Source organism: Dendrobates tinctorius, unplaced genomic scaffold, assembly GCF_039654945.1.
Source record: "Dendrobates tinctorius isolate UK_male_01 unplaced genomic scaffold, ASM3965494v1 ptg000134l, whole genome shotgun sequence".
NCBI lineage: Eukaryota > Metazoa > Chordata > Amphibia > Anura > Dendrobatidae > Dendrobates > Dendrobates tinctorius.
In genome coordinates this window covers 25,372,043-25,444,131 of record NW_027361802.1, presented here as the reverse complement: position 1 = coordinate 25,444,131, position 72,089 = coordinate 25,372,043, and the positions used below count along the sequence as shown (strand labels likewise).

The following is a 72,089-nucleotide window of genomic DNA, read 5'->3' as shown; positions in this document are numbered from 1 at the left end:
AAGATTTGTGTCAAGGCGAATATGAATGAGCATGCCATTTTGCGCCACCCTTGTGAAAAACTTTAACACACAAAAAATTATACACTACTGATGCGCAAACCTATAAAAGTCTAAATTTATTGAGCAAAAATGCAATGCACAACTATAAAAACATTAAATGTGAAAACGCACTACAAATCACTAGGTAAAGTAGTAGAGGGTACATACCATAACCAAGAAAAATAAATACATGACAAATGTACAAACCCAAAGTATGGAAGAGGAAGATAGGAAGATCGACTATACAATGCACATATAAATAACAATAGAACGTAATGGATATTAGTAAAGAGAGCATTGTATAAGAGTAAGTATAGTGAGACTCATGGTAGCCTGCAAGTAATCAATATGAATGCCAGAGTCAATGGATATAAAGATATGGTGACTCAAAACTAGGGTTACAGGAAATCCACACAAGCCTATCAATATGTAACTTAACAACTATAGGGTGCAATGATGGTTCGGAACATGAGAAAAATGCAATCAAGTAGAAGACATAACCCAGAGATCAGTTAGACAAGCCCTCAGATGTAGTCAGAAGAGACACGGCGCTATACCATGCAGTCAAAATAGACAAGGCATGGCCCAAAAGGAAAATGAGACAAACCGCTCTCGTATCGCTGATATAACACCTTCATCAGGGTAGCCACCCTTGTAAAAAATGGTCTATATAACTTGGAGCCTATGTGGGGGGGTTTCAGTATAGCATTTAGAGAGAAACTTTTACGCTTTCTCAAAACCTGTTTTATACAGATGTGATCTCAAATCTGTTGGTCAGGTTGTCTAATTGCTGCTCGTGGCTTGTCCTCCAAAATGTTTGCATTTTTATATCCCAGACAGATGAGACATGTAACATTACAAGATACTTTATTAAAAGTAGGAAGGATTGGTAATAAGTCGATCATTGCTACACTAGCTTCCAGGACCTCTGCTGAAAGTCAGTGTCGGCAGCTGGTCCTATCTGTAATATTCTTATGAATAGTGGACAATTTAAATGCATGGCCAGGCTTAGTCCCATGTGCAATGCATCCATGTCACAAAGCTCTCCAGCATCTGTGCAGGAAAAGCTATGAACATATTGCTCTAGTTTATTTGTACAGAACATTAATTTGTAAGACTTTAATCTTTTTGTGTTAGTGTATGGGTTGCCCTAATGTTTGGACACAATAGGATTGGGCATCCGTGACTTCAATATGACCAGTGCTTTGTTCTTATGGGAGATAAGCTACAGCCAGAAATATTTGGCAAGTATTTGGAAAACAGAAGGATTTGCCATTATGATCAATGCATTCTTCTCAAGCAGGGCCGGACTGGCCATGTGGCAATTCTGGCAAATGCCAGAAGGGACAGTCTGGTTGCCTTGCCTGTTATGTTGTTAGCAGAATCGGTGTTCTCAAGACACCCATACTGTTAAGTCGCTGACTCCGTCACTTACCCCAGCAGGCCACAGGTATCTTTAGAAATATTGGTCATGTAGTAAATCTTGCTTTTCTCCATCCAGGGTAATTTTAGTAATATATCCCATCTGGTGCTTAGGGACAGTCCGTACGTGTTCTCAAGGGAGAATAGCCATAGGTTTGTGGCAGTAACTTAAAACCCCCGTTAGCATGTCCGCTGAACGCAGCTATATCGGACTGGCTGACGTTCTAATTGTATAGGGGCCTCCTGTTTCTCCCCTGCCAAATGATTTTGGGAAAGAAAAAGGATCCGACATGTCCAATCCTCTTGATCTCTGAGATAAGTAGCCACACACAAAGGTCAAGGAGTTGCTCTCTTATAAAAAACACAGGAACGAGAACTCCTGTTTATGGAAGATAGCTGTCGATTGAATAATCATTCGGCCAACAGTTATCTAAACATGTATTCTAGGCCAAAATCATTCTGCATAATCTGTCCTTTTGTACCTCTTTTTTTTTTTGGATATCATTGGTATAAAAGTGGGTCATAGTCTCAGTCTATTGCTTTTTTCTACGTTTTCATGGAAATCATGGTAACAACAAAGGTAAACAGTTTGAAAATATTGCTACTTATTATCCAGGTCTATTTAATTCATTCTGAAATCTCTTAAAAATCAACTTATATAAAATCTATAATAATACGTGTGTCCTACGACAGGCTATAGAGGTAAAGAAATGTGTCCTCTAAGCAATCCAGCATTGCTCATTTCACCTTCTCAGATGATCAGACACATATAAGTGGACAGAGTTCAGAGCTTTGTCAGAGATGAGCCGGATCATTTAGTTTATCTGTACAAACAGTAGATAAGACCCTGTGTATTTATGGTGGACAATCTTGACAGCTTATCTGTAGAGGGAATTTTGTAATGCGGAACAAATCTACAGGAGGGAACATTTTCCATTCCAGCTTCTCCATAGTTCATGGCTAGATTCATTTTGATTAATTTCTCTTAGTGGAAATCATAAAGCATTGTAAAAAAAAAAAAAAAATATCTCTGACTTTTCAATTAGGCTCTGTTCATTAGACATCAATACTTACGTTTTTGCAGGATGAATGATGGATATGGCAGGAGCATTCGGCATTGGATCTGGTCATTTTTAATGAGTTTGTCAGGTTTTGGGTAGATTTTGGAAAAGTGGTGGAGCAAAACAATAACATCAGTGGGAGCAGAGTTTAATGGCTGGTCCCTTTTGGATAAAAGGTTGTCCAGTGAAAAGTTGATTCTAGGGTGTGCTGCTTGTATTGAGAAACTGTTAATTTTACATAAATTAACCAAAGGAAAATAAACAAGATTCCCTTATATCAATGGGTTGTATGTATAACTCATAGGTTCTTAAATGGAGCATTTCTCCTTAATTTGGAGCTCCCAAACAGATTATTTCATGTTGTAAAAATTTAAATTCTTATTTTTTTTCCATTTATAGCAAGAATTCGAATAACAATGTAAAGCATAAATATTGAAAGCACCATTTCAGCGTTTCTTCTTTTATTTTACCGCTAGATTGGTGTCACAAACCTAAGTAGCCTGCACGTAGAATCATACGTACCAGTCGCACTACGCCGGTCAGTCTTCTGCAGGTTGTGGCCTACCGGATTGCTCCAGTGTTTACTGTGGAAGCCAGAGGGCACATGTCAATGTAAGTCTATGAAAGCCAGAATGCGTCAGGAAACGAGACTCCCATATACTTACATTGGGAGCTTGTGACCCTTACCTCTGACTTCCGGTCAGTCAGATGTTGCGGACACAAGATGACGAATCGAGACCGGAGCCACACCGGGAACAGCTGAAGAAGGGGCTGGTAAGTATAATATTAGGGTCAGAGAACTTATACTCTTGCATAGACATAAAAAACTCTGGAGCGGTGCTTTAACTATAATATACAGCAACAAAATAATAAATCATTGTCAGTGAAAAGAGGGCAAATGTAATTTAAATTCATGAAGATAATTGTTCACAATATTTCTTATCTTTTTCTACATCTTTCAATTTGAAAATATAACAGAGAACCCAGGCAGGTATCTACACTTGATACTATGACTATAACTATTGTCTTCACATTGCCTTCACACAGAATCCCACTTGTTGAACAATGTTATGGTCTCTAATGGTGTCACATACACACTTCTCAGCACGTGACATGGAGTGCACCTGCAAGGGTTAATTTATCTCCTCTCATTCAATCCAGCTCTCAACCTCTGTTTTAGGCTATAAGGTGAGCATAAACTACACCCCAACACAATACACATACCTCAGTTTTTTAACGCTGCTACTACCTCATCAAACACATGAGGTGAAGAGTCCCCAAAATACCATACTTTTCGAATTATAAGACGCACTTTTTTCCCCCAAATTTGGGAGGAAAATGGGGGGTGCATCTTATAATGCGAATATACCTTACCGGCCGCGGTGAAGCAGGGTCCCAGGGTCGCTGTCACGCCGCGCTCACCTGGGGGCGGGACCTCGGTCCCGACGTCATCTCTTCCGGAGCCGCGGTCACTCCGGGGGTCCCGTCGGGTGCGCACGCGCATCTCTCGTCCCCGGGTCTCCTCCTACATGTCACATTTGCGCTTGCGCGCTCCTGTCAGTGCTGTATAGGGCTCGGTCCTCTCTATGGTAATGGAGGACCTGACCCGGAACCTGTAGTGGTCATGTGCTTTCTGGCTAGGTCCTGACCCAGAACCAGTAGTAGTCATGTGCTATATCAGACGACCTCCCCCTAGGGGAGGTGCCTGATTATTGTTGTGCTTCCTGGCTTGGTCTGCCGTGTCCCTGCCTGGCTGTGCGCTGTATTCAGGTCCCCTGCCTTGCACTCTGTTGTGCCTCTTGGCACACGCTCTGAATCTGCACTCTGCCTTGTACTTGGTTGTGCCTCCTGGCACATGCTCTGACCGTGTGCTGTGTCTCGTACTCGATTGTGCATCCTGGCACATGCTCTGACCCTGTACTCTGTCTCATACTCGGTTGTGCCTCCTGGCACACGCTCTTACCCTGTACTCTGTCTCATCCTCAGTTGTGCCTCCTGGCACACACTCTGATTCCGTGCTCTGTCTTATACTCAGTTGTGCCTCCTGGCACACACTCTGATTCCGTGCTTTGTCTCATACTCAGTTGTGCCTCCTGGCACACGTACCAATCCTGCTCTCTGTCTTATGCTCAGTTGTGCCCTCTGGCACACACCCTGCTCCTGTACTCTGTTACACCTCCTGGCACACCTGCTGCCTGACTCAGTGCTCTGACGTGCTCCTTGCACTCATCCTGCTTCACTCACACCCAGACGCACAAAGTCTCTGTATACCACGTGTTCCCGTGTCCACGCTTTACACGTTCCTGCAGACACACTCACCCACTCGTGTCTCCTGTGAGCCGGCCGCCTGGTGCCAGCAGTCGTGGTGCCTCACCCCCTGGGGCTTGCCCCTGACACTCCCTGTATAAGGGGTGGTCTTCACTAGGTCAGCTCGCCCTGGGAGGGTTGGTGTCACGACCCATAGGGTCCACTCCAGGAGTCGTCACAGTATAATCAGGCCATGGACCCCGCTGGTACCACCACCTCCATCCAAAAGGAACTGGTGTTCCTACGGGAGATTCAGACCAGGATTATGGCCTTTTTGAAATCCATGGAGTCCCGTTTGTCGGCCATGCAGTCCTCTGACCCTGGGAATGCTTCCCAGCTGGCCAGCCTCCAGCAAGAACTCACACAGCAACGCGACACCCAGGCCCATATCCTCAACTATATGGCGTCAGTAGACAGTCGGCTTCTTTCCATACAATCCGTTTCTGCCCAGTCCTCGGCCCCGCACCCGATGCCGCGCCTCGGCAAGCCACCCCGATATAGCGGGGACCCTAAGTTTTGTCGAGGATTTCTGAACCAATGCCGGTTACATTTTGAGCTTTTGCCGCAGCACTATCCCACTGAGCGCGCCCAAATTGCCTTTATTGTTTCACACTTAGAGGGGGAGGCGTTAGCATGGGTGAACCCCCTCTGGGAGCGCAATGACCCACTCGTCTCTCAGCTTTCCACCTTTTTGGACACCTTCCGCAAGGTGTTCGACAAGCCGGGTCAGCTGGCCTCTATCACCGAGTCCCTCTTTAACCTCCATCAGGGTACGTTATTGGTGGGACAGTATGCCATCCGTTTTCGTACCTTGTCCTCCGAACTCGGCTGGAAAAACGAGGCTCTCGTAGGGATCTTTTGGCGTGGCCTGTCCGGTCGGATCAAAGACGAACTGGCAGGTCGGGATACTCCCACCTCTTTAGAGGATCTGATCTCTCTGGCGACACACATTGACCTGCGGTTTCAGGAACGTGCCCGTGAATTAGCCAGAGAGAGGAGTTCCTCTCACCTCCTCCGTTCCTGCTCCAAGAAGCCGGGAAACTTCTCCGCCTAGGGTTGATAGGAGAGGCCTCCCTAGGTGTACGTGATTCCTCTCCTCCCCTGCTCGTGTCCGTATTATTGAATCTCGGTGCCAAGCGTTATTCTGAGGAGGCTTTTCTGGATTCTGGCGCGGAGGGGAATTTTATCACACTCGAGGCGGTTAAAAAATACCGGATTCCTGTCAGATCCCTGGAGACTCCTCGGTCGATTGTTTCGGTCAATGGTAAGTCCGTGCAGGAGACCGTTACCCAGGCCACCGAAGAGATCGAGCTGCAGATCGGAGCCCTGCACCTGGAGAAGATCTCCTTCCTCGTCTTGTCTACCATGTCTTTGTCTTGCTAAATTTTCTCCCAAATTAGGTTATTTACCTTAACTTACGTAGCGCTCACTGGCATCCCAACCAGGCAAAGATTATTGACAATCTTTTATTTTAGCAAGCAATCATTTTGTTTTACATAGCACATGAATAGTCTCATTGATTTAAAAACGACAGTTATGACATGAAAGATTTCAGCATCAATAATAATTACCGAGTTATTGTAGCATCACCCTTCACATCGGGGGACCTCGATCAGCGGGAAGGGGTTTTCCTCGGTCAGCATCACAGACTAAGTGCGTCCACTTGAATCGTCTGGAAAGTCCCTACCCGCTGAGGAGGTCAGTACTTTTTATAATCTTAATTGGAATGATCACGCACTGACATGCGCAGTGAATCAGGTTTCACATTGATCACGCGCTGTCATGCGCAGTAACTTGTTTTTTTTCACATTCCTCCTTTATCTCAGTTGGTTTGGTTCTCACATTCCTCCCTTCCAACTCCCACAACAATGCCTGAGCAGGTGGTTGCTTTTCACATTCCTGAGTGTGTGCTCTCCTCATGGTAGGAAAAGTTCAGATTCCGGTCAAAATCCATAGTATCCAAATGGATGTTTCAATGTACTGCAATCACTACCTTATTGACTGGATGCCTATCTATACCAGTCTCTCACTCATGCATATCCCATTTTTATCACAATCGGTCCTTGATTGCAGTCTTTTAAACACCATCTTTATAGGACACCATGAGCACTTGTGGTTTCTTGCAACACATTTTGTAAGCTATATAGCAATTCCATATGGATAATAGAATCACTACAATAGCCATCACCAACACGGGATGAATCAGCCAATTCAATAATTTGGTAGCTGAGGGCGAATACCCTAGAAAAATATCATACCAATGATGAGAGGTAGCATCAGCAATACTCGATCCCATTTTTACAATCTTATCTGCTATAATAGTGGTGCTTATCACATGCATTTGTATAGTTCTATTTAATTGAGTAATCATATATTTTCCTTCTTCTGATTGTTCAATTATATGTTTCAATTTCGTTAAATTTACCTCCCAATTATTGATTTCTAATGTTGTTGGTTCCCACTCAATAGTGGCAGCAGCTGTTACATCTGAGCTTAACAGAAAAGTTCGATTTTCCCATTGTAGTGCGGTTACATTTCTTAGGCATCCCACATAAGGTACTATCATTCCAGAGATTATTGGAACATCCGTTATTACACATACCTCTTGTGGGACTATTTCAATCAACATTCTATATGGGGTTGGCAAAATGATGAATTCACATACATTCATAGTATTTTGTAACAAACATGGTTCATATACGGCTGATTGTAACCTGCAAATTTTCCCCTCTAAAGTATCCTCACATAAACTTAAATCATGAGTACGATTATTTTTATCAATATATAACCCATTAAACTTGGGCATCCATAACCACTGTTGTCCAGGAATACCTAATAATAATGGCATCACTACAAATCTACACATTACTTGTTGATTGGTTACATTATAAACAATCAATAGTCCTGAACACAAAGTGTCGTTGCAAACCATCTTAGGAGCTTCTATTCTTAACCAGGAAACCTTGGGGATTGTATTTTTAAATACGGTCCTCCAGACTAACTCATTCCCGGTCATAAGTTGAGTTTGCATATTATTTTTCTGCTGAATTTGATATATAGCTTGCAGCGTACATATTGTCCAGTTAACTATTATGCTAACATTAGTATTAATTTCTAAATTTAAGGTATCTGAAACATTTTTCATTTGTAAAAGAAAAGTATCCATTTGTAATGCCTGCTTCCAAGGACGCCAAATAGTAGGCATCCATCTACCTTGTATAGTCAAAGCATCTTGGATATCTTTTCCGGCATTATGCATTTTATTTGCCAAAGTTTCAATATCAAATGAGTTCAAAGTCCCAGTCACAGCCCCGACTCCTCCCAATACTGTATCATACCATGCCCTTTTACCCCTATAATGGCATGCAGGAGTAGGTGGGAAGATTATTTTGGCTGCAACAACAGTCTTCTGCGATTGAGTTCCTGTTTTTACACATGATGTGGGAATCTTCTTCATCTGTCCTGGATCAGCTTTAGTCTGTGACATCAGATACACCCGGAGTATCCTTCTCCATGATACACATGATAAACTAGGTATCCCACAGCATAGTCCTGTTCCGTTATAGGTTCCCGTGTGATTATTACAAGGCGGATATTTCTGTCCTGTCATCGCTACCATCTGACGATTGGTGGCATTACCACAAAATATAATCATAGTTTTGTTTAAAGTAAAAGTGAACTCAGTTTTATTCTCCCCTTTTGAACTATAATTATCCCATATCGACTGATCAAAGGTTAATTGTTCAGTCGTCCAACAAATAATATGATCTTCAGCTTGAATATTCAAAGTGTCCTTACTATCAGCTAAGTATATAGTAGACTTAGTCCCATTATAATACCACGGTCGGGGATATTTTGCAGTTATGGTGAGATTAACGTCAAAAATCACTTGAGTGGTGAGTTTTCCCCAACCTCCACATCCGGCATTTTCATTCGGGGTGGTTCGGTTGTATTCCTTCCAATCTCCTGGCCTCGGAACGTACTCCTTCCTGAATTTTGTAGTCAGACAGATTCCAGGAGTCCAGGCACCGATGCTGTCCAAACACGCGAGCCCACGGATTCCACTTAACCATATTTGAAGATTTGGAATCTATAAAATCAATAATCAACATTATTCTCTCAAATAACAATTTTCTTGTGGGATATATTCCCATTTTTCCACTCCTGGCCTCATAATTAACAGGGTATGGTCTTTGCCTATTGCTATCACTTCAGCCTCTGAAGGCGGTCCTTGGGTATTTTGTACCCAGATTTTGGCCCCCACATTAGTGATGTTAGAAGAGCCAAAACCTTTTGAGCCTCTGATCGTTAATTCTGAAGGGGCTGTTCCCTCTTGCACATCTGACAAATTTATTGGAATCAAAAGCATTTGCGCAATACGCTGTCCTTTCTCCAAAATTAGAGGCTCATTCCCCAAATTTATCATTAATACTTTGATTTCTCCTTGATAATCTGCATCTATGACTCCTCCCACCACTATGGCCCCTTTTAAAGCAAAACTAGACCGAGTTGCCAACTGACCATAATGTCCTTTAGGCATTTGACATCCTAATCCTGTTAGTATAGGAACCATCTTACCTGGAGGTACAATAGTCACTTCTATTGCACTGAGATCCAATCCCGCAGATAGGGGAGTTGCTCTTTCAGGAATTTTAGCCTCTTGATTCATCTTCCACCAAGTAATTGTATGTACAATATGAGTTTCGTGTATGGTAAGATTGGGTGTCAGCATTCTCATCAATGGTGTCATGGAATCAGTAATTGGCCTGTTGTTAATTATCTGTAAAGCCTCACTCAAATTGTCTCTCCATTGTCCATACTGTGTATCAGATTGATTAAGTTTTCTCAATGTGGATTTTAATAATCCATTCATTCTTTCCACCAAACCTGCTGCTTGTGGATAGTAAGGTATATGATATACCTATTGTATATTATTGTCCTGAGCATATTTTTTAATGGCATCTCCAGTGAAATGAGATCCATTATCAGTTTGAATTTGTAAGGGGACCCCATAATACTGTGTTATTATCTCTAAGGTCCGCTCTGTGCTCCATTGGGTGGCTGCTTTACACGGAAAGCCCACCATCAGTCCTGAATATGTATCTGCAGCTGTACAAATATATTTACATTGTCTACTCTCGGGGAGTGGCCCCACAAAGTCCATCTGCCAAATCTGGGCGGGTAATTGTCCCCTTCCTATGTGTCCCATAACAGTGTGTGGTACTTCTGTTCTTTGTGAATACGGGACATTATGCAATGACTTTTTTAATTATATCTAGAGTTAAGAGCACTCCTCTCTCCTGTGCCCACCTGTAAGTGGCTTTTTCTCCCAAATGTCCACTTTTTGGTGCACCCCAAAACGACTGTACCTTGCAACCATGTTTCTTTCTCCTTATCAGACTTAGTATCTGTGACAGATGGAGGCTGCCTCATCTGCTTGGGAATGAAACAAACATTCTAATGAGTCAACAGGGACATGTGCATCAACATAAAAAACAGCACTTTTAGTAACCTGAATTATTTCCTCAATACTCTGCCAAATCTCCTTAGCCCACACCTCTTTTCCATGAATCTGCCAATCATGTTTTTTTTATCCCATGATCCAAGTAGCTAATCCATTAGCCACTGACCATGAATCAGTGTACAGATAACATTCTGAAACTTGTTCATGTTTCAAAGCCAAAAAAAAAAAAAAAAACCCATATAATTCAGCATATTGACTGCTTTTCCATTTTCTTTTCCAGTATTCCAGGAACTTTTACTGCAGTTTTTTTTCCAGCTACATTTTGATAATGTTCTCACTTGTCTTTTTACAACCAGGTGTTACATTCTAACACCACTTTCTGCCCTCCTACTTCTGTTATCTTTTGTTTTAACTGAGAGCATTTCTCCTGCATGTTAATCTTCCGGTCATGCATAACACGGTAAGCACTGAGCAGAATCCACATGCGCCGTCCTAAAGACACTACATCACCTGCCTTAGCAGGGACACCCCTGAGTACATCAACAACATCAGTGGGTTAACTGCATCACCTGCCTTTGCAGGGACACCCTCGAGTAACTTAACAACATCGAGGGGTTAACTGCATCACCCGCCTTTGCAGGGACACCCTCGAGTAACTTAACAACATCGAGGGGTTAACTGCATCACCTGCCTTTGCAGGGATCCCCATGAGTACACTAACAACATCATGGGGCTCTGAGCCCTTGAGCTTATTATCCTATGCCTCTGCAAGTCCACTACTCCCCAATTCATGCGCTATTATATCATACAGAGCTTCGGTCCAGCCAGGAACCTCCGTTTTTTCCTCAACTTTTCTTTATTACTTCGCCTGAACATTGTAACAAAAATTTGGCAAAATGCCAAATGCTGATTTTTTGCACAAAGAAACCTTAACTAATATTCCGTATTTTGACAAAAATAGAATTTCAAAATTATATTCAGGCAAAAAGTTATTTAGGATTTTCCAAAATTGGCTTTCTGCCAAATAGACGCAACCTATCACAACTTTACAATTATCACTTCTCCAGACTATAGAACATACCAAAAACCTTCCTAGTTACAACTACAAAAATCTTTTTACTCAAAAGCCTGAAATTTGAAAAATCCTGCCGACTACGCCAATTTATGTCTTGCTAAATTTTCTCCCAAATTAGGTTATTTACCTTAACTTACGTAGCGCTCACTGGCATCCCAACCAGGCAAAGATTATTGACAATCTTTTATTTTAGCAAGCAATCATTTTGTTTTACATAGCACATGAATAGTCTCATTGATTTAAAAACGACAGTTATGACATGAAAGATTTCAGCATCAATAATAATTACCGAGTTATTGTAGCATCACCCTTCACATCGGGGGACCTCGATCAGCGGGAAGAGGTTTTCCTCGGTCAGCATCACAGACTAAGTGCGTCCACTTGAATCGTCTGGAAAGTCCCTACCCGCTGAGGAGGTCAGTACTTTTTATAATCTTAATTGGAATGATCACGCACTGACATGCGCAGTGAATCAGGTTTCACCTTGATCACGCGCTGTCATGCGCAGTAACTTGTTTTTTTTCACATTCCTCCTTTATCTCAGTTGGTTTGGTTCTCACATTCCTCCCTTCCAACTCCCACAACAATGCCTGAGCAGGTGGTTGCTTTTCACATTCCTGATTGTGTGCTCTCCTCATGGTAGGAAAAGTTCAGATTCCGGTCACAATCCATAGTATCCAAATGGATGTTTCAATGTACTGCAATCACTACCTTATTGACTGGATGCCTATCTATACCAGTCTCTCACTCATGCATATCCCATTTGTATCACAGTCTTACACACTTCTTCTAGGCCTCCCTTGGCTACGGACTTATGAGTCAAACCTGGACTGGCGGTCGGGCGAGATACTCCGGTGGGGACCGTTCTGTCAGGAGAAGTGCCTGTTGCCCGTCCGTCCGATGAACTCTGCCGGTCCATCCCCGGCACCTACAGGTCTGCCATCGGCTTACTGGTCCTTTGCAGATGTCTTCGACAAGAAGGAGGCCGAGACTCTGCCCCTCCATCGGCCATATGACTGTCCGATTGACCTCATTCCTGGTTCTACGCCACCCAGGGGTAGGATATACCCGCTATCCCCTGCTGAGACCCAAGCTATGTCTGAGTATATCCAGGAGAACCTTGCGAGAAGTTTTATCCGTAAGTCCTCCTCGCCCGCGGGAGCGGGATTTTTCTTTGTAAAAAAGAAGGACGGCTCCCTCCGTCCTTGCATAGACTACCGAGGCCTGAACGATATCACGGTCAAGAACAAGTACCCATTGCCATTGATCCCGGAGCTCTTTGACCGACTTAGAGGAGCTCGAATTTTCACCAAACTGGATGTTCGTGGGGCCTACAACTTGATCCGCATTCGTTCCGGGGATGAGTGGAAGACCGCATTTAACACCAGAGACGGTCACTACGAGTACTTGGTCATGCCCTTCGGCCTCTGCAATGCCCCAGCAGTGTTCCAGGAGTTCGTGAATGACGTCTTCCGGGATATGCTGTACTCCTGCGTGGTAGTCTATCTGGATGACATCCTCATTTTTTCTCCAGACCTCTCTGCCCACAGAAAGAACGTGCGTCAAGTCCTCCAGCGCCTGAGGGAGAACCGCCTTTATGCCAAGCTCGAGAAATGTGCCTTCGAGCAAACGTCCCTGCCATTCTTGGGGTACATTATCTCAGAATCAGGTCTACGCATGGATCCGGCAAAGGTGTCCGCCGTCCTCGATTGGCCACAGCCCCATAGGGTGAAGGCAATCCAACGCTTCCTTGGTTTTGCGAACTACTACCGACAGTTCATTCCTCATTTCTCCTCGTTGGTTCGCCCCATCTCGTCCCTTATCTGCAAGGGAGCTAACCCAAAGGCTTGGCCCTCTGAGGCTGAAGAGGCCTTCCAGTCATTGAAACAAGCCTTCGCCGCTGCTCCGGCGCTTCACCGACCTGAGGTTAGTAGACCTTTCACTCTCGAGGTGGACGCATCTTCTACCGGGGCTGGCGCAGTCCTTCTGCAGAAATCCTCTTCTGGACGTTTTGTCACCTGTGGCTTCTTTTCTAAAGTATTTTCCTCCACTGAGCAGAACTACTCCATTGGCGACAAAGAGCTATTGGCCATTAAGTTGGCCTTGGAGGAGTGGAGGTACTTACTGGAAGGTGCCATACATCCATTCAAGATCTTCACGGACCATAAGAACCTGGCGTACATCCAGTCCGCTCAGAGGCTCAATCCTCGGCAAGCCAGGTGGTCCCTATTCTTCGCCTGCTTTGACTTTAAGCTACATTTTCGGCCCGGCGATAAAAACGTTAGAGCGGATGCGTTGTCAAGATCATTCCTGTCGTCTGATGCAGAGGAAGAACCCTCTCATATCATTGATATATCCAAAGTAATTACTGTGGCTCCTGTCAAGTTAACCACGTTACCTCCGGGAAGAACCTTTGTGGCTGAGAATAACCGAAAACGAGTGCTAAATTGGGGACATTTGTCCAAGATTGCCGGCCACGTTGTTGTGAAAAAGACTTTGGACTTAATCTCTCGCCATTATTGTTGGCCTTCACTCTCCCAGGATGTTAAAGACTTTGTAGCATCTTGCCCGTCCTGTTCCCAGAACAAGATTCCCAGACAACCACCCGCCGGTCTTCTGCTCCCGCTTCCCGTTCCGTCGGCTCCATGGCAGCACATAGCCATGGATTTCATTACTGATCTGCCTTGTTCTTCCGGCTGTACTGTGGTCTTGGTGGTTGTAGACTGATTTTCAAAGATGGCCCACTTCATTCCTCTTCCCGGACTACACTCTGCTCCTGACTTGGCGAAGATCTTCATTTCCCATATCTTCAGGATTCACGGCTTCCCCCAGCACATCGTGTCAGACAGAGGGGTCCAATTCACCTCCCGGTTCTGGAGAGCTCTATGCGGACTCATAAAAGTGTCATTGGATTTCTCTTCCGCCTATCACCCCCAAACCAATGGGCAGGTGGAACGTACCAACCAGATCCTTACATCCTATCTCCGGCATTTTTCTAATGCTCATCAGAATGACTGGGTCGGTCTACTTCCTTGGGCTGAGTTCGCCTACAATAATCACTCCAGTGAATCGTCTACCAAGTCTCCTTTCTTCATCGTCTTTGGACAGCATCCCAATGTGCCTCTACCGGTACTTCCTGTCTCGGGGGTACCTGCTGCCGATTCTCTGTCTGTGGAGTTCTCCAGGGTATGGCAGGAGACCAAAACCGCTCTCGAGAAAGCACGGGACAGAATGAAATTACACGCCGACAAGAGGCGCCTGGACGTTCCTCTATTTCTCCCTGGTGACAAGGTGTGGCTCTCCACCAAATACGTCCGCCTTAAGGTACCATCTTACAAACTGGGTCCCCGTTACATTGGTCCTTTTGAGGTCCTCAGGCGGATTAATGATGCTGCTTACAAATTGAAGCTGCCTCCTTCACTCCATATTCCCAATTCCTTCCATGTGTCTCTCCTTAAACCTGTGGTTCTTAACCGATTTCATCCTTCTCCAAGCCACACACCCCAGCCTGTTGGCTTGGGGGATGAGTTTGAGGTGAATGACATTTTGGCCATGAAGAAGGTAAGAGGGAGAACCATGTTCTTGGTCGATTGGAAGGGTTTTGGCCCTGAGGAGAGGTCATGGGAACCCAGGGAGAATATCCATGCACCCCAGATTTTGTCTAAGTTGCTCTCCAGTATTAGAAAGAGGGGGCGTAAAGGGGGGGTACTGTCACGCCGCGCTCACCAGGGGCGGGACCTCGGTCCCGACGTCATCTCTTCCGGAGCCGCAGTCACTCCGGGGGTCCCGTCGGGTGCGCACGCGCATCTCTCGTCCCCGGGTCTCCTCCTACATGTCACGTTTGCGCTTGCGAGCTCCTGTCAGTGCTGTATAGGGCTCGGTCCTCTCTATGGTAATGGAGGACCTGACCCGGAACCTGTAGTGGTCATGTGCTTTCTGGCTAGGTCCTGACCCAGAACCAGTAGTAGTCATGTGCTATATCAGACGACCTCCCCCTAGGGGAGGTGCCTGATTATTGTGCTTCCTGACTTGGTCTGCCGTGTCCCTGCCTGGCTGTGCGCTGTATTCAGGTCCCCTGCCTTGCACTCTGTTGTGCCTCTTGGCACACGCTCTGAATCTGCACTCTGCCTTGTACTTGGTTGTGCCTCCTGGCACACGCTCTGACCCTGTGCTCTGTCTTGTACTCGATTGTGCCTCCTGGCACATGCTCTGACCCTGTACTCTGTCTCATACTCGGTTGTGCCTCCAGGCACATGCTCTTACCCTGTACTCTGTCTCATCCTCAGTTGTGCCTCCTGGCACACACTCTGATTCCATGCTCTGTCTTATACTCAGTTGTGCCTCCTGGCACACACTCTGATTCCGTGCTTTGTCTCATACTCAGTTGTGCCTCCTGGCACACGTACCAATCCTGCTCTCTGTCTTATGCTCAGTTGTGCCCTCTGGCACACACCCTGCTCCTGTACTCTGTTACACCTCCTGGCACACCTGCTGCCTGACTCAGTGCTCTGACCTGCTCCTTGCACGCATCCTGCTTCACTCACACCTGGACGCACGAAGTCTCTGTATACCACGTGTTCCCGTGTCCACGCTTTACACGTTCCTGCAGACACACTCACCCACTCGTGTCTCTTGTGAGCCGGCCGCCTGGTGCCAGCAGTCGTGGTGCCTCACCCCCTGGGGCTTGCCTCTGACACTCCCTGTATAAGGGGTGGTCTTCACTAGGTCAGCTCGCCCTGGGAGGGTTGGTGTCACGACCCAGAGGGTCCACTCCAGGAGTCGTCACAGTCGCCGCAGGCTGGGATGAGGGGGTGTTCAGATGTGCAGTGCTCCGCTGCGGGTGTCCAATGCTGCGAGTGTCCAGTGCTGCGAGTGTCTGGTGCTGCGAGTGTCTGGTGCTGCGGGGGCTCTGCTGACATTTTGTGAAAGGTGAGAGTCCCCTCAGTTGCATGGTTTGCTATGGGGTGGACACCGAGAAAATGGCTGCCGGGGGCTGTGCATGCGCATATGGAGATCTCGGCACCAAGAGCTTGGGAGATGAGCATCAAAGCCAGCTCGCCTCACATCCTAACACCCCTCATCCCAGCCTGCGGCCTTCAGCAACGCAACACTCTTGTCTCCTACAGCAGCGACCCTGGAACCCCGCTTCACCGCAGCCACCACCTCCGGTAAGCAATAAGACACATGGATTATAAGTAGCACCACCATTTTATTAAAAAAAGTTTTTTCCTATTTTTCTCCTCAAAATTTGGGGTGCGTCTTATAATCCAGAGCATCTTATAATCTGCAAAATACAGTATATTACTGTCTAACAATCAAAAGGTCACTCACTCTCTCAAAGACTATGGATTCTTTAGAGCATACAAGGATCAAACTTATTAAAGATTTTAAGCTTTAATATAAAAATGTACAGCATTTACAGTATAATAAAAGACCTAAAAAGATATAGTGAGAATGAAGCTTTTGCCAGAGCAGCTAGCCATTGCAAGAGACCTTAAGATATCCTAAGCCACTGTTTGGAAAGACTCATCAATCACTGGTAGTGGTATCAATGGGGCTTTTTAGATGTTCCCAGTCTTTCCAACTTTGTGACAAATTGTGCAAGATTGACAGTAATTCGCTATGTCCGTCCCCCTATTGTGCCTATAAAAGTTATGTGTCAAATGGGCTTTAGTATTTTCTTCTCCATGGTGTACAGCAAGAGGAATCTCATGAGTATTCCTTAATAACTATTTCCTGAACGGATAGGGGACAACCAGACACTTCTCACAGTCCCAATGCTCAGTTGTGCCATGGGGAAGGGTCTCTTCATACAGCCTCCCCTGGTCTCAGTATATTCTCTATTTGTCAGACCCAGCAGGGGGTTGGTCTGCAAGGCATCTCAGCTTCTCCATCTGCCATCTGTTACCTAGGCCTATAGGAAGCTCTATCAGTCTGTAGGCCCCAGCCTAATGGGGATGCCAGACCCTGGTCAGATGCTGAGTCTGCTATCAGGGACCTCAGTAGGTCTGCCATGTTGGGAGGCTCCTGGGCCATAGTAGAGCCTTCCTGTTCTAGTAGTTCTTTCTGACACTCACACTCTCGTTGTGGTTGAGATTTAGCAGCAGCCTGACTGCGGGTCACAGCTGCCACATAAGTACATTCCTGCACAACTGTGCATTTTCCTGAGTCACACAGGTTCTCAGGTGGTTTCCTGGCTTCCACCTTCTGCATGAAATTCATTTGCAAGGCAGGGACATAGTGGGATACCATACTGCCCATGTCTGTGCCTAACAACACATTGGTTGGGATGGTGTCTGATACATCCACTTCCCTCAGTCCTTTCACTACTCCCCAGTCCAGATGCACACAGGCCATGGGCTTAGCATGCTGACACCTCCAACTCCAGTTACAGACATAGTATTTCCTGGAATTATAGCCGCAGGGGTCACCATTTCTGGATGCCTCGGAGACCAATAGTAATTTTATTGCCCACAGTGACACATTGACAGTTCTCATTATTCATCACATCAGTGCCTGCCACAAATAAGATTGAAGGTGAGGGCCCTGGTGGCTTGGTGGACATAGTGCAGCTTTTCTTCCCATCAGGCCAAGCAACACTAACATGTCCCACTTTGTTACAAAAGTAAAGCATTGACATGTCTGGTCCTAGGGACCCTGGCGAAAGTAGATGTAGAATGCCCTGGGGAGCAGCTGGAAGAGGAAGAGGAGTCCCAAACTGGTTTACCTGACCTTCCTGCTGAATCCTGTTTCTGGCCTCCTGTTAGCCGCATAAGAGTCAGCAATCTTTGCAGCCTGATCAACAGTCTTTGGATCTCAATTACACACAAAATGTTATACATCCATGGGTTATATGTGGAGGAATTGATCTTTAATCATGAGATCATCAAGTATTGCAAAGCTGGTAGCAGAAAGTTCTCGGAACCATTGACAAAACATGGTCCTCAAGGTGCTCATGACATCCGCTTAGCTGTCAGTTGATCTCTGCTGTAAAAATGAGAACTTTCCCATAGACACTTCTGGGGTGAGGTTGTATTGCCTGACCAAGACCTCTTTTATAGCGTAATCATCCCCATCTAGTTCTGGTGAAAGGTGAGCAAAAACTTCCAAGGCTTTGCCTTTCAAGCTTTGAGTTATATACTGTGTCCACTGATCACAGGAAAGATGGCAATGCCTTGCAGATTTTTGCACACCCCCAGAGAAAACTATCCAAGTCTCCATGTTATTCTATCACAGTGAAGTTTTCCAAGTGTGGTCTTCTTGGATTCATGTCCTGGGAAGGGGGCAGCTTAAAACTGTTACCCCTTGGTAGTTTAGCCATCTGAAGCTGGAAATTTCTCTTGGCCTGGGCCTGTCATTTTGCTGCAGCAGCCTGTTAGTACTGTGGAATAAGCTGCTTGCGCAAACTGGCGTCACATTCTGCCTGCTGTTGTAAAGCCATTTGCAAAGAAAAGTCCCTGCTCACCTCAGAACTGGCATTTTTAGTACCTTCATAAGTTGTTTCTGGGACATGGTCCATTGCTTGGATCTTCTGAGTTGGGCTCTTTATTCAGATGCCACAGTACTCTGCTCCAAGTCCTGCTCCATCAAGGCACTAATCAGCAGATCCTTGGCTATAGATTTCCCTCTCCCTACCCAAATGCAATACAAAGCTTTCAAAACATCATATGTAACCCAAAATGGCACCAATAATAGCTAAAGCTTGGCACTTAAAAAAAAAACTCCCTTACAGCTCCATTGAGAAAAAATTCAAAATGTATAGTAAAAATAATGGCGTCAAGAATTTAGTCAGTATTTTACATCAGTATCTGTAAGCCAAAACCAGGAGAGGAACAATCAGAGGAAAAGTATAATAGAAAACACGTCACCACTTCTGTATTTATCACCCACTCCTGGTTTTGGCTTACAAATACTGATGTAAAATACTGATCTAATACTGAACGTAGCCTGACTCGGCACGCAAAAAAGGCAAGCCCTCATATGGTTTTATCAAAGGAAAAACAAATATGTTAAGGCTAGACGAAAAAGAGGTAAAAATTAAAGCATCAAGACCAATGCTGGCAGTTTTATTATGGCAATGGATTTGCATCAACCAGAAATTAATGGCAAAAAGAACAGCACATGGCTGATATTAGTGGTTTTAAAATGTTTGGAAGATTTTCTGCTCATAGAAGAAGGTTGGAAGTATTGCTTATAGAATTTCTAACCAAGTTCTCTCAGATTAAAGGGAGAGGTAAGCTTTGAAGAACTATGCACTATTCTAGGGTAAGTTAATCATTTCTATACGATGTACTTACACAGTGTAAGCCCGTGTGACACATTTTCTTCACTTTTACATCACAGGGCTAGAACGTTCAGATTTCATCACTTTATCTTGCATAATATATTCCTGTCAGTTTAGCCTGCAGAATCCATAGAATTAGGTAAAAGCTTTCAGAATAATTAATTGGTTAATTGAGATATTCATTACTTTAATCGTTTGCATCTTATTTGGAAATGCCTTGTAACTTAAAAAATCAGAAAAACATACCATAAGGAAAAAAGCCTAACCAAGACCAGTAAGATGACAAATGCACTCACAGGATGCAGCCAACCTCCATTATATAGGCTGGGGTAGCACAGGTGCAAACTACTGAAAAAAGCAACCACTCACAAACCTACCAAATTATGGAGGGGTTGTCTGCCTAATGCACACTAACAGGGCTTGAGTAGGATGCCATTCACATAGGTATGGGTGATGCAAGGTGTCTGGTTTGCAGCCAATTAATGACGCCCAAAATATTATAAAAGGTGGACTGCCCAGCACAAAAACATGTACCCCACTAGGACTGACGCCTCAGTGCACCCAACCATCAAAAAGAGGCCTCGCTGCATCCTGCAAAAATATGGTAAAAAGTGCAAAAAAGATGAAAAGATAATAATGCATATGATAACTGCATTAAATAAGGTATTGGTTGATATTTTGGCCAAAATAAGCTCGCAACCCAATGTCAAGGGTCCTCATACTTGCAAGACCTAATTCTAAATTCATGAACATAAAAAATCAGAAAAACATACCATAAGGAAACACTGCAAACACCGCTTCTGATCGGCGGTGAAATCATCCCCGACGGTCAGAGAGCCGCGGTTCTCACGCTGTCAAAAGACAGCATGAGCGCTTAGCTGTGATTGGAGGTATAAAGTTTATCTCCGGTCACTGGTCTCAGCTGATGGGACTACAGCTTCCATCATCCGACAGGACCCTATCTAGCTAACTGACAAGTTTACTTTCAGCAGCATCAAGAGCAGGAGCGGCCTCTCTGCGCTGTGACAAGAAAATGGAGCCAGCAAAACAAGATGTACACTCTTTATATAGACAGGGACATGTGACTTCAAAAACAAATCACAGAAGACCTTGTGTTATGATATTGTGGATGGTTTATGCGCCCTAATTGGCTGCCGGAATGTACACGCATTAAATTATTAAAGAAAAAAAATTACACTCCGCAGCTACTCTGACCTAAACACACATCCGCCACTCATAAAACATGTCCCTCCCACTCATCATGCAACACCACTATCCTAGACAAAGTCGAAACAAAAGCATTAGTGGAAACGCAATCATTTACCGAACTCTTACCGAATTTTTCTGTATCTGTGACCAACTTGTGCACATCACATACTCCCCCCAGAAAGCACAACTGACATGATTGGAAAATAGAAGCTTAGGAACTTTTAAATGTGACAGATGCAAAATTTTGCAAATACATTAGGGTACTCTTTTAAACTATTACTAGGGGCATACAGACTAGTCTTACATGTATGCCTCATAGCTGCGGTCTAGATATGGTTTGCATGTTAATGACCAGGCCAATTTTTACAATTCTGAAAACTGTCCCTTTATGAGGTAATAACTCTGGCACGCTTCCATGGATCCCGGTTATTCTGACAATTTTTTTCTCGTGACATACTGTAATTCATGATAGTGGTAAAATTTATTTGATATGACTTGCGTTTATTTGTGAAAAAAATGGAAATTTGGCGAAAATTTTGCAATTTTCCAACTTTGAATTTTCATGCCCTTAAAACAGAGAAATATGTTACACAAAATAGTTAATAAATAACATTTCTTACATGTCTACTTGACATCAGTACAATTTTAGAACCAAAATTTTCTTTTGTTGGGAGGTTATAAGGGTTAAAAGTTGACCAGCGATTTTTTACAACACCATATTTTTTTAGGGACCACATCACATTAGATGCCACTTTGAGGGGTCTATATGATAGAAAATACCTAAAAGTGACACCATTCTAAAAACTGCACCACTGAAGGTGCTCAAAACCACATTAAAGAAGTTTATTAACGCTTCAGGTGCTTCACAGGAATTTGTGGAAAGTTTAAAAAAAATGAACGTTTAACTTTTTTTAGCAAAAAAATTTACTTCAGAACCAGTTTTTTCTATTTTACAGAGAGTAACAGGAGAAACTGGACCCCAAAATTTGTTGTACAATCTGTCCTGAGTACGCTGAGACTTCATATATGCAGGTAAACCACTGTTTGGGCGCACGGAAGAGCTTAGAAGGGAAGGAGCGTCGTTTGACTTTTTGAATGCAAAATTGGCTGGAATTGAGATTGGATGCCATATCACATCTGGAGAGCCCCTGATGTGCCTAAACAGTGGAAACCCCCCACAAGTGACACCATTTTGGAAAGTAGACCCCCTAAGGAACTTATCTAGATGTGTGGTGAGCACTTTGAACCCCCAAGTGCTTCACAGAAGTTTATAATGTAGAGCCGTAAAAATAAAAAAATCTTATTTTTTCACAAATATGATCTTTTCGCCCCCAATTTTTTATTTTCCCAAGGGTAACAGGAGAAATTGGACCCCAAAAGTTGTTGTGCAATTTGTCCTGAGTATGCTGATACCCAATATGTGGAGGTAAACCACTGTTTGGGCGCATAGCAGAGCTCGGAAAGGAAGGAGCATCGTTTGACTTTTTCAATGCAGAATTGGCTGGGATTGAGATCAGACGCATGTCGCGTTTAGAGAGCCCTGATGTGCCTAAACAGTGGAAACCCCCCCAATTCTAACTCCAACCCTAACCCCAACACACCCCTAACCCTAAACCCAACAGCAACCATAATTAGTGATGAGTGCTAGCCACTACTCGGTACTCGCCCGAGTATCACAGTACTTCCGGGATTACTCGGTGGGAACTCGGGTCTCCACCCAGCATTTTTGGCGGACCTTAGAGACACAATCACACTGCAGGGATTGTCTACCAGTCAATGAAACCACGCAGCCATCTTTGTTGTGGTCGTGCAGTGATTGACTGGCCGCACAGCATCATCAGGGGTATAAGAGACCGGACGCCGCCCTTCTCGGCGCATTCAGCTCCGGATTGAGAGAGTGTAGGGAGAGCTGAAGCCTTGATAGGGTCAGAATTGGGGATTTATTAGTTAGTGTGGGGTCTACCATCCTAAATGCTCACATCCAGCTAAAGCAACAGTACTTCTAAGGACTCACGCTATAGACACCAGTGCAAGGCCTGCAGGCACTGTATGTGTGTATATAGATTATTGCATATGTCAAGAGGGTCTATTCCCTTCCTGTGTTCTGGTGCTGCTGCTGCTGCTACCTGTAGGATATATTAGCCGTATATAGCGAGCCCCAGGTGTAATTGGAATACAGGCCACAAATTTTTTAGTGTGGTATCTCCGTTTCGGCTCATATCTGTGCGTGCTCAAAGTTTTGCCAGTTTATAGCCATTTTCTTTTTTTGGCCTGGCTGTCCATGTAGTTAAATACAGCAGTATTTAGCAAAAAAAAATTACAGGCCACAAATATTTTGGTGTGGTATCTCCGTGACAGCTCATATCTGTGCATGCTCAAAGTTTTGCCAGTTTACGGCGGGTTTCTTTTTTTGTCCTGGGTGAAACTTTACTGATATATAGCACTAGCTAGCCCAAAAATAAAAAAAAACAGGACACACATTTGTCGTAGTGGTATCTCCGTGGCTGCTCATATCTGTGTGTGCTCAAAGTTTTGCCAGTTTACGGCTTTTTTCTTTTTTTGTCCTGGGTGATACTTTACTTATATATAGCAGTAGTTAGCCCAAAATAAAAAATAAGGTCACACATTTTACAGTGGGGTCTATCTGTGACACGCCTCATACATCCATGTGACAAAAATTATGGGAATTTTAGGCCTAACTTCCCTTTTTTGGGCAGTCTGTCACTTTCGTTATATCCAGCAGTCTTTTTTATCCAAAAACTAAAAAAAATGTATACAGTCTGGCTGAGGCCCGGTGTATCTGTGGTGTAAAAAGTTTTGCTTTGCAGACATACGTTGCATAGTTCTGTCTGCTAGTCTTGTTCTACTCATTATATTTTGTTTTCAAAAATCAACACAAAACCTAAAAAAAAATGAATACAGTTTGTTATCTCAGGCGGAGGACTGGTGTATCTGTGGTGGAAAAATCTTCGCTTTGCAGGCATACTGATCAAATATAATTTTTCTCCAAATAAATACATTTGTATTGAGCATTTAAAATATTTCAGTAGTCCATTTAAAATGGGCAAGGCAAGGGGCACGGGACAGGGAAGTGGATGTGATGCTGATGGTGCTTGTAGAGGACGAGGCCGTGGCCAAGCTGAAAGTGGGCCACAGCAAAGACCCACATGTTCGCGCTCGACCTTCCTGTTCCAGTTTCTAGGGGACCGCAGCACACCACTATTCAAGCCAGAGCAGTGTGAAACTGTTGGTTGGATAGCTGATAATTCTTCCAGTCACTTAGCCACCACCACCACGTCTTCCACACGGTCAAGTCTAAGTAGCCGTGAGTGTGGACCGGATATTACTCACCCTGATCCTCTTTCCTCCTACCAGGCTGAGTGCCCTGATACAACTGATCCCACACTCGGACACTTCGAAGAGCTGTTCAGTTTTCCATTTGGAGATTCGTGCCTCTCGCCTGCTCCACTTGAAGCGGGGCAAGATGATATTCCATGTAGCGATGCACAAATCTTTGAGCAGCCACGGTCACAAGAGGTGGACGATGATGAGACACAATTGCCGGAAAGCCAGGAGGAGGAGCAGGGTGCGGATGTGGATGACAAGGTGGTGGATGACATAGTGACTGACCCAACCTGGCAGGAGGACATGCAGAGCGAGGACAGCAGCACACATGGGGAAGGAGGCATATCACCCTAACAGGCAGGAAGAAGCAGTGTGGTGGCCACAGACCACAGACAGAAGGCGTGCATCCGTTCCCCATAACACCAACAGGACGGAAGTTGCCATTCCAACTGTTAAATCTTCCCGAGTCTGGTCATTTTTTAAGACTCTGCCGATAACCCCAAACAGGCCATTTGTAGTAATTGCCATGCCCGCATCAGCAGGGGAGCAAAACTACCAGCCTGACCACCACCAGCATGATTAGGCATATGGCAGCAAAGCACCTGACTTTGTGGGCAGAACCCCAGGCTCCAGGAACACTGTCTGCAGGTGACAACACTGATTCTTTCACTGTTTTGCGTACAAGCCAATCCCCAGTTCACCGTGCCTGTGAAGATGCCTTGGACCCTGCACTTGTTGTTGCCCACAGTCAACAAACACCATTATCAAGCCCGTCCACGTCCTTATCCCAGCCCAACCTTCATTTGTCTATACCCCAACCATTGGAATGCAAGCTTAAATACGCAGCCAATGCCCCACAGGCCACAGTACTTGCCGGCTCTAAGGCAAGGTGTGCTCACACACGTACCTTGCCTGGCCCATGTGCTTAACCTCGTGGTTCAACATTTTCTCAAAAGCAACCCAGAGCTGCCAGATCTGCTAGTGAAAGTACGCCGTCTGTCTGCCCATTTTAGAAAGTCAGCTACAGCTTCAGCCGCCCTTGCCGGGCTTCAGCAACGTTTGCAGCTTCCAGCTCACCGACTGGTGTGTGATGTCCCCATGTGTTGGAACTCTACACTGCATATGTTGGAAAGAATTTGTGAGCAGAAGAGGGCAGTTGTTGACTACCAGCAACAACAAGGCCATCGATATTCAGTTCAGACTCCACACATAAGACCTCAGGAGTGGACATGGATGTCAGACATATGTGCCATCCTCCAGAACTTTGATGACTGCACCAAGATGGTGAGCGGCAATGACGCCATAATTAGCTTCACCATCATGCTTCTCAGCATTCTGAAAACCTCTCTGCTCACAATTAAAGATGATGCATTGCAGGTAGAGCACGAGGACATGGAGCAAGGAAACATACAGGGTGATTACACTCAGCCCAGCCTCATGTCGTCGCAATGTGGATTGGTAGACAATGAGGAGGAAGAAGAACAGGAGCTACTTTCATCTGCCATAGATGGTACTACAAGCACAGCTGTCATACCGTCTGTTCAGCGGGGATGGCCTGAGGACAGGGAGGAGGATGATGAGAAGGAGGACAGCATGGTCTGTCATCCTGTTGGTGAGTACACGGAAGTCTTGCCTGTTAGTAGTCTGGCACGCGTGGCTGACTTTAAGTTGCACTGCGTTTCCCTTGACCCTCGCATTATAAAAATTTTTGGTGACACTCATTACTGGTTGGTGACACTTCTAGACCCATGCTACAAGGAAAATTTTTAATATCTTCTTCCAGAGGCAGACAGGTATACAAAAATGTTGCTGTACCAGAGGGCCCTTGTAGTGGAATTTCTGAAAAAATGCCCATGTGAGAACACTGGCAGCAGATGTCAGAGTTTGTTGTACAGCCAAGGAGTCAGAAGTAAAATCCAGCTCAGGCAGAGGAACAATGGCAAAGTTCTGGGACAGTTTTCTCAGACCCTCTCATCGTGCCGCCACAGAGGCAAGGGGTGCTGTCAGAAGACGTGCAATGTTTGGGAAAATGGTGAGGGAGTACCTTGCAGATCGTACAACTGTCCTCTGGGATTCCTCTTTGCCTTTTAATTATTGGGTATTCAAGCTGGACATGTGGCATGAACTGGCTCTCTACGCCTTGGAGGTCCTGGCCTGCCCTGCTGCTAGCGTTCTGTCAGAGCGGGTTTTTAGTGCCACAGGTGGAATTATAACAGATAAGCGCATCCGCCTGTCAACTGACAATGCTGACAGGCTGAATCTTATAAAAATGAACAAGGGCTGGATTGGGCAAGACTTCTGGACACCACCGAATGAAAACCTCAAATACATTGTCTTTTTTGTGGAGGTGTATTCTCATGCACCTCTTCACAACCACACATGGGTATCCACTTCCTGATTTGGTCTGCTTGGTGTTATCCTCCTCCTTATCCTCATCCTTATCATCCACAACCAGTAGAACACCAGGGTGAACGTATTCCGTGATGCAAAAGTCACTCAATTTTTTGGCAAGGGTGTTTTTATGATGCCCGTTACTAATTTTAAACCAAAACAAATGTTACTCCCCCAGGGGGAAATCTAATAAAAATGAGATTTACGTATATTCTTCCCATTTATTCTTATCATTGTCTCCTCATTCTCCACCACTAGATCCAATTTTTGGCAAGGGTGTCTATGATGCCTATAGTATATTTTTAAAAAATGTACCCCCCCATGGGGAAATGTTTGTCAGCCCATGCTCTGCGTGAATGGGCATTACAAGTTTAGGAGACCTGATCCTTTACATTGGGCCTAGTTTTTAAAGAGGCCTTCATCAATGTCTCCTCATTCTCCGCCACTAGATCACCCGGGTTATCGTGTCCTGTGCTGCTACAGGCAGTCCAATTTTTGGCAAGGCTGTTTTTATGATGCCTGTTAATAATTTGAAACCAAAACAAATGTTACTCCCTCAGGGGGAAATCTCATAAAAATGAGATGAACGCATATTCTTCCCATTTATTCTTATATTTTCCATTTTTCCTATCTGTGGAACATCCTCTTGTGACCTAGTGTATTCCTCTCCAATATAAAAATAGTGAAATACTATTATATGATATTTTTATTTATATCCCTGTCTCTGAGCTGTTGCTAGGGACAAACATATCTCGTTGAACACATTCTGGCTTCATATCTATGAACCTTTGTTCACCCCTCCCTTTTGTTATTTTCTTTCATAGGTGGATTCACATTTTTTATTTATTTGTTAGATTTCAGTATGATTTATCATTATGTCTCCTCATTCTCCACCACTAGATCACCAGGGTTAATGTGTTCTGTGCTGCTACAGCCAGTCCTATTTTTGGCAAGGGTGTCTATGATGCCCATAAATTTTTTTTAACAATTTTACTCCCCCAAGGGTAAATGTTTGTCTGCCCATTCACTTAGTGTATGGGCATTACGAGTCTAGGAGACCCGATCCTTTAAATTGGGCCTAGTTTTTAATGAGGCCTTCCTGAGCGTCTCATCATCCACCGCCACTAAATCACCAAGGTTAACGTGTTCCGTGCTGCTACAGCCAGTCTAATTTTTGGAAAGGGTGTCTATGATCCCCATAAAATATTTTTTAAAAATGTAACCCCCATGGGGAAATGTTTGTGAGCCCATACATTTAGTGTATGGGCATTACGAGTCTAGAAGACCCGCTCCTTTTTTTTTAGGAGGCTCTCGTCCATGTTTCTTCCAAGGGGGGATTGGGGTGCGTGGAAATTTAGTTCAAGGCGGCCCTTGAATTCAATGCATAAGGAAACTGTATGGCAGGACCAACTGAAGACTGTGAAGTGGGTTTTCATGTGGCCTTCCAGTATCTGGGTTCAAAGGCATATCGGGGTGCATATGATTTGATAGCAGGGCAGGCCTTGCATTCAGTGCAACATTTTTTCTGGAGGCCCTCCTGTACCTCTCGTGAAAGGGGTATTGGGGTGCGTTGTAATTCTTGGCAGCCCAGCCACTCACTGCATAGGCAATAACAGCATAGGAGACCCACTGTTTAATAATGGCCCTTTAAGAATATTAATGCCGCTTGATGCCCCTCTAAAAATAGGCTTTGTGACTTTAAGAGTCCCTCCTTCAGAAATCAAACAAGATGTGTCTCCTTATGTGTCACACACCACATGGCAAGCTATGGTTGCTAAATTTTACAATGACATTTCCCAGTGAGCGCATTAGTATTGGTTGAAAGCAATGTTAAAGTTGAAAAACGCATCAAAAACGCTGCGTGTGAACATAGCAAAAGTGGTGGAACATTTCGGTCTGGGGTTAATTATTTTGCCTTATATACAAGTCATTAACCTTGAAAGGATGTACCTTAACATATTTCCCATCAAAATCCATTTTGGTTTTGTTTTTGTATGTTTTTTGGTGCACCTATAAAAATGGCATGAAACTCTGACAACATTGCTTACAGCTATAACCTAGGAGTCAGAAATGCTTCCAGGGGCCATCCCCATGATGCTCCTGTGTCATTTGAGCAGTGTTTCCATAATTTTCTGGCCTTTTTTTTTTACCTCAAAAGGACCACCAGAGGGGATCGCGGTAAAAATGCTCAGGTCTCCCATAGACTTACATTGGACTCGTTGTTCTGTCCGAGTACCCGAGTATTCCAATTTGCTCGACCCGAGCATTTTAGTGCTCGCCCATCACTAGCTGTAACCTCTGGAATGAGCTTTGTAAATACCCAAGGAGCCATGGAAAGCCTGAACGGTAGCCCCCTGTACTGAAAGCGCTTGATCCGTTTGTCTATGTACAAGGCTACGTTCAAGTACTGCTGATCTTCCGCCTGTATTGGGATATGGTAGTAAACATCCTTTAAATCCAGGACGCTCATGTAACAATCTGGGAACAGCATCTTGATGGTCGATTTTATAGACTCCATCTTGAAGAGCCTGAAGATCAGAAATTTGCTCAGTCCTTTCAGGTTAACTTTAGTCCTGAAGCAGCCATCAGGCTTTTTTATTAGAAATAGGAATCCTTTACCCCCCCCCGCTGATGTACCGGCACCTCCATCAACACTTGTTTGTGTATTAAAGCTAACACTTCTGCTTCCAGGGCTAATTGCTCCACAGGACTTCTGGGGGAGGATATCTTAAATGTGTGACTGGGAGTGGACCTGAACTTTAACTTTAGCCCTGACTGAATTATTCTTTAGATTCCAGGGATTGGATGAAATTCTCTCCCAGACAGGGTGGAAGTGGAACAGCCTTTCTCCTACATCACTTGGAAGGCTTCCTAGCCTCAGAGGAAGGGCCTCCAAACATAAAGCCTCCGCTCCTTGGCTTCCTATCCTTCCTCTTCCCTTGTTCTCTGTGGGACTTGTTCCTATTGTACCTTCTCTTATGAAAGGAACTTTTATAGTGAAAGGACACGGACAAGGAAACCCTTTCTTTCTGTGTGCTGCCTTATTCGGTATGTCATCTAGTGCCTGCTCAAAGAGATATTTGCCCTCACATGAGATCGAGCATAACTTAGCATTAGATTAGATATCCCCAGGCCAGCTCTTGAGCTACAATGCTCTACGGGCAGCTTTTGACAAGTTTGCTGATCGGGCCGCCAATCTAAAGGAGTCTGCCGAAGCATCAGTGTGGAAGGCAGCAGCTCCCTGCATTAGCTAAATATTTCCCAGCATCTTTTCTCTTGGAGTGTTATTTTTGTATATGCTCCTGTAGTTGCTGGAACCAGACCATCATAGATCTAGCTGTGCAAATTGCTGCTATTGCAGGCTTCACTGCTCCTGCTGTAGATTCCCATGTTTGCTTAAGGTATATTTCAGCTTTCTTATCTAGGGGGTCATTAAGGGCTCCCAGATCTTCAAAAGATAATGTAACGACCCCCTGCGCAACCTACCGCCGCGGGCTGCACACTGAAATAGGAGAAGTAACTGAGGAACGTAGGTGAACTCACTAGACTGTGCACAGGACCTGTCTCATGTGACTCTGGGGAAGTGGCCGGGGAACGGTGGAGATCTTCTCTAGACTGTGTACAGGACCTGTCCCACGTGACTGTGGGGGAGTGGTCGGGGGCGGAGCCTGGCGCCGACAGCCAGCGGGGACAAAGAAAGCCAGAGACAAGTCAATGCGTGCCGAGGTCAAAACCGAGAGATCCGGTGAGGTACTGTGGGCTGAGACATAGGGGTAGTCAAGTCAAAGCCAGAGGTCAAAAAGCCAGAATGAGCAGTGCGGTACAAAAGGGACAAACTGTAACGGAGTAACAATAGCCAAGCCAGAAGGTGAGAACTGAAGAAGACAATAGTACGAAAACATGAGACAGAGAACAGAGTGAGCGGACAGACCAGGTCATATACGAGAGGCAATCAAGCAATGCAGTATACACGCACACCAGGGGATCAGACACACAGTCAGAACAAAAGTATAACTGACAGAGAATCTTAGGAAGGGGTATATATGTCCCTCCCAGATCAAAAAAGAGGCACACATTAACCCCATGATGGCAGGGGTGGAACCTCATCCGTAACCATGACAGATAAGGTGGACGTTTCAGAGGATTTTGCCACTGCCACATCAATCCTAGGGGTCTTCTTCCCTAAGCCCGCTTCCTCCTCGTCAAATGAGTACCTTCTTTTTGACGCAAATGGCAGTGGACCCTTCCTCTCCAGTCTTTTCCATTTTTTGTCAATGAGCATTTTAGTTTTCTTATTGACTGGGAATGAGCATCTCTTCCTCTGTTCTAAACCCCCAAACATGATGTCTGGAACTGTCCTAGGGTTTTGGAATCTCTAATGCCCATGTAATGCTGTAATGCACCAACCTGTCAGTGTCTTCCGCCGGAAAACAGGGTCTACCACCTGGTCTTTATCCTGTAATATTATTGACTCATCGAAATCAGATGCCTGCTGATTTGGTCTCTTTTTTCCCCTTCCCCTGCCCCATTAAATGTTTCAATGAATCCTGGACCCCTGATCTTATTATGGATTTTAAATCCATAGCAAAACTGGAGGTTTCCTCCGAGATAGTGTTCTGAATGCAGTAGGAACACAGCCGCTTTGTGTATGTGCTGGATTAGCTGTCCCTGCACAGTGCATATTCTCTGTTATTCTGCTTGGCACTACACTTCATGGGTGTCACGACTCTTCTGCTCAGTGAATGATTGCTATGCTGTTCTATGGAAACTGTCTTGCTGTCTGTGTCTTGATTGATAATTTGGTTGTCCAATACTGAAAGGGGCTTGCTGGGCAATTGGTGCTTTGATTGACAGCTCTGCTGTTCAATCTGTGACTGGGGCGTGCGGGACTTTCTGCAGGTGTTGTGTTTTGGTAATTGTATACCTATTTAACTTAGCTGTTTGCCTCTGATCCCTGCCAAACGAAGTTTGTGCTTACTGGTGAGTGTTAGCCTGATTCTGTTGCTCTGAGTTCTGATCTTCTGCTGCCTTACCCTTTGGACCGTGTTCTGACTACCCCTTTGTCTTGTCCTTCGACTTTTGCTCTGCTATCTCTTGTTATTGACCCTGGACTGTTACCTGACTTACGCCTTTGTCTTTTCCCTTGGTTATCTACGTACTCTCTTGGCATTGACCCCAGAACATCTGACTCTTCTGTCTCACAGCCTGTCCGTGAGTAGTGATTAGCGTCACCTTAAGTCTGGCCATACACTTTTTTTTTTCCTCAACAATGGACCCAGTTCGTGCACTCTGTGATCAGGTGATGTATCTGGCACAGATGGTTCAGGATCTTGCTAGGGATCACCAGAGGCTAGAATCAGCACAGTTCCAGCTACAGTTCCAGGGTCAGTTTATTACTCTGGGTGGATCCCAAAGCGCTCCGCTATCATCAATAGTTATGACTCCTGGACTCTGTGATGTACAGTTGACCTTTCCCGAACCAGTTGTGGCACTTCCCGACAGATTTTCGGGGGAGGATCAATTTAAGGTATTTAAGGAGAGCTGTAAATTATTCTTTACGCTACGACCCCGGTCTTCTGGGGATGACTCTCAGGGGGTGGGTATAATTATGTCCCTATTGCGGGGGGGGTCCTAAGACTTGGGCATTCTCTTTGTCACCACTAGCTTGAGAACGCTCTTCTGTTGATGCCTTTTTTGATGCTTTGGGGATGATTTATGACATACCTGATAGAGTCCAGGTCGCAGAATCTAAGATCATGAACCTGATACAGAGGGGCCGCACCGCTGAAGATTACAGTTCAGAGTTCCGTCAATTGTCATCTGAGGTTCTATGGAACAATGCTGTTCTCAAGTGTCAGTTTCACCGTGGCCTTACGGATGCCATTAAGGACACTCTGGCTTTGCATTCTCCACCCTTTTCTTTGGGGGAGGCCATAACTCAGGCCATTCGTATGGATCGCAGAATTCGGGAGAGAAGTAATGAGCGACAAGTAGTTTCGGTCATCCTTCCCGAGTCAGTTTCCTTACCTGAGACGGTGCCTATGGAGGTTAGAACTGCCAGCTCTCAGGCCGTGGGGCGGAGATATCAGCGTGATCTGGGACTCTGATTCTACTGTGGTCATGCTGGACATTTTCTCAAGGATTGCTCGATTCGCCCTCAAGCAAACAAGCCATTGGTAAAACGCCTAAGTCTGGGTGATATTCAAGGTCACCCAGAATTCCAGGTACCCTTTTGCTCCTCATTTAAAGTGCTGTTGAACATGGAACTATGTTTTCAAAACCTGTGGTTATCTACACTTTCTTTCATTGACTGTTGGTCTGCAGCAAACTTTATTGATTCTGGACTGGTTCTTAAATTAGGATTAGGGACAGTTAGATTGGAAAGACCTATTCAGATTGCTGCTATTGACAAAACACTGTTACTCCAGAACATTGTCCAGCTGGTAACAGTGGAATTCACACTAAAAGTGGGAACACTTCACTCCGAGTCCATCTCCTGTTATGTCTTGGATAACCTGCTGAGTTGGTGTTGGGGTTTCCTTGGCTGCATATTCATAATCCTGAAATTGATTGGTGGCAAAAGGATATTTTTAAGTGGGGCCCCAACTGTCATAAAAAGTGTTTTCATCCTGTGCAAATTTGCTCCGCTAGTCTGGAGGATCTGCCGGCATACCTGAAGGACTTTGGAGATGTGTTCTCAGAAAAAGAGTACTCAAAATAAGGTTTTGTGGATATCATCCGCGCTGCTGTGAAGAATGAATGTCCAGGAGTATTGGAGATAAAGATGATGGTTTATTCTCAACGCGTTTCAAAGTCACTAAGACGTCTTCCTCAGGACTTAGGATGGCATCTCCTGAGGAAGAAGTCTGTTGATATTCACAACCTTATTTTGAATACCCTGAATAGGCCACTAGCTTGACCAGTGGATCTTCGGCAGCTGACAAACTCTGAGTTTTTTCATGCTATATTTATTGGAAACATTAGGTGAGTGCAATCTCAATCTATATCTTGAAATCTCCATCGGATAAGACCCTATTGCACTTTTCTTTCCTGCAGTGTCTTTGATTATTCTTGGAAAAAGAGGCAGAGATACTCCCTCCCCATCATCCTTATGATTGCATTATTCCTAATGCCAAATTGACTAACGCTCGCCTGTACAACTTGTCAAGACTGGAACAGTCCGCTATAAGAGTATGTCAAGAAAAGTTTATGGAAGGGTCATATCCATCCCTCCTCCTCACCTGTAGTGGCTGGATTCTTCTTTGTGAAAAAGATGGGAAGCTCTGCCCTTGCCTCGATTTCCGTGAACTGAACAAAATTATGGTTAGAAATACTTAACTACTTCCACTCATCCCCAACCTATATAATCAGCTTACTGGGGCCAAATGGATTTCTAATCTTGACCTTAGAGGGGAATATAATCTGATACGGATCCGGGAGTGTGATGATTGGAAGATAGCGTTTTTAACATCTGAGTGTTTATTTGAGAACCGGTCATGCCTTTTTGTTTAACCAATGCAGCGGCTGTCTTTCAGAACTTTATGAATGACATTTTTACTGTGGTATACCTTGATGACATTCTAATCTTTTCATCTGATCTGGATTCGCACTATGAGCATGTTCGTTATGTTTTACAGAGACTCAGAGAAAATTCTTTGTCAAATTAGAAAAATGTACTTTCTCTGTTCAGGAAATATCATTCTTGCGGTTGATCATTTCTGATGAAGGGTTTAAGATGGATCCTGGAAGGTGCAAGCTATAATTGATTGGGTTCAACCTCGCAATCTTAAAGCACTACAGCGGTTTCTAGGATTCGCCAATTATTATAGAAAATTTATTAGGGTTTTTTCACAGATTGTTAAACCTCTTATTAATCTCACATGTAAGGGAGTGAATCTAAAGGTTTGGTTGTCAGATGCCATTGAAGCCTTTAATAGACTAAAAGAGTGCTTCATGACCACTCCAGTTTTGATTTAACCTGATCTTATGAAACCGTTTATCGTAGAGGTGGATGCCTCAGAGTTTGGGGTGGGAGCTGTTCTGTCTCAAGGTCCTAAAACCCTGACGAACTTAAGGCCATGTGCATTTTTTTCTAGGAAGTTTTCAGCTGCTGAGAAAAATAATGATGTTGAAAATCGTGAACTGCTTGCTGTCAAGTTAGCGTTTGAGGAATGGAGGCATTTTTTGGAGGGAGCTACTCATCAGGTCATGGTTGTGACTGATCACAAAAATGTAGCTTATATTGAGTCTGCTAAACATTTAACCCCTAGACAGGCCAGGTGGTCGCCTTATTTTTTTCTACATTTAATTTTTTCATTACGTTCAGGCCGGGGTCTAAGAAAGTGAGGGCTGACGCCTTGTTATGCAGCCTTGATTCAGTTTCTCCACCAGAAAAGCAGTCCTCATTCTTCCTCAGGGTATAGTAATTTCTATGGTATCCTCAGAATTGGAAGCTGAGATTTGCCAAGTCCAGTCTTTGGCTCCTTCTGCTACTCCTGGATCTAAATTATTCTATCTGTATCTCAGATTACGTCTGTTGCAATACTTTCATGACTCTATCTTGAGTGGTCACCCCGGGGTTACTGCTACACAGAAAGATATGTAGACTTTTTTGGTGACTGGCCATCCATGTTTAACGACAATAAAAGTTTTGGATCCTCTTGTGAGGTTTGCTCACACGCTAAAGTTTGTCCTAACCGGCCGGTAAATTGGCTCCATTGCCTATTCCAGAAAGACAGTGGACTCATTTGTCCATGGATTTCATCACTAATTTTCCTTTCTCTAGTGGGAAAACCATTATTTGAGTGGTGGTTGCCTGATTCACTAAACATGCCCACTTTGTCCCATTATCAGGGTTGCCTAATGCTGAGACGCTTTCCAGGTTATTCATCAATCATGTGGTGAGATTGCATGGCAATCCCTTGAACATTGTATCTGATGGGGGGTGGTTTGTCTCAAAATTCGGGAGTGTTTTGTAAGAGATTGGGGACTGACCTGTCATTTTCTATTGGGCCTTCCCTAGTAAGGATACAGAGATAAAGGGACTTCTTTTGGTGGAGATCACTTACCATTCAGAAGTTCAGTCCAGGGTATCGGAGATGAAGGCAGGGAACGTTTGCATGAACGTTCTCCTCTGGAGGTGGTGGGCTCATGACCTGCATTGATCCACTGGCTGATCTTGCTTTCACCTGCCCGACTGCTACTGTTGCATCCCTGGCGATGTTGCTATTGCCGCTGATGTTGCTGTGGGGCCTGCTGCTACGGTATCTGCTAAGGAACATCCATTGCTACGAGGCTTCCACCATCTTGGATCATCACCCTATAAGTAGGGATGGTCCAATCACACCTCCTCCGGTACCGCACTGATCACAGGTCATTCATTTTCAAATCAGGCGCGATGTACGCTGGGAGCCTTGACCAGCCCTGCGCATGCACAGACCAGGATGGCCGTGCTATCTCAGTCGGTAGCGACATCAGGACATGTCGGATATTACAACCGGCATCCTGTGTGTGCATAGACCCGGCGGCCATGCTTTCCAGCGCGCTCGTTAGCGGGATGCGGCGGAATTTCCACTCGCACACCCCGCGAGTGCACAGCCCCAGAAGCATGTTCCGGCGCAATCAGCACGGGGTGTTCCTGCAGCCCCGGCGTGCGCATGCCCGGGACCTTGTGTCGGCCAGACATTCAGCAAGAGGCCTCTGCCTACACGGCGCTGCGCCATCCTCCTGAACAGTGAAATGCGATCCCTGCATGGAAGACATCTTGTTCCTGGACACCCTCCACACCGGGGTCCGCTTTTTCATTCGGTTCCCTCAAGAACCAACTGAGGAGAGGTACCACCCTTTTATTCAGTAGGTTTCCTGTCCTTGATGGGTGGGAAAAATATGCGCTTTAATGTCCATTTTTACTTGCATTTTTCCCGCATTCATATGAATGTGTGAAAAATGCTGAAAAAGTTGACATGCTGCAGATATGAAAAAACACTTATAGTTCAAATCTGCAAGGTAAAGAAAATAATAAACATGTGCATGAGACTTCAGAATTCTCACTTTGCTGGTACTGTAAAATATAGTGGTTTGTTTACTCTTCAAATCAAATCAAATTTATTATCGCCAAGTACATATTACATATATACAAGGAATTCTTTGTGTCAAAGAGGCAACATAATATACAGTATAACAACAGATACAACAAGTAACATCTAACAAGACAGATACAGTATATAGTCTACACATGACGATTTAATTGTTGAACAGAGTGGATAGAAGCTGTTCATATGGCGGTTGGTGCTGCATTTGGGGACTCTGAAGCGACGTCCTGAAGGGAGTAGTTGGAATGAGGAGTGTCCCGGGTGAGAGGGATCGGATGAAATTTTCAATGCGTGGGATCGAATACTCTTGTCATGCGCAGTGGCTCCCCCATACCAGACTATCAGAGAGGAACAAATCAGATCTGATGACAGCATTAAAGAATAAGATCAGCAGATTCTTAGACAAACCGTATTTTTTCAGCTGACGCAGGAAGAACATCCTCTGTTGTGCTTTTCTTATAACAGCATCCACGTTTTTCCCCCATTTAAGATCATGAGAGATGATAACACCAAGGAATTTGGACTCTGTGACCCTAAGAACCACTTCGTCATGGATGTAGATTGGAAGTATCTCATGTTGATCTTTCCTAAAATCCACAACCATCTCAGCAGTTTTTTTAGTGTTGAGTACAAGATTATTGGCTTTACACCAGTCACATATTCTTTCCACCTCACTCCGATACAAGTCTTCAGCATTTCCCCTGATGAGACCAATCAGTGTCATATCATCGGCAAATTTCAAGATTTTTACTGAGTCTGCTGAAGAGATGCAATCATTCGTATAGAGAGAAAACAGTAACGGGGACAAAACACACCCCTGAGGTGCCCCGATGTTTGTGACCAAGGTGTCCGAAGTGAATGGTCCAACTTTTACACTCTGTATCCTGGCTGTCAGGAAGTTATAAATCCACAAGCATAAGTTGAGAGGGACTCCAGGAGCTACCATTTTCTTATGAAGTAAATTCGGATCAATGGTATCTTGAAGGAAGCAGTGTTTAAACAAGAACAAAAGTATTTCCTAAAAGGCAATGTTTTATTTTGTCTTCCTCCCTTCATTAGTTGTATTTTGCTCACTTGTATCTAATTCTCTCCTGTGTGATACTGTATGCTGAGCCGTGTATCTAATCCTCTCCTGTGATACTGTATGCTGAGCCGTGTATCTAATCCTATCCTGTGTGATACTGACTGCTGAGCCGTGTATCTAATGCTCTCCTGTGTGATACTGACTGCTGAGCCGTGTATCTAATGCTCTCCTGTGTGATACTGTATGCTGAGCCGTGTATCTAATGCTCTCCTGTGTGATACTGTATGCAGAGCAGTGTATCTAACCCCATCATGTGATACTGTGCGAAGCCGTGTATCTAATCCCATCCTGTGTGATACTGTATGCAGAGTGGTGTATCTAATCCTATCCCGTGTGATACTGACTGCTGAGCCATGTATCTAATCCTCTCCTGTGTGATACTGTATGGAGAGCCGTGTATCTAATCCCATCCTGTGTGATAATGTGCTGAGCCTTGTATCTAATCCCATCCTGTGTGATACTGTATGCAGAGTGGTGTATCTAATCCTATCCCGTGTGATACTGACTGCTGATCCGTGTATCTAATCCTATCCTGTGATACGTCTGCTGAGCCAAGTATCTAATCCTATCCTATACTGTATGCTGAGCCGTGTATCTAATCCTCTCCTGTGTGATACTGACTGCTGAGCCGTGTATCTAAACCTATCCTGTGTGATACTGTCTACTGAGTCGTGTATCTAATCCTATCCTGTGATACTGCATGCTGAGCCGTGTATCTAATCCCATCCTGTGTGATACTGTTTGCTGAGCCATGTATCTAGTCCTATCCCGTGATACTGTGCTGAGCCGTGTATCTAATCCCATACTGTGTGATACTGTCTGTTGAGCAGTGTATCTAATCCTCTCCTGTTATATATGGAATCCTGAGCCGTGTATCCTATCCTGTATGATACTGTATGCAGAGCGGTGTATCTAATCCTATCCTGTGATGCTGAGTGGTGTATCTAATCCTATCCTGTGTGCTTCTGACTGCTGAGCCGTGTATCTAATCCTATCCTGTGATTCTGACTGCTGAGCTGTGTATCTAATCCCATTCTGTGTGATACTGTGCTGAGTCGCGTATCTAATCCTATCCTGTGTGATACTGAATGCAGAGTCGTGTATCTAATCCCATCCTGTGTGATACTGTATGGTAAGAAAAAATATATTAAATTAAATAAAAAAGTAGTGTAAGGCTGTGTGCCCACGATGCGATTTTTAAGCGTTTTTGCCGCGATTTTCGGCGCAAAAACGTTTAAAAATCTTGTACAGAACACACCCCATGCATTCCTATGGCATTCCGCACATGCTGTGCTAATGCTGCGCTTTTTTCCCGTGGCGGAATCGCATCGCGGAAAAAATCGCAGCATGATCATTCTTTTGTGCGGAATCGCAAATAATTGCCGCGATTCCACACCCATAGGAATGCATGAGAATCTCTTACTTCCCGCATGTGGCTATGCCCACCATCCGGGAAGTTAAGCGTCTCATGTGCGGTTGGTGCCCACCGTGTGGAGGAGAGGAGACTGTCCTCCAGGCCCTGGGTACCATACCCGTGTAAAAAAAAAAGAATTAAAAAAAAAAAAAAAAAAAAAAAAAAAAAAAAAATCGGGGTATATTTACCTTCCAATGTCCCACGCTGCATTCCCGGGCCTCAGCGTTCCCAGTAATGCCTTGCGGCAAGGTCCTGTGATGACGTAGTCTCGTGTGACTCTACTATTTTACTATTGATGCTGCATAGGTGGCCTCAATAGTAAAAAGCTCGTCACACTTGTCAAACACTATGTTTGACGAGTGTGACCAACCTGTCAATCACTTTCCAAGCGATGCTTCAAATCGCTTGGAAAGTGCTTGAGAAAATCGCAGCAAAATCGCAAACAGAATAGCGGTAAAATCGCGTGGAAACAACCGCACGATTTCTGGGAAGGAGTCCGGTATTCATTGTGCGTTTTAAAACGCTACGTGGGCACATAGCCTAAAGCTGCTTCAGCGGAGTTTACATTTTCTGGCTACAGTGCAATTTTTTTTTTTTTTTTGCTGAAGTTTTAAAAGAAAATGCATTATATTATACATATACAGCACTAAAAAAAATAAAATAAAGGGAACACTAAAATACCACATCCTAGATATCACTGAACGAAATATTCCAGTTTCAAATCTTAATTCATTATATAGTGGAATGTGTTGAGAAGAATAAAACATAAAAATGATCAATGTAAATCAAAATTAATATCCCACGGAGGTCTGAGTTTGGAATGGTACCCAAAATCAAAGTGGAAAATCAAATTAAAGGCTGATCCAACGGCTGATCCAACTTCAGTGGAAATGCCTCAAGACATGTAAATGATGCTCAGTAGTGTGTACCTACACCTGGGCATGGTCCTGATGGGTCAGTAGATGTTTTCCTGAGGGATCTCCTCACAGACTTGGATTAAAGCACCAGTCAACTCCTGGACAGTCTATTGTGCAGCTTGGCGTTGGTTGGTGGATGGAACGAGACATGATATCCCAAATGTGCTCGATTGGATTCATGTCTGGGGAACGGGCGTGCCAGTCCATGGCATCAATGCTTTCATCATGCAGGAACAGCTGACACACTTCAGCCACATGATGCCTTGCATTGTCATGCATCAGAAGGAACCCAGGTCCCATGCACCTGCATAAGGACTCCCAATGGGTCTGAGGATCTCATCCCGATACCTGATGGCAGTCAGGGTACCTCTGGCTAGCACATGGAGGACTCTGCTGCCCTCAAAAAAAATGCCTCCCCATACCATTACTGACCCACTACCAAATCGGTCATGCTGCAGGATGTTGCAGGCAGAAAAACACTCTCCAGTGTCTCCCGACTCTGTCACGTGTGCTCAGTGTGAACCTGCTCTAATCCTTGAAGAGCACAGAAACCAGTGCCGAATCTGCCAATCTTGGTGTTCTCTGGCAAATGCCAATAGCATTGCACGGTGTTGGGCTGTAAGCTCAACACCTACTTGTGGACGTCGGGCCCTCATACCACCCTCAAGAAGTCTGTTTCTGACAGTTTGAAAAGACACAAGGATGTTAGTGGCCTGCTGGAGGTCATTTTGCAGGGCTCTGGCACTGCTCCTCCTACGACCCCCCCCCCTCCACGTCTCCTGGTATAAAGCCTGTCTCCTGGTATCTGCTCCATGCTCTGGACACTGTGTTGATAGACACAGCTACCCTTCTTGCCACAGTTCGCATTGATGTGACATCCTGGATGATCTGCACTACATGTGCAACTTCTCTGGGTTACTATTGTACCTCTAGGGGTGAGAGCAATGACAAAATGCAAAAGTGACCAAAACGACAGCCAAAAAGGATGAGAACAGAGAAATGGTGGTCACCACCTGCAGAACAACTCCTTTATAGGGGTTGTCTTGATAATTGCCTAACATTTCTATCTGTTGTCTGTTCCATTTTTACAACAGCAGAAAAAATTGATTCACATACAGTGTTGCTTCATGACTGGACAGATTGATGTCACAGAAGTGTGATTGACTTGGTGTTACATTGTGTTGTTTAAGTGTTCCCTTTATTTTTTGAGCAATATATATATATATATATATATATATATATATATATATCAGTTCATTAGCATACCACCAATCATCTCATCAATATCTAGAAGGGTGGCTCTCGGTTAACAATGAAAACAAAACAAAATAATGGCATAACATATTAAATTATGTCTCTTCGTTTGGAGGAAAGACAATTTCTGCACCAGCATAGAAGAGGGTTCTTCACGGTAAGAGCAGTGAGGCTCTGGAATTCTCTTCCTGAAGAAGTGGTGATGGCCAACTCACTGAATGAATTTAAGAAAGGAATGGATGCTTTTCTTGTGAGTAACAGTATAGAAGGTTACGAAAAACATAATATTATAGGTAGATGGTTGACCCAGCTTAGAGGAAGAAATTTTTTTCCCTATGGAGAAAATTGGCTTCTACTCTGTGGGTTTTTTGCCTTCCCCAGGATCAACAATGCAGAACAGCTGCACTAAAAATAGGCTGAACTAGATGGACATAAGGTCTTCCTTCAGCCTTCAAAACTATGTTACTATGTCTCCAACTTCTAGACACAAGTACTCAGCATATGCCATGCATTTTCCCATTCACTAGAAAGGTTTTTCTATTTGCTATCTGCATGAAGACCTTCTTGAATGTAAACGAATAACAGAATGCATACTTTGTACCTACTACAATACACATTTTATTATCTTTGCATAAAAATATGCAGGCACATCAATTGTCTCAGGACAATACTTTGACCTCTATTTACAGACCAGAAAAATAAAGTATAAGCAGCCTGACCTAAGACATGGAATTATTATCACCAAAAAAATAACCAGATGAATATGTATAACGTATGGAAATCCCAACACACGCTGAAATAAGTCTTCAACCGTTGGTACAAGTCATGGCTTACAGACAAGAAGCCATAGTTGTGTAAAATTGCATCTCAATAAAGAGCTTATTGCAAACATCACTTATGGTAAGAAAGGGAAAGAAAGCAAGTACAGTTGGGTTATTCTCTACATAAGAAAATGACCAGTTAAACAAATTTATACACTATGAAAATAGCTTATTTGTTAAGTGTCATATTTTATACAGTAGTGATATGAAAATAGAATGAAGATTTGCCAGGAATTTCATCATTGATGAGTCTCCTTAAAGTGTCTCATGAAATCTGCTAGTTTTTCAACATCATCCACAGTAACAGCATTGTAGAGAGATGCTCTGATTCCGCCAACAGATCTACACACAGAAAGACAAAAATTTAGAACATGGAAGTCCAATCATGGTAATTAACAAGGTCTGTAGAATAAAAAAAAAAAAAAAAAATCTGCCTGTAAATGAATGCTCGCATAGACAACCCCTGTCCATATACCAACAATCCCATTCCAAATTTTATAGATCTTAGGTTAAGTCCAAACTATGTTTATGCCCATATGTGCCTGATGGGCACAATCAAGATGTATGTTGAGGCATCTGTCAACTAGAGACCCACTAATAAGAAACCACCACATGGCATCTTCTTCTACCGCATGGTAGAGATTTCTTTGCGGTAGGAAAGTACAGTTTATGTTTCCCTACACAGTTAAACAAATGTTATACGGGCACTTACTGTCCAGACAGAAGAACACACTTTCATCCTCAGTCTGATGAAAGGTAGCCTATGGCGATGTTACAGTACACATGGTAAAAAGCTTCCAATGTATATTGTGGCTAGGTGCACAGATGCAGTCAGTGCCAAGGGCCCACCAGTAGCCGACTCCAGAGCCTCAGTTTTCAGCTACATGCAAAAGTGACATTATCTTCAACCACAAATTTATAAGAATGAAATTGGTAGATTTGTTAAATGAATAAGATACTGCCTATGACTGTGCATAGTGATTCATGTATATTGTGCAGAGTACTGCTCATATAAGTGGGTGGTGGCCCACCCTTGCACAGGGGCCCACATGAGGATTCTCCTGTTCTCTTGTGGGCACCTAGCCTTATCCTATGTTAAACCTCAACTCACAGAAGTGGAAGCCAGTTAGTAAATCAAGTGATCACTGTCTACTTAAGATACCCAGCAATTATTAAACACCATATAAATTAATATTAGACACTGTCAGAAATACATTTCTACCTGTGTCCTTTAAGAGACATCATGCCAAGAGCCACAGCTTTTTCAAGAAATTCTCTCTCCAAGACATTGTCACCCTTGATACTTCCGATACGGAAAGGAATGTTCATCCTGCTCCTGCTTTTTTTCTCTACAGGACAACTGTAAGAAAATATGGTTCTTCTGTAAGGCAAGACAATCAACCTCCGTTTGATAACTGATCAATCAATGAGATGGATCTGATATTGTAGCTGAGCTAGATTTATGTGAATGGGGCTCAATCTGTGGACTAGTGTGGTGTTGTCCTTTTTAGCCATGCTTTTTAATCTTGTACAAACCATTTAAGAAACATTGTTTGGACAGCACACTTTATACTTCACAAGAATGTGTTATCAGAAAATAATTAACACTTTTTTTTAAATTTGCTATATAGCATATTTCCTAGACTTTAAAGGGAATCTGTCACCCTTTTTTTGGCCTTTCACCTGCCGGCATAGACATCGGGGGCTTATCTACAGCATTCTGTAATGCTGTAGATAAGCCTCCGATGTAACCTGAAAGAGAAGAAAAACACGTTATGTTATACTCACGGAGGTGGGCGGTCCGGTCCGATGGGTGTCGCCGTCCCGCGCCTCCCTTCTTCATGCGATGACGTCCTCTTCTCCCGTCCTGTAATGGCTCCGGCGCAGGCGCACTGCTCTGCCCTGTTGAGGGCAGAGCAGAGTCCTGCAGTGCACAGGCGTCGGGAGAGGTCTGGCGCCTGCGCACTGCAGAATTCTGCTCTGCCCTCAACAGGGCAGAGCAATGCGCCTGCGCCGGAGCCATTTCAGGACGGGAGAAGAGGACGTCATCGCATGAAGAAGGGAGGCGCTGGACCGGACCGCCCACCTCCGTGAGTATAATATAATGTGTTTTTCTTCTCTTTCAGGTTACATCGGAGGCTTATCTACAGCATTACAGAATGCTGTAGATAAGCCCCCGATGTCTATGAGGGCAGCTAATAGGGGGAAAAATGGGTGACAGATTCCCTTTAAGACCCACCTTACTGTAAAATGCATACCAGGTTTAGACAGTAGATAAATGTTTTTCCTGTTTTCTATTAATTAAAACTTCCCTGGCAGTGCAAAAAGGTGGAAATATCAGTATCATTACGGTAATTATAATGTACTAAACGTAGCACAGGGAGACAATAAATCTATTAGTGTTTCTCTGCAGAATCTGTGTTATGTACATAAAGCCTTACAGCATGCACACTCTGCAGTGCACATACAGTATACACAACACTGCTGCATTCCTAGTACACACAAACTCGGCTCTGCTACATCAACAAAACACAACTCTAGTAAAAACAGTTTAGCTACATGATCAAAACACCACACATGCACACTGAAAGGTACTTCAACTACGCAGGACGTGTAGCATTCAAGCAGGTCCTAGTAGCTTTTTCTCCTGCCCTGCATCGATCACAGACCACAGTGGGGCAAGAAAGAGCTGTTCTCTTAGTAACCAGGAAGGACAAAGTGTTACAGTTCTCCTCTATCATAGGAAGCTACCTACGGACAATAAGACGCACACTTCTAAGCAAGATTTTTTTCTTCCAAAAGTGTGTGACTAATCCAAAAAAAAAAAAAAAAAAAAAAAAAAAAAAATAATAATAATATATCACTATGCAATTTTCATACTAGCCACTAGGACTCACACTTCCCTTCTGCACAGATGACTTATTCCCAGCATCATTATTATCACAGGTAGGATCACAATGACAGCCTACACCGAGTCCACTATTCACAGTAGGTGATGATTAACAGCACCCTCCCCCTTACGTCACAATTACCGTATTTTTTCGGATCATAAGACGCTCTGGATTATAAGCCACACCCCAAATTTTGAGGGTAAAAAAATAGAAAAAAAAAAATTTTTTTTTTAAAAAATGGTGGTGCTTCTTATAATCCATGCGTCTTATTGCTTACCGGGGGTGGTGGCTGCGGTGAAGCGGGGTCCCAGAGTCGCTGCTGGAGGAGGCAGGAGTGGGGTGATGCTGAAGGCCGCGGGCTGGGATGAGGGGGTGGTCCGATGTGCAGTGAGCCGCTGCCTGGTGCTGCGGGTGTTCCCGGCGGTGCTGCTGGGGTCTCTGCTAACATTTCATGAAGTGCCAGAGCTCCCCGCAGTTCCGTGGTTTCCTGTGCGGTGGACTCCGGGAAAATGGCTGCCGGAGGGCGGCGCATGCGCAGATGGAGATCTCGGCATCAAAATCTCAGGAGATGAGATTTCAGCTGAAATCTCCGGAGACCCCAGCAGCACCGCTGGACAACCCCACAGCACTGCCAGACACCCCCTCATCCCAGCCTGCAGCATCGGTACCGGTAAGGTATATACGCATTATAAGACGCAGCACCCCCATTTCCCCCCCAAATTTGGGGGAAAAAGTACATCTTATAATGCATAAAATACATGCCCACTAATTATTCAATTCAGTACTGTCTGGGTCAGTTTATTGCTGCTATTGTCTGTGTGCCCAAGATGTAGTAAGAGTCTAAGATGACGACAAATAGCCAATGAGATATTGCAAAAAAAAAAAAAAAAGTTTTAATCCCTCCCTGATGTGTCATACATGTGCATCACTCTCCAGAAATTGTATAAAATGGGCAAATGTGAAAAAATTTTATATATATAAAAAAATTTGTTTTTTTTTTTATGAGGTCACATTTCCAGTAGTGTCTTGGCAACTGGAGAGGGGGATCAGGAAACCTTCACTTTACATGCAATCGATAAAACCCCATTCTGCAAAGAATAATAGGCTATACATAATAGATTACAGCTACTAACTTACACAAATAATCCATTGGATTCATCTATAACATTGTAAATCATTTCTGACTTGATGATGCTTAGTTTCTCCATACATGCTGCACCTCCATTATTCTTAATCCATTCCAACACCAATCCCATTATGTAGATGCTGAAAGACAATTACAGAGTATGTTAGCCCAACACTACCAAATTATGTGTGCTTCTTTGGGCAATAACATCAAATGTTCAGCTGTTATAAAATATATACTTCTCCAAGATAAAATAAGAAAAATTACACAAACACAAATTAGTCTACAGTAAAGCAGTTTCTGGATCTCAGTTATTTAATATCAGGGCTAGACTGATCAGTTTACCAAAAATCTTGCATTAGAATAAGGTAGATAATAATTTTAATTAAAAGGGCATCTGTCAGTAGGATCTACCATCCAAAGCCGTCTACATGGTCATGCAAATAACAGAATGTTTTATATGTTATGCACAGGAAGACCTACTTTATAGCGAATTGTATTGGACAAGCAAAAGTGCAGTCAGTCCGCTAGGCAAATCCTTAGGGTATGTGCACACGGTGCGGATTCTGCTGCGGTTCCGCAGCTGCGGGTCCGCAGCAGATTCTGCTGCGTTGTACAGTACCTTTATTTCCTATGGAAATTAAAAAAAGCTGTGCACATGCTGCGGATTTTTCCGCGCGGTTTTGCTGCGGTTTACAAGCCGCAGCAACGCTGCAGTTTTACACCTCATCCATTATGAGGTGTAAAACCGCAGGACTTTTGTCTTGCGGATTTACCTGCGGTTTTCTCTCCAAAATCCGCACACCAAAAAAAAACTACGTGTGCACATAGCCTTAAGGGCCGGGATATTCTTCACCCACTCCTGATGGGGAGGGGTCTTTAAAAGACACCTCCCCGACTGCGATCGCAGGATAGCTGACATCTGGGTGACGCGGATGATGTAGAGAGTCAGGTAACAAGTGTAAAACCAAAGCTAGCAGTATAAAACCCAAATAAAAACCAAAAGGCAATCCGGGGCAATAGCTAATGAAAGTGAACCAGTAAAGACAGTTATCAACTGCTGAGGGGCAACAAAAACCCAACCAGGAAGCACTCACCATACGACTACGCAATGTAACTGAATAAACAGCACCTGACTGGACTGGATTAGTGAAAAATGAGGATGAATGAACTCATGGACTGGATTAGTAGCAGGCCTTAAAAGGCAGCCTAAATCTAAAGATAATAATCAGGTGATGCATTCCTCAAAGTCAAGTTCAGGGAGCCACTCCTTGCTCACCTGTACAGCACTGAACACACATTCCCACCTTTGGCTAACAGCAGGCAAGGCAACTGGGAGGCACAGCATCCCATGTCTCCAGGGTCGTGAAACAAATGTGTGTGGTCGCACCACCCAAGTGCACGATAGCTCTGCCTCCATGATGGACAGACCAGCGGAGCAGTCTGAGAACCGGAGGAAGCCTAATGCATCCACGTCAGATATTCCTAATATTATTCCCATGAAATAAGTTTTCTTTATATGCATATCACCTGTTCAGATCTATGGGTCAGACACAGATCTCCCTGAGAATCTGCCTCTATAGCTTATTTTAAATAAAAAAGAACATTCCTAATGCAATATGTGATGGCTGACACTGCTGTTATAAGATCAGAGCTAACAGTATAGCAGACGTTAATATTATCTCATTACAAACACATTTGCAGTTGTCCTGCCAGTGCTGTACTGTCCCTCCCCCCACCCCAGCTGCCTGTGAGATGGAAGCTGAATCACTGAGAAGACAACTCCAAAATTGTTGTGTTCTTAATGAGACAAAGCTCAATTCTGCTGTACTGTGTTGTCATAATCAGGCACAGCTCTACAGCTTTGGTGATAGAACTGTGAGAGGACAAATGTAGATGCAGATGTGTTTGTAATGAAACAAAGTTCACTTCTGCTGTACTGGTAGTTCTAATCTAATACTGCGGAGTTGTGTATGATGAGAGCAAAGTGTCGGTCATTACATTTCTCACACTGGTACCACTTCAATTTATTTAAAATAAGCTCTGAATGTAGATTCTTATGCAGATCTGTTTCTGGCTCAGATCTTAATAGCTCCTTTGCATTTAAGAAAAATATGGGTTTTTATGAAATAAGACATCAGATCGCAGATTTCAAGTGGCTATGCCCATTTAGCCATGTTAATTTTTTGTACTACATCAAAAAGCCTTAACTATTAAACACAGAAAATCACAATTACTTAGAATTTACATACCTGAAGCATGGAGGAGTGTTATACAGAGAAGCATTTCCTGCCTGGATTTTGTAATCAAGGATTGTAGGGCATTCATTCAATGCAGAACCCAATAAATCCTCTCTAACTATTACCATCGTGACTCCGGCACAACCAACATTCTTTTGAGCTCCAGCAAACACAAGTCCAAACTAGAATGTGCAAAAAAAAAAAAAAAAAAAATGAGTTTTCTTTTTCTCCATTTCTGCACCCACCACCTGATCACAATCTGCATTTTATTAAGATATAAATAGTGTAGTTCAGGCTCCTTTGCTTCTCTTAAGACTCCATCTTGATTCCCAGATTTTAACCTGCATTTTATGCTTCTTCAGGGATCTACAGAATGAATCACTAAAATTCTACTTTGATCATTACTGGCAATCTTAGAACCAATGAGGCTCTGTTCACGTGGTGTTAAGATGCTTTGGTGTTATGACAGATATGTATTCATTATTTATGCAAAACATCCCATTAAGTTACAATGGGTATATTATTTTCTCTTTGCTACTTCACTATTCTGGCTGTGAAAGAACTGTGCATAATGTGTAACATAGTTTTAAAGCGTGTAACAGACTTATTAACTCCTTTGCTTCTAATGAGGCATTTCAATTACTTTATATCCAGCACAGAAAAGCAGGATATAATTGCATGTTACAAGACAAGATCCAAAAGACTAACTAGAATAAAAAGCAATATTCCAATTAAGCTGTACAAGCATATTTTTATTATTATCATATTATCAGGTCTAGGGATCAGCAACTGCTGGTATATGTGCCACAGCTAGCATGCAGGTCAAGTTTGCCAGGCACCCTTTAGTGTACACGTAAAACTCCAGTGACAATCGGATTGGTGCTTGTTTTTAAAAAAAAAAAAAAAAAAAAATATATCAGTCTGGCTATCAATGAAAACCCACCCGACTATGGTTAGTCAATTGCAAACCATTTTGAAAATACAAAATTGCAGCCACTGGAAAACTGCGGTTTGGCAGAGTTTTCTACAACATCAATAGCCAGATGGGATAGTAGCATGGTAACATCTACCAGTTAGGTATAATATAAAGGTATGGAGCATAATGCCCAAATAAGTGTCAAAAAATGTATAGCAAGCATGGCTTAGACTAGGCTGGTTAGGTGTGCAAAGTCCATGTATGATGGCATGCTATGCATTTAGGCCCTATTGTGTGCTCTGGTGGGAATCCTATATTAAACAGTACCCTATATAATTTTAAGAGCTTAAAGAGGTTGTCCACTACTTTTTCCATTGATGTTCCTATCCCAAAGATAGGTCATCAATGTCCCAACAGTCAAGGTCCACCACAGCCGGAGATCAGCTGTTCTTGGTTCTCAAATCAATAGGAGGCTGATGTCCAGTACCCTGCCATGGCTACTACCAGAAGACGGAGCAGCTCCCCAATGGAACAGTTCCGGTTGTTGGCTGTCAACACCGAGAACAGCTGATCGACAAGGGTGCCTGGTGTCAGACAATTAATGTAGGTAGCTAGCCAAATATCACCAGTCCCATAGCAGTTTACATTATGTGGCTTTCATACTGCATAACATACTGGTATTTCCATTTTTCAAGTTTTGGTTTTTGTTTTTTTTAATTGGCACACCATACAAAGAAGGTTGCTGACCCCTGATCTAGAATATTTGATCATCTGGAGCCAACCAGCAGGTATTTTATTTACTTTCTGCCCATGAGTGTCACAAGTTTGCAAATCTTAAAATCAGGCTTACTTGAAAACTACTTTCTTAGTCACGATAATATTATAGGTCAATTTTTTTTGTTTATTTTTGTTCTCTTACAATACGAACAAAAGACGAAAAAAAGATATATACCTTTGAAATATCAATTGGTCTAGACAGGAAGTTTGAAGACATATCACAAACTAAGAGTGCTCCCTTCACATCAGGAATATCGTGAAACTCCACACCATGTACAGTTTCATTGGCACAGTAGTAAACATAGGAAGCTTCCGGGTTAAGATTCCAGCTGTCTGGATCCGGGATTTCTGAAAACAATCAAATTTATTTTATCTGCTAATAAAAATTATGATGCATACTTATTTTAACTTTTCATTAAAGGGAATCGGTCACCTATTTTTTCGTATATAAGATGGGGCCACCGCCATCAGGGACTTATCTACAGCATTCTGTAATGTTGTAGATAAGCCCCCGATGTAACCTGTTGAGGGCAGAGCAGAGTACTGCAGTGCGCAGGCGCCGGGAAAGGTCAGGGAGGTCCGGCGCTTGCGCACTGCAGTACTCTGCCCTCAACAGGGCAGAGCAGTGCGCCAGAGCCGCGACGGGAAGCAAAGAAGAGGACGTCATCACTAGAAGATGGGAGGCGCCGGACCGTACCACGACATCCCTCGGACCCGGACTGCCCCCCAGGTGAGTATAATATAACTAGTTTTTCCTTCTCTTTCAGGTTACATTGGGGGCTTATCTACAGCATTACAGAATGCTGTAGATAAGCCCCTGATGGCGGTGGCCGCAACTTATATACAAAATAATAGGTGACAGATTCCCTTTAAAAGGATATTTTTATTTTCTTTTAAAAGGTGCAACTGGGTTGGCTAAAATACTGCACTAATGAAGTTCTACTGTTGCGAGTTCATTTTCCCCTTCATTACTGAGGCCCGAGGAACTCCCTCTTCTGGTAAAGAAAGGTAGTGAGCCTGATTGTCAAACACCTGAGGCTGATTACGATGACTGGCTGAGTGGAGTTACGGACTGGATATAAGGCTGTCGACGCCCTTCTGGTGATTTCTCTGTGGGATCCTTTGAGACCAGTCTGAATTCCTGCTCCTCCAAAGCTAAGTTTGCTGCTCGGCCTTTTGCTTTTGTGCTTTGTCTTTGCTTTGTTTTTCTGGATTTCTGCCATTCCCTGCTGGGGTGTGCTGAATTCATTTAGCTCTGTCTTCTGAAAATACCTGAGTGCTGATTCAGTTTTTGAAGCCTAGCTGCTTCAGGGCCTTTTTCATATCAGCTAGTTGGCTTATGTCTTTGATAGGGTTTTGGCAGATTGCAGACAGCAGCCTTCCTGTCCTTTCCTATCTAGGTAGTTTTGGGGCCCCGTCTTTGCTCAGTCTGTCTGTGTTAGTATTTTCATCTTGCTTCACCGTCATATGTTGGGGGCTGCCTATTGCTTTGGGGTCTGCTCTGGGGCAGTTTAGATTTCCTCTTTCTTTAGGCCTATGTATTTCTCCGGCTGTGATCGAGGGGTCTAGGGCATCGTAAGAACCCCCCACGGCTACTGCTAGTTGTGTTGATAGGTTCAGGGGTCTGCAATCTGATAGTTGCCAACTTCTCTGGTTTTCTGGACTTAGCTAGCATTTCTGTTTTTGCCTCCTATGGTGACTCATTCATAACATTCTACCTTAATGATGTCGGCCACTACCTTTTATTTAATTGATGGCCTATCTTAAGGTTAGGTCATCAATATCTGAAAGGTGGTGGGAATGCAACACCTGGAAGTTCTTGGATGCTGACGGAACATAGCAGCTCTGTCACTTCTACAGTGTCCATATCCAGGCATGGCAGATCAACCCCCTGGATTTTCAGTACCCAGTTGCAGCTATTACTGAAGTGATGGAGATGCTGTGTTCCAACAACATCTGAGAACATCGGCCACTGGCAGTAACAGCTGATCAGCGGGCGCTCCTGGTGATGCATCCTCACCGATCAGATATTGATGACCTATAGGAATAGGACATCACAAAAAAAATAGTGGCCAATCCATTTCAGGCTCAGAATTCTACCAACTATCTAAAAAAGGACAAGTTGTTAGATGGTAGTTGTCTGACAATCCTATTGAAAAAGCTATAATGGTTAGGCAGTGTATTCTTAGCAACTAGTACAAGTTGGAAACCCCTTTACAGTAAACTAAGAAATTTCTGATGCAATTACTGTGAGAAGAGGTCTTGAAAATCTGTATCGATACAGAAAGTATACTTGAAAATTGCAAAAAGGATAAACATTTATTAACACAAGATATGGGGGGATTCCCTTTAATTTAACAGAAAACCCAAACCAGCAATTATAAGTGCACTGAGAGCGGACGTTGTACCTGTGTAACTTGCAAGCTTAGGGTGGACAATGTTTACTTTTCCATATTTCTCTGCTTCCTTAGCTGCTTTTGCTGACCAGGCGCCTGTAACAATGTAGTCTGCACACTTTGCTTCTTTCAAACCAATAAGATTAAGTGGCACAGCGCTAAACTGTCCACTTCCACCTCCTTGAAGGAAAAGCACCTTATAATTGTCTGGAATACTTCTGTTTAAAATAAAAAAAATGCATAAATACAGCACATAAAGACCAATTACAATGTACAATATAGACTCATCAGACCAATCACGCTTTACTTGATGGCAGCAAGTGACAGGTACAGTGCCAATAAGTAGAGCGATACAAATGGAAACCACAAACAAACTTTTCTAGTTTGAATATGTATAAAATAAAAGCAATCAATCTCAGTATGTGGGGGCGTCAGAAGACAGGCCAAGGAGTGGGTATAAAGAACATTGATTTAAAGGGAATATATTGGGTTAAAATCCATTCAGGAAAAAGCACATATGTAAAGCAGATTGCCCTGACAAGAACTGTACCTGTGTTGCCAAAATATGTTACTTTTGCAGAAAACCATTTTGTTTTAATCTGATATGCTAATTTGCTGCTTGAGGCCCTGTGGCAACTTTTCTCTCACCCCCCCACCCCATGTGTCTCTTTTTTAACAGTACTGGCCTCAGGTCAGTGTTGTCTGCCCTGCACTTCTGCACATGCATGGCTGTCTCTGTATCAGTGCATGTGCAGAGAAGGGAGATGACTAGTTCCAGGAATAAGTCTGTTCTGTGCCCTGCACCAGTGAATGCTTGGGATGTTAGGCCAGACAGCGCTGGCCCAACTGAAGTCAGATGTTGATCAATTCTAGGGTAGGAGATAGTAAAGGGCCTGTCACACTAAGCGATATCGCTAGCAATATCGCTATAACTTGTGACGTTGCAGCGATATTGCTAGCGATATCGCAGTGTGTGATACTTACCTACGACCCGTCCCCCGCTGGTTATCGCTGATCACGCGAGAACAGGCTGGACTGTTTCTCGTCGTCAGCTTCCTGCGGCGCTTCCTGCTGTGACGACGAGCGACGCGTGGAGCCGGGCGGGAGGACGCAGGATCGCCTCGTCTGACAGGTAAGTAGCGACCCCCGTCCCCAGCGATGTTGCTGGTGAGATCTGCCTGTGTGGCAGCTCACTAGCGACCACTTAGCGATGTACCAGCGATCCTGACCGCTGGTCGGGATTGCTGGTATATCGCTAAAGGTACTGTCACACTTAGCGATGTACCAGCGATCCCGACCAGCGATATGACGCGGTCAGGATCGCTTGTGCATCGCCAAGTGGTCGCTAGTGAGCTGCCACACAGGCAGATCTCACTAGCGACATCGCTGGGGACGGGGGTCGCTACTTACCTGTCACACCAGGCGATCCTGCGTCCTCCCGCCCGGCTCCACGCGTCGCTCGTCTTCACAGCAGGAAGCAGATGACGAGAAACAGTCCAGCCTGTTCTCGCGCGATCAGCGATAAGCAGCGGGGGAGCCGGTCGTAGGCAAGTATCACACACAGAGATATCGCTAGCAATATCGCTATAACGTCACTAGTTATAGCGATATCTCTTAGTGTGACTGGCCTTTAAGTGTGACAGTACCTTAAGGGTAGAATGAGACAGCAGGTACTTTAGATCAGGGTTCCCCAACTCCGGTCCTCAAGGCCCACCAACAGGTCAGGTTTTCAGGATTTCCTTAGTATTGCCCAGGTGATAATTGTATCACCTGTACAACACAAGGGAAATCCTGAAAACATGACCTGTTGGTGGGCCTTGAGGACCGGAGTTGGGGAACCCTGCTTTAGATCACCCACAGTGCACCAATAAGCTAATTAGCATATCAAATAAAAGATAGCTTTGTAGGTATATAGACCACTTATTTTGACAATACACAAGCTGCCTTAAGCTGGAGTCACACATAGCGACTTACCAGCGATCCCGACAACGATATCAAAGTTTCAGGATCGCTGGCAAGTCGCTATGTGATCACTGGTGAGCTGTCGAACAGACAGCTTCACCAGCGATCAGCACAGCGATGCCGAGCGCGCGGCATCGCTGTGTTTGCTAGAGCTGATGCCATCCCTGTAAAAAAAATAGAATTAAAATAAAAAATATTGTTATTCTCACCTTCCGACGTCCCGCGCAGCCATCCCGCCTCTCTCCACGCTCCGGTCCCAGTGATCCTTTGCACGAATGACCGCCGTGACATTCTCGCGGTCATTCTCGCAAAGGATCAGTGGGACCGGAGCGTGGAGAGAGGCGGGATGGCTGCGCAGAACGTCGGAAGGTGAGAATAACAATATTTTTTATTTTTTTTTTTATTATTTTTTACAGCTGATCGCTGGTCTCCCGCCTGTCACACGCAGCGATGCGTGCTGGCAAGCGGGAGACCAGCGACGAAAAATATGTCCAGAGGTTTCTTGCAGTGATCAGCGATACCGGCAGGGGGGCCGGTCACTGATCGCTGTCACACACAGCGATCTCGCTGGTGAGATCGCTGTTACGTCACAAGTTGTGACTCAGCAGCGATCTCGCTAGCGAGATTGTTATGTGTGACTCCAGCTTTAGGTACCCCTGTGCTTATTTCAGAAGAGTTTGAATTGACAAGCTCCTTTTAAAGGGTCTCTGTCAGCACAGGATAACTGTTCAAGGCAAGTACAGGCACTCTATACATCATAGCCTTGTCAATCATTTAAATGCACCTTCCAACCTACCCGTTTTCCACTTTTCTCTGATAGCTTTGGCTTTAGTGCCAAAGAAGGGCAAAGAAGAGGGGGAGTGGAGATACAGGTGCTTCTCACAAAATGAGAATATCAAAAAGTTAATTTATTTCAGTTCTTCAATGCAAAAAGTGAAACTCATCTATTAGAGTCATTACAAACAGAGTGATTTCAAGTGTTTATTTCTGTTAATGTTGATGATTATGGCTTATAGACAATGAATACCCAAAAGTCATTATCTTAGTAAATTAAAACTTACTGCAAAGGCTTCCTAAATGTTTTAAAAGGCCCCTTAGTCTGTTTCAGTAGGCTCCACAATCATGGGGAAGACTACTGACTTGACAGATGTCCAGAAGGCAGTCATTGACACACTCCACAAGGAGGGTAAGACACAAAAGGTCATTGCTAAAGAATCTGGCTGTTCAGAGTGCTGTATCCAAGCATATTAATGGAAAGTTGAGTGGAAGGAAAAAGTGTTATAGAAAAAAGTGCACAAGCAACCAGGATAACTGCAGCCTTGAAAGGATGGTTAAGAAAAGGTCATTCAAAAATTTTGGGGAGCTTCACAAGGAGTGGACTGCTGCCGGAGTCATTGCTTCAAGGTCCACCACACACAAGACATATCCAGGACTTGGGCTACAAGTGTCGAATTTCCTTGTATCAAGCTACTCATGACCAATAGACAATGCCAAAAGCGTCTTACCTGGGCCAAGGACAAAAAGAACTGGACTGTTGCTCAGTGGTCTAAGGTGTTCTTTTCAGATGAAAATAAGTTTTGCATTTCATTTGGAAGTCAAGGACCCCAGAGGAAGAGTGGAGAGGCACACAATCCAAGCTGCTTGGGGAGCCATGTCATCTGCTGTTGTATTATCAAGACCAAAGTAAGCACTGCCATCTGCCAGGAAATTTTTAGAGTACTTCATGCTTCCCTCTGCTGACAAGCTTTGAGATTGAAATTTCATTCTCAAGCAGGAATGCATTGTTCCGCTTACTTTCCGCATGTGGCTATGCCCACCATGCGCAAAGTAAGTGGAAAATCTGCGGATGGTACCCAGTGCCTGGAGGAGAGGAGACTCTCCTCCAAGCCCTGGGTACCATATCCCTTTAAAAATTAGAATTAAAATAAAAAAATCTTGTTATTCTCACCTTCCGGCGTCCCCCACAGCGTTCCCAGGCCTCAGCGATGCTCCTGCCAATTCCCGTTCCCAGCGATGCCTTGTGACAATGACCTTTGATGACGTAGTGGTCTCGCGAGATGCTACGTCAAAGGTCATTGTCGCAAGACATCACTGGGAACGGGACTTGCCGGGAGCTTCACGAGGATCCGGAACACTGCGTGGGATGCCAGAAGGTGATAATAACACGATTTTTTTTTATTATTTCAAACTTTATATCTTTTTACTACTGATGCTGCATAGGCATCCTCAATAGTAAAAAGTTGGTCACACTCATCAAGCACTATGCTTGACGAGTGTGACCAACCTGTCAATCAGTTCTCCAAGCGATGATACAAGTCGCTTGGAAACCGCTAGTATTCTGCAAAACGCTAGTTTATCGCGGGAAATACACAGGAATTACACATGTGGAATTCTAGTGTATTTCACGAGGCAGGGAGTTGCGGAATTCTGTGGAAATTTCCGCAGGAGTTCCGGACGTGTGCACATAGCCTTACAGAAATAAACACTCGAAATACATCACTCTGTTTGTGATGACTCTATATAATATATGAGTTTCACTTTTTGTTCTGAAGAACTAAAATAAATTATCTTTTTGATGATATTCTAATTTTGTGAGAAGCACCTGTAGAGGGAAAACAAGCAGGTGGAAAGGTGTTTTTAAATGATTAGCCCTACCCTAATGTACATGAGTCATCACGTTACATATATATTCAATCATTTTTGCAGTTTAAAGATTATAGACACAAAAAAAATCTAATATATACCATTCCATTTTCAACTAGAGTTATAATTATTCACTGAGCATGGTTTCGTGCATTTAATCTGAAAGATTGTAAGAACTTACAGCAATTCTCTCATGGAAGTCTCTGTAGTATTTAAAATTTTTGTGAAATCAGATGATCTGTGGCTCATTTCTGTAGGAAAAAAATTCAAAGCTGGAAGTTATATTGAAAAGTCCAATCATGTTACAAATCAAGTGGTTATTAGAGCATTCTATGTTTTTGTCAATCTACATCATGTACACCTACCCCTTGTATTATTTGTAATCTTTTGTCAAAAAAAGTGTGACAAAAGTTCAGTTGCTAGATAGAAGCAGGCCCGGAGATACTAGCTGGAATGGCCTTTGTGAAAAAATTAGAAATGCAACACTCAGGGAAAAAAAAAAACAAAAAAAACAAAAACAAAAAAAAAAAAAAAACACACTGTTTTGCTTTAGGTGGGAGTAATTTTGCTGCTCATTAGTCTTCATGCCCCTAAACACATTAGAACAACGTTAGCCGAAACCGCAGGCACCACCCGACTGACGGTCAAGAGAGATGTCGCTCAGGCGTATCCGATTTCGGACTGCTGATTGCATGGTTTTCACTGTGATAAGCCACTGGCGAGTATGTCAGTCGGCAGCTTTCTCATAGAGAACACAAGAGTCGGTTCAGATGACTGACCGCTATCTAAGGTGTATCGCCAGCTGTAGGCCCATTACAGATCCATGATACAGCAACCTCAGCTAGCTATGGATACATAGTGTACAGTTGTGGCCAAAAGTATTGACACCCCTGCAATTCTGTCAGATAATCTCAGTTTCTTCCTGAAAATGATAGCAAACACAAATTCTTTGGTATTATTGTCATCTTCATTTAATTTGTCTTAAATGAAAAAACACAAAAAGAATTGTCCTAAAGCCAAATTGGATATAATTCCACACCAAACATCAAAAAAAAAAAAAAGAGGGTGGACAAAAGTATTGTCACTGTTCGAAAAATCATGTGATGCTTCTCTAATTTGTGTAATTAACAGCACCTGTAACTTACCTGTGGCACCTAACAGGTGTTGGCAATAACTAAATCACACTTGCAGCCAGTTGACATGGATTAAAGTTGACTCAACCTCTGTCCTGTGTCCTTGTGTGTACCACATTGAGCATGGAGAAAAGAAATAAGACCAAAGAACTGTCTGAGGACTTGAGAAACCAAATTGTGAGGAAGCATGAGCAATCTCAAGGCTACAAGTCCATCTCCAAAGACCTCAATGTTCCTGTGTCTACCGTGCGCAGTGTCATCAAGAAGTTTAAAGCCCATGGCACTATGGCTAACCTCCCTAGATGTGGACAGAAAAGAAAAATTGACAAGAGATTTCAACGCAAGACTGTGTGGATGTTGGATAAAGAACCTCGACTAACATCCAAACAAGTTCAAGCTGCCCTGCAGTTCGAGGGTACAACAGTGTCAACCCGTACTATCTGTCGGCGTCTGAATGAAAAGGGACTGTATGGTAGCAGACCCAGGAAGACCCCACTTCTTACCCCGAGACATAAGCCAGGCTGGAGTTTGCCAAAACTTACCTGAAAAAGCCTAAAACGTTTTGGAAGAATGTTCTCTGGTCAGATGAGACAAAAGTAGAGCTTTTTGGGCAAAGGCATCAACATAGAGTTTACAGGAGAAAAAAAGAGGCATTCAAAGAAAAAAAACACGGTCCCTACAGTTAAACAAGGTGGAGGCTCCTTGATGTTTTGGGGTTGCTTTGCTGCCTCTGGCACTGGACTGCTTGACCGTGTGCATGGCATTATGAAGTCAGAAGACTACCAACAAATTTTGCAGCATAATATAGGGCCCAGTGTGAGAAAGCTGGGTCTCCCTCAGAGGCCATGGGTCTTCCAGCAGGACAATGACCCAAAACACACTTCAAAAAGCACTAGAAAATGGTTTGAGAGAAAGCACTGAAGACTTCTAAGGTGGCCAGCAATGAGTCCAGACCTGAATCCCATAGAACACCTGTGGAGAGATCTAAAAATGGCAGTTTGGAGAAGGCACCCTTCAAATATCAGGGACCTGGAGCAGTTTGCCAAAGAAGAATGGTCTAAAATTCCAGCAGAGCATTGCAAGAAACTCAGATGGTTAGCGGAAGCGGTTGGTTGCATTTATTTTGGCTAAAGGTTGTGCAACCAAGTATTAGGCTGAGGGTGCCAATACTTTTGTCTGGCCCATTTTTGGAATTTTGTGTGAAATAATCAATGTTTTGCTTCATTCTCTTGTGTTTTTTCATTTAAGACAAATTAAATGAAGATAATAATACCAAAGAATTTGTGTTTGCAATCATTTTCAGGAAGAAACTGAGTATTATCTGACAGAATTGCAGGGGTGTCAATACTTTTGGCCACAACTGTATGTCAGCTTGACTACTATTTAGTATGGAGATATTACCGAGAAAAAATATAATTGAAAGACTGACTCCTGTTTTTTTTTGGCAACACTCCTGGTTTGGTTCATACAAATACTGATGAAACACTGACCAAAAATACTGATGTGTGAATGAGGCCTAAAGCTAGGACAGCTCCTATGTAGTTGCCGTTATCAAGTTCTGCAGCTCAGCTCCTATTGAAGTAAATGGAAGCTGAACTACAGTACCCAAGAATAAAGATGTCCCAACCCTGTAGGTTGTGTGCACCCGTCTTCAATGGGAGCTACAAATGGCTAATTGGTAGGGGTCCTACAGACTAAGGCCATGTTCACACATTCAGCATTTTACATCAGTATTTGTAAACCAAAAAGTGTGAACATGGCCAGACACTGTTTACTGTCACACAGCCAAGAGATGACTGAAGCGTAAGGCTATGTGCACACACTGCGGATTCACCTGCGGGTTTTTCCGTGCGGAACCGCAGGTAAAGTGACCTGCGGTTTTCCTGTGGTTTCACACCTCTACTATGTTAACAGTGTGAAACTGCAGCAGAATCCGCAGAAACAATTGACATGCTGTGGTTTATAAACCGCAGCAAAACCGCGCGGAAAAAAACGCAGCGTGAGCACAGCAGTTTTTAAAACCCATAGGGTTACATGGTACTGTAGCATGTCTGCGGAACTGCTGCAGTTCCGCAGGGCCAAAATCGCAGCGTGTGCACATAGCCTAACTGATGTCTACAGCCAGCAGACTATTGAGACTACCTAGATATGTGGCTGGAACAAGCACCTTAATGAATACAAGAGAAAAGCAAATAATTTCCAGAGTTATTTTACTTACTAGACAACTATAGAAAAGAACATTAGAAAACAGAAATTCTTTAAGAATCGGTGTACTTACCAAGAACACTTATGCCAAGTCCTTTATAGTCAACCAATTCTTTCTGAGCTTCAAGCAAAACCTGTTAAAAAAAAAAAAAACAAAAAAAAAACAAAAACCACATAACGAGCATTAAGTCTTAATACAACCAGTTGTGCCGATCCCATAAGATATGAATAGTTAGCTGCTAATAAATGCAAGCTGCACTAAGCCATGCCTGACATGCTGGAGGAAATCATTATATTATTGAATGAATATATAAATGTATAGCTTATCAGTGAATCTTTGTGGCATCAATTAGTATTGCTCTTCATATCATTATTTAGAAAAATCCTCTTAGCACACACTCCATGCCCTCTCCCCCCTTTACGAATTGGACTTCTAAAAGCAAAACTCAAAACCATTCAGCCAATGATGTGCATAGCTGGGGCTAATGCTAAGCTGAGTGCAGGAGCAGTGGGACTTGGGGACATGTATTGTAGGGTAAGCCACGCCCCCATCAGGGCTCCTCCTCTCCCTGATTGGTCAGAGGGTGAGGGATGGTGCAATGTCTCTGCATTGAGTCTCATCATTCTGGACAAGCCACCATTGTCTGCCCCCACCATTATACAAGGCATTCCTGCAATGTTTCCATTTATCTAATGCAGCAGGAATAATCCATTCAGTTGTGGCACATTACTGTGCTGCACTCTCACACCAGCGCAGTACAAATGCTTGCCCATAGGGGCCCATGGCAGTCCTATTGTCTGCCTGATGCAGGTAGCCATGCAGTCCTATTGGCATTGCTGGCAGTCTCCCTCCTCTTCCTGCAGCTGGAGGAGCTGGAGCCATGATCACACAGCTTTCATACCCACAACAATCCAGTCTGTTCCATCATCCATTCCCTATGGGCACAAGGTAAATAAAGGCACGGTCTATAGCAGGGTGTTCCATATAGCAATGCATGGTGATGGTAGGCAGCTGCTACTCCAGCACCCCTACTACGTGGCATGATCACTGGGTACACAATGACCGAGCTAGTCCGATCATTCTCCGCTATCACAGCAATACTTACAGACGGAGGCAGCTTCGCAGGTCCAGCACCAAAATTAAGAACCTGGGTGATGATGTCCATGGCTGCAGTGCAGAGGGGCTGCTGGCCTGCTGCTCCTCAGGGCAGTGTGCACGATCTCAGCGGTACTGGGGCAGCTTTCATGCTCTGCATCTCTGCCTCAGTAAATATGAAGCGGAGGGGCTTCTTCTCATTGGTCAATTTCACATGGTGATTTTTGATTCAGCACGATGGTTGGACTAACGTCTCAGCCGGGATTTTTGATTGGCTAACTGTCCACGAGTTCAGCGCGTGATCAGCTAAGTAGCGATGCAAGGCAGAAATGAGATTGCACCATCCAGAAACAAACTACATGTGGAGGAGGCGGAACCTCACCTGAGCAGTGAGCACAGCCTCTAGTAATGGTACAATGTGTGTATAGTGTCCTCCTACACATGCACTATACAGGGGCGCAATGTTACCTCAGCACAACCACACCTAGTAATGGTACAATGTGTGTAGTCTCCTACACATACACTATATAGGGGCAGAAAGTTACCTCAGTACAGCCACACATAGCAATGGTACAATGTGTATAGTCTCCTACACATACACTATATAGGGGCAGAAAGTTAACTCAGTACAGCCACACATAGCAATGGTACAATGTGTATAGTCTCCTACACATACACTATATAGGGGCGGAATGTTACCTCAGCACAGCCGCACAGCAATGGTACAATGTGTATAGTCTCCTACACATACACTATATAAGGGGCAGAATGTTACCTCAGCACAGCCACACCTAGTAATGGTACAATGTGTATAGTCTCCTACACATACACTATATAAGGGGCAGAATGTTACCTCAGCACAGCCACACCTAGTAATGGTACAATGTGTGTAGTCTCCTACACATACACTATATAGGGGCAGAATGTTACCTCAGCACAGCCGCACAGCAATGGTACAATGTGTATAGTCTCCTACACATACACTATATAGGGGCAGAATGTTACCTCAGCACAGCCGCACAGCAATGGTACAATGTGTATAGTCTCCTACACATACACTATATAGGGGCAGAATGTTACCTCAGCACAGCCACACATGGCCGTGGTACAATGTGTATAGTCTCCTACAAAAGCACTATACAGGGGTAGAATGTTACCTCAGCACAGCCGCACAGCAATGGTACAATGTGTATAGTCTCCTACAAAAGCACTATACAGGGCGGAATGTTACCTCAGCACAGCCGCACAGCAATGGTACAATGTGTATAGTCTCCTACACATACACTATATAGGGGCAGAATGTTACCTCAGCACAGCCACACATGGCCGTGGTACAATGTGTATAGTCTCCTACAAAAGCACTATACAGGGCGGAATGTTACCTCAGCACAGCCGCACAGCAATGGTACAATGTGTATAGTCTCCTACACATACACTATACAGGGGCGGAATGTTACCTCAGCACAGCCACACCTAGTAATGGTACAATGTGTATAGTCTCCTACACATACACTATACAGGGGCAGAATGTTACCTCAGCAAAGACACACCTAGTAATGGTACAATGTGTATAGTCTCCTACACATACACTATATAGGGGCAGAATGTTACCTCAGTACAGCCACACATAGCAATGGTACAATGTGTATGGTCTCCTACACATACACTATATAGGGGCAGAATGTTACCTCAGCACAGCCACACATGGCCGTGGTACAATGTGTATAGTCTCCTACAAAAGCACTATACAGGGCGGAATGTTACCTCAGCACAGCCGCACAGCAATGGTACAATGTGTATAGTCTCCTACACATACACTATATAAGGGGCAGAATGTTACCTCAGTACAGCTACACCTAGTAATGGTACAATGTGTATAGTCTCCTACACATACACTATACAGGGGCGGAATGTTACCTCAGCACAGCCACACCTAGTAATGGTACAATGTGTATAGTCTCCTACACATACACTATACAGGGGCAGAATGTTACCTCAGTACAGACACACATAGCAATGGTACAATGTGTGTAGTCTCCTACACATACACTATATAGGGGCAGAATGTTACCTCAGTACAGACACACATAGCAATGGTACAATGTGTATAGTCTCCTACACATACACTATACAGGGGCGGAATGTTACCTCAGCACAGCCACACCTAGTAATGGTACAATGTGTATAGTCTCCTACACATACACTATACAGGGGCAGAATGTTACCTCAGCACAGCCACACCTAGTAATGGTACAATGTGTATAGTCTCCTACACATACACTATACAGGGGCAGAATGTTACCTCAGTACAGACACACATAGCAATGGTACAATGTGTGTAGTCTCCTACACATACACTATATAGGGGCAGAATGTTACCTCAGTACAGACACACATAGCAATGGTACAATGTGTATAGTCTCCTACACATACACTATACAGGGGCGGAATGTTACCTCAGCACAGCCACACCTAGTAATGGTACAATGTGTATAGTCTCCTACACATACACTATACAGGGGCGGAATGTTACCTCAGCACAGCTACACATGGCCGTGGTACAATGTGTATAGTCTCCTACAAATGCACTATACAGGGCGGAATGTTAGGCTAGGTCCACATTGCGTTAGGGGCATCCGTTTAACAGATCCGTTAAATGGAAGCACTAACACTGATGTCATTTTTGACATCTTTTGTGCCCTAGCGCTAACGTATGCGCTAACGCATGATAACAGTAACATTGACTTTGGGGGTGCCCACTTTTCACCTGCATATAAATATTACATTGCCCTCGATCACAAATTTACCTACATCACTATATAATAACTAGCTATGAACCCGTTCTACGCCCGGGTGGCGAGAATTTTAATTGGTATATGGTCTCCCATCCTGGTATGTGCTGCCAGCCTCCTATCCTGGTACGCATGGCACCCCTCAGTCCTATCCTGGTATGCATAGTACCCTCACCCCCCCAATCCTGGTATGCATGGCACCCCATTCTTCATCCTAGTATGCATATGGTCCCCTCACCCCTCAATCCTGGTATGCATGGTACTCCCTCATCCCTTATCCTGGTATGCATGGTCCCCTCATCCCCCAATCCTGGTACGCATGGTACCCCTCATCCCCCAATCCTGGTACGCATGGTCCTCTCACCCCCCAATCCTGGTATGCATGGTCCTCTCACCCCCTATCCTGGTATGCATGGTCCTCTCACCCCCTAATCCTGGTATGCATGGTACCCTTCATCCCCCAATCCTGGTATGCATGGTACCCCTCATCCCCCAATCCTGGAATGCATGGTCCTTTCACCCCCCTATCCTGGTATGCATGGTCCTCTGTCCTCTCACCCCCCTATCCTGGTATGCATGGTCCTCTCACCCCTCCCTATCCTGGTATGCATGGTCCTCTCACCCCTCCCTATCCTGGTATGCATGGTCCTCTCACCCCTCCCTATCCTGGTATGCATGGTCCTCTCACCCCCCAATCCTGGTATGCATGGTACTCCTTCACCCCTATCCTGGTATGTATGGTCCCCTCACCCCCCCTATCCTGGTATGCATTGTACCCCTCATCCCCCAATCCTGGTATGCATGGTCCTCTCACCCCCTATCCTGGTATGCATGGTACCCTTCATCCCCCAATCCTGGTATGCATGGTACCCCTCATCCCCATCCCCCAATCCTGGTATGTATGGTCCCCTCACCCCCCTATCCTGGTATGCATGGTACCCTTCATCCCCCAATCCTGGTATGCATGGTACCCCTCATCCCCATCCCCCAATCCTGGTATGCATGGTACCCCTCATCCCCTACTCCTGGTATGCATGGTACCCCTCATCCCCCAATCCTGGTATGCATGGTACTCCCTCATCCCCCAATCCTGGTATGCATGGTACTCCCTCATCCCCCAATCCTGGTATGCATGGTACCCCTCATCCCCCAATCCTGGTATGCATGGTACTCCTCATCCCCCAATCCTGGTATGCATGGTACCCCTCATCCCCCAATCCTGGTATGCATGGTACCCCTCATCCCCCAATCCTGGTATGCCTGGTACCCCTCATCCCCCAATCCTGGTATGTATGGTCCCCTCACCCCCCTATCCTGGTATGCATGGTACCCCTCATCCCCCAATCCTGGTATGCATGGTACTCCCTCATCCCTATCCTGGTATGTATGACCCCCTATCCTGGTATGCATGGTACTCCTCATCCCCCAATCCTGGTATGCATGGTACTCCTCATCCCCCAATCCTGGTATGCATGGTACCCCTCATCCCCCAATCCTGGTATGCATGGTACCCCTCATCCCCCAATCCTGGTATGCATGGTACTCCTCATCCCCCAATCCTGGTATGCATGCTACTCCCTTATTCCCCAATCCTGGTATGCATGGTCCTCTCACCCTCCCTATCCTGGTATGCATGGTACCCCTCATCCCTCAATCCTGGTATGCATGGTCCTCTCACCCTCCCTATCCTGGTATGCATGGTACCCCTCATCCCCCAATCCTGGTATGCATGATCCTGTCATCCCCCAATCCTGGTATGCATGGTACCCCTCATCCCCCAATCCTGGTAAGCATAGTCCTTTCACTTCCCCTATCCTGGTATACATGGTACTCCCTCATCCCTATCCTGGTATGCATGACCCCCTATCCTGGTATGCATGGTACCCCTCATCCCCCAATCCTGATATGCATGGTCCTCTCACCTCCCCTATCCTGGTATGCATGGTCCCCTCACTCCTATTAAAACTATACACATATAAAAAAAAATTTATACTCACCCTTCTTTCCTGTGCTCCAGAGCTGTCACCACTTTCTGCTGGAGGCCGGGGGAGGAGTCTGGCGCCGAAGTACGCACATGCCCATAGCGCTGTCCGGCGCCATATTGCTGAAGACACACTGCAAGTGTGTCTTCAGTAAAATGGCGCCGGATCGCGATATGCGCATGCGTGATTCCGGCCACACTCCCGCCGCGGTCTCCGGCCGAAGAGAGGCGCCGCAGCAACGCTCATCCCGGTCAGTTAAGTATGGCGTCGGAGATGGCGGTATGCAGTGTGTACGGGACAACCATCTCCGGCGCCATACACACTCCTCACCGCTGGCTGCCTCATTCTGTCTGGAGCCAGACTTCGCAGGCGCGTCGCACTTGCGCAGTCTATAAAGGCTTTGGACAGAGTGACGCTTACAGTGTTATATTACAGTGGCATGCAAAAGTTTAGGCACCCATGGTCAAAATTACTGTTATTGTGAACAGTTAAGCAAGTTGAAGATAAAATGATCTCTAAAAGGCCTAAAGTTAAAGATGACACATTTGTTTTGTATTTTAGGCTAAAAAGTAATACACATTGTCATTTTTTCACATTTTAAAAATTACAAAAAGAAAAATGGTCCGATGCTAAAGTTTGGGCACCTTTGGAGATTTGTGTGCTCAGATAACTTTGACCAAGGTTTAAGATCTTAATTAGCCTGTAAGGGATATGGCTTGTTCACCCTCAATGTTAGGAAAGGCCAGCTGATGCAGATTCCACAGGTTTAGAAACACATAGCCTCCTCTAACCTTGTGCGAAAAAACAGCCACCATGGGTTTTTTAAGCAGCTGCCTAGCACTCTGGAAATGAAAATGGTGGAGGCCCACAAAGCAGGAGAAGGCTATAAGAAGATAGCAAAGCGTTTTCAAGTTGTCCTTTCCTCAGTTCAATATGTAATTCAGAAATAGCAGTTTACAGGAACAGTGGAGGTCAAGATAAGGTCTGGAAGGCCAAGCAAAATTTCAAAGAGAGCTGCTTGTAGGATTTGTAGAGAGGCATATCAGAACCCCCACTTGACTGCAAAAGACCTTCAGAAAGATTTAGCAGATTCTGGAGTTGTGGTAATTGTTCTACTGTTCAGAGACACCTTATCAAATATGGCCTTCATGGAAGAGTCATCAGAAGAAAACCTCTCCTGCACCGTCACCATAAAATTCAGCATCAGAGGTATGCAAAAGAACATCTAAACAAGCCCAATGCATTTTAGAAACAAGACCTGTGAATCGTTGAAGTTAAAATAAAACTCTTTGGACGCAATGATCAAAGGTATGTGCAGAGAAAAAATTGCATAGAATTTCAGGAAAAGAACATCTCTCCAACCATTAAGCATGAGGGTAGATCAATCATGCTTTGGAGTTGTGTTGCAGACAATGGCACAGGGAACATTTCACAGGTAGAGGGAAGAATGGAGTCAATGAAATTTCAACAAATTCTTGATGCAAACATAACACCATGTGTAAAAAAGCTGAATTTGAAAACAGGATGGCTTCTACAAATGGATAATGATCACAAACATCAAAATCCACAATAGACTACCTCAAAAGGCGCTAGCTAGAGGTTTTTCAATGGCCCTCACAGTCCCCCGATTCGATCATCATTGAAAATCTGTGGCTAGTCCTCAAAATAGCAGTGCATGCAAGACAACCCAGGAATCTCACAGAAATGGAAGAATTTTCCAAGGAAGAATGGATGAAAATCCATCAAACAAGAATTGAAAGACTCTTGGCTGGCTACTAAAAGCATTTACAAGCTGTGATATTTTTAAAAGGGAGTGCTACTAGGTACTAACTATGCAGGGTGCCCAAACTTTTGCATTGGCCTATTTTCCTTATTGTAATTTTTAAAATGTAAAAAATGACAATATATAATTTTTTTGGCCTAAAATACAGAGAAAATGTGTCATCTTTAACGTTAACCCTTTTAGAGATCATTCCATCTTCAACTTGCTTAACTGGTCACAATAACAGTAATTTTGACCAGGGGTGCCCAAACTTTTACATGCCACTGTATAGATAAACTGGGTAGTTTGGTTTATGGATGATGAGTTGCTGCATTTTTCTGTACAGAGTGAATCAAGTGAATTATGCCAAGTACTGCCATACAGTGGGACTGGATGCCCACATCTGCATAGGGTCCCACCGTGGGATTCCCCTGTTACCCTATGGGCCAGACAGAGCCTGCCTACACATACACTATATATTGCCAAGACACTTCATTGTGATCATCGCACAATCAAGAAGTATGTAGCTGATTCCCAGCACACACGTGTGCGTACTGAAAAGGAAAAATTGAGGACTCTTTCCAACAGGCAATTGCGTCAGGTTAAAAGAGCAGCTGCAAAAATGCCTTGTCATAGCAGCAGACAAGTTTTTGAAGCTGCTGGTGCCTCCAACGTCCCCCGAACAACAAGATGCAGGGTCCTTCAGAGGTTTGCAGCTGTGCGTAAGCCATCCTGTCGACCACCTCTATCCACCGCACACAAGCAGAAACGGCTCCAGTGGGCCAAACGATACATGAAGACTGACTTCCAAACTGTTGTGTTCACCGATGAGTGCCGTGCAATGCTCGATGGTCCAGATGGATGGAGTGGAGGATGGCTGGTTGATGGACACCCCATGAAAACACGGCTAAGGCGCCAACGAGGAGGTGGAGTAATGTTTTGGGCTGGAATCATGGGGAGAGAGTTTGTCTGCCCCTTTAGGATCCCTGAAGGGGTAAAGATGAACTCCATAATCTATGTGGAGTTTCTAAAACAGCACTTCCTGCCATAGTTCACGAGGAAGAACCGTGCTTTCCACAGCAAGATCATTTTCATGTATGATACTGCACCGTCTCATGCTGCAAATAACACATCTGCATCTCTGGCTGCTATGGGCATAAAAGAGGACAAACTTATGGTGTGGCCACCATCTTCCCCTGACCTCAACCCCACTGAGAACCTCTGGAGCATCACCAAAAGGAGTGTCTATGATGGCGGGAGGCAGTTCACATCTAAGCAACAGCTCTGGGAGGGTATTCTGTCCACATGCAAAACAATTGAAGCACAAACCATCCAAAAACTGACAAATTCAATGGACGTGAGAGTTCAGAAGCTTCTTTCGAACAAGGGGTCCTATGTGCAAGTGTAACATCACCTAGAATAAAGTTTTGACTTGAAAACTGTTTGATTTCATTTTGTAATAGGCTGATAATGCCTATAATTTTACAATTGACCATTTTATGGTTCAAAATAAAAATAAAAAGGTTGAAAACTCTGCTGTGCATAATAATTTGGAACATGCATTTTGAGTGTTTATTATTTTAAAAAATATACTGTTTTCATAGGCAGCTTGTTCAAAAACATTGCAATTATACTAGAATATTAGATGACTGGAAAATAACAATGACTGCAATTCATATAGTTAATTTAGAGAAAATATGAGGAAATATTTTTTGCATAATAATTTGGAACACAGTGTAGTCTCCTACACATACACTATACAGTGTTGAAATGTTACCTCAGTACAGACACACATAGCAATGGTACAATGTGTGTAGTCTCCTATACATACACTATATAGGGGCAGAATGTTACCTCAGTACAGCCACACATGGCTGTAGTATAATGTGTATAGTCTCCTACAAATGCACTATACAGGGCGGAATGTTATCTCAGTACAGCTACACATAGCAATGGTACAATGTGTATAGTCTCCTACACATACACTATATAGAGGGGCAGAATGGTACCTCATTACAGCCACACATAGCAATGGTACAATGTGTATAGTCTCCTACACACTATACATGCGCAGAATGTTACCTCAGTACAGCCACACATGGCTGTGGTATAATGTGTATAGTCTCCTACACATACACTATACAGGGGCAGAATGTTCAGCTACACATAGCAGTGGTAAAATGTGTATAGTCTCCTACACATACACTATGTAGGGGCAGAATGTTACTGCAGTACAGCCACACATAGTAATGGTACAATGTGTATAGTCTCCTACACATACACTATATAGAGTGGCAGAATGGTACCTCTTTACAGCCACACATAGCAATGGTACAATGTGTATAGTCTTCTACACAAACACTATACAATGCACTCAGTACTTGGTTGGGCTCCTTTTGCATCAATTACTGCGGCGTGGCATGGAGGCCATCAGCCTGTTGCACTGCTGAGGTGTTATGGAAGCCCAGGTTGCTTTGATAGCAGCCTTCAGCTCATCTGCATTGTTGGGTCTGGTGTCTCTCATCTTCGTCTTGACAGTGCCCCATCGATTCTCTGTCATAGAGTCTATGGGGATAAGGTCAGGCGAGTTTGCTGGCCAATCAAGCACAGTGATACTGTTGTTTTTAAACAAGGTATTGGTACTTTTGGCAGTGTGGACAGGTGCCAAGTCCTGCTGGAGAAGGAAATGTCCATCTCCAAAAAGCTTGTCAGCAGTAGGAAGCATGAAGTGCTCTAAAATGTCCTGGTAGACGGCTGCGCTGACTTTGGACTTGATAAAACACAGTGGGCCTACACCAGCAGATGACATGGCTCCCCAAACCATCACTGATTGTGGAAATTTCACACTAGATCTCAAGCAGCTTTGATTGTGTGGCTCTCCACCAGAGCCGCCATTAGGGCATTACTGCCCTGACTGGCGTATGGGGCTCGATGAGTAGAGGGGGCCCGCAGAGGACGTGACAGCATGGTATCGGCATCACGGTGTGCTATGTCCAATCCGTGTGCGTCTTCACAGGTGCAAGGGAGGAGGTCATTTTGATTCTTTGCTCCAATTGGCTATTTTTTACATAAATACCCTATCTGGCCAGTACCCAACCACCCCTGGACGAAGAATTTCAGTGCGAAACTTGCGACAGGTGTGGTGGAAACCGCGGGTATGTCTCATTGGTAACTATGCCTTTACTTGTTATATATACCTTCATCATAGGCTTCAGTGATTTATTGTTGACATATGTTTTTCATCTGCTCTATGCCATCATGGACACAATGCCATTATAATATTCACTCCACTTGCTTATATGGTTGGCATTTGTTATTTGTGTCCCTGTTGCATACAGCGGGTGTTAGTCTTTTTATTCATAGTTACATATGTATCGCCTTGTGAAATGTGCACAACAGTGTGATTCCTCATAATTATTGTTCAGAGGGCAATATTGTTTGCTGCATTTAACCGTATTGTGATATATATGATTTTATGAGATATCCCGTTATTACCCACCTCTTTTCTTGTACTGATGATTTCTGCCCTGTTTTTACTATTTTATGTGTCAATATTATTATTATTTATTTATAAAGCACCATTGGTTCCATGGTGCTGTACATGAGAAGGGGTTACATACGAATTACAGATATCACTTACAGTAAACAAACTAACAATCACAGACTGATATAGAGGGGAGAGAGGACCCTGCCCTTTCAGGCTTACATGCTACAGGAAGGTGGGGAAGGAGACAGTAGGTTGGGGGGTTGCAGCAGCTCCAGTGATGGTAAGGCTGTAGCTCCAGTAGTGAGGAGGCAGCGGGGATCATTGCAGGCTGTAGGCTTTCCTGAAGAGGTGGTTTTCAGGTTCCGTCTGAAGGATCCGAGTGTGTTTGATAGTCGGACATGTTGGGGCAGGGAATTCCAGAGGATGGGGGCTATTCAGGAGAAGTCTTGGAGGCGGTTGGGTAAGGAGCGAATAAGTGTGCAGGAGAGAAGGAGGTCTTGGGA

The 72,089-nt window shown here is 44.2% G+C and overlaps 1 protein-coding gene across 1 annotated transcript; it reads right to left on the bottom strand.

Annotated features, from left to right (window-relative positions):
- Positions 1 to 41,951: 41,951 nt before the first annotated feature.
- Positions 41,952 to 61,768, bottom strand: PSAT1 (phosphoserine aminotransferase 1). Its single transcript, XM_073543810.1, has 9 exons — positions 61,574 to 61,768; positions 60,541 to 60,601; positions 57,311 to 57,380; positions 52,537 to 52,742; positions 50,304 to 50,476; positions 48,448 to 48,617; positions 46,207 to 46,335; positions 43,401 to 43,538; positions 41,952 to 42,520 (listed from the first exon to the last, which is right to left on the bottom strand). The coding sequence occupies exons 1-9, from the start codon at positions 61,631 to 61,633 to the stop codon at positions 42,418 to 42,420; spliced, it is 1,110 nt and encodes a 369-aa protein (XP_073399911.1). The 5' UTR covers positions 61,634 to 61,768; the 3' UTR covers positions 41,952 to 42,417.
- Positions 61,769 to 72,089: the final 10,321 nt, after the last annotated feature.

Bases quoted from the DNA above. Each gene is read 5' to 3' on its own strand.
- PSAT1 (XM_073543810.1), bottom strand. From the start codon at position 61,633: ATGGACATCATCACCCAGGTTCTTAATTTTGGTGCTGGACCTGCGAAG. The intron at 52,743-57,310 runs GTAAGTTCTTAC...TATTTTAAACAG, and splicing joins ACTTCCATGAGAGAATTGCT to AAGTATTCCAGACAATTATA. The intron at 46,336-48,447 runs GTATGTAAATTC...ATTGTCTTTCAG, and splicing joins AACACTCCTCCATGCTTCAG to CATCTACATAATGGGATTGG.